At 45.5% G+C, this 60,948-nt stretch overlaps 1 protein-coding gene across 1 annotated transcript; it reads right to left on the bottom strand.

The window, feature by feature from the left end:
* Nucleotides 1-260: 260 nt before the first annotated feature.
* LOC146609078 (uncharacterized) lies at nt 261-25,610 on the bottom strand. The gene is made up of 8 exons (XM_085346922.1): nt 25,459-25,610; nt 12,802-13,809; nt 12,136-12,618; nt 7,852-8,454; nt 7,021-7,587; nt 4,188-4,458; nt 1,110-1,226; nt 261-395 (listed from the first exon to the last, which is right to left on the bottom strand). Exons 1-8 carry the CDS (start codon nt 25,608-25,610, stop codon nt 261-263), a joined length of 3,336 nt encoding a protein of 1,111 aa, XP_085203048.1.
* Nucleotides 25,611-60,948: the final 35,338 nt, after the last annotated feature.

The raw sequence follows: 60,948 nt of genomic DNA, 5'->3' as shown, positions 1-60,948 counted from the left end.
ATTTCCCTGTGCCTCCTGGTGAGTTAGTTTTAGTTCTCCCCAGTGTAGTTTTGTATCGCCCTTTGCCTTTCTGTTAATAAAGCTGTGTTTTGAGTTTATCTACACGTGTTGTGAGTCTTGCATTTGGGTCCTCACCTCCCTGCACACACCCAGTCCCTGAAACTAACATAACTCAGTTCATTTAAACATTTCACATTTTCACGTCCTTCAGTTTTTAATCGCTGCACTTACAGGATGTGAGCTGGACAACATTAATAATCTTAATGAGGTACATGTGACATTGGCGACACAGCTACTGAGATGAAGCTCATTTTGCAGCAGAGGTGGTTGTAGTTACAGTAGCTGTAGTTGGAGCAGCTGCGGTTGGAGCAGTTGTGTCTGAGAGCTGCATGAAGCTGTAGTGAAGAGAAACTGTTTGATCAACTGAGCTTTTGGTACCACATATACACTGCAGTCTAAAGTCTTAGACATATGAAGTTACATCATAATTTAATAGAACTTGTTACTTGTAAGCTGTCCATCACAGTGAAAGCAAGTGTGATGTTTTATAAGCCAGCGACATGAGATAACATCAGCATTCATATAAATATGTGCAGGTGAAGTAATGGTAGATATTGTCCTGGTTAAAGGTGTGTGCAGACACAGCTTGAATGCAAGTGTCTCTCTGCTTTTGTCCTCCTGAAACAGCCAACAACACTGACTGTTGCAGTGCTGTTTCACACATGCTCTGTGACATTTTTCTGCTGCTACATTTTACGCTGTGACTGTGAACAGGTTTGTAGAAAAAGTATTATTAAGAGAAACCATTCTCATCATAAAACAGTCAGGGGACACTCATTAATCAATCCAAAGAGACTTTATTTATGATAGTTTTGAAAAGTGCAATGATAAGATCGGTGTTGAGATTGTAGACATCACAATATTGTTAATATTAGTCCCCTGATCACACGCTTGGATGATACACATACAAACAACATCTCAGGGAGGAAAACATCAAACATGTCTGATCTGAACCCCCCCCTAAAACTACAATAAATAAGAATTCAAATATGCTTTACAACCTGGTTACTTAATAATTTCAAAACTTCACATGTACTTTGGTTTATTACTTCATTTTCAGGATGTGAACTTAAAAATGTTACAAATATGAGCTGAGTACATGTGACATCAGAACCAGAACTAATGTAAGGAAACTGATGTTGTTCACCATGGCAGAGGAAGTGGTTCTTGCAGTAGTTCTGGTTGTTGTTGGGGTTGTTGTTGGGGTGGTTGCTGAGGTTGTTCTGGTGGTTGTACTTGTTGTTGGGGTAGTTGAGGTTGTTGTTGGGGTGGTTGCTGAGGTTGTTGTAGTGGTTGTACTTGTTGTTGGGGCAGTTGAGGTTGTTGTTGGGGTCGTTGCTGATGTCGTTGTAGTGGTTGTAGTTGTTGGGGTAGTTGTGCTTGTTGTTGGGGTAGTTGCTGAGGTTTTTGTAGTGGTTGTACTTGTGGTTGGGATACTTGAGGTTGTTGTAGGGGTAGTTGTTGATGTTGTTGTAGTTGCTGTGGTTGTGGTTGTTGTTGGGGTAGTTGCTGATGTCGTTGTAGTGGTTGTAGTTGTTGGGGTAGTTGTGCTTGTTCTTTGGGTAGTTGCTGATGTTTTTGTAGTGGTTGTACTTGTTGTTGGGGTAGTTGAGGTTGTTGTTGGGGTCGTTGCTGATGTCGTTGTAGTGGTTGTAGTTGTTGGGGTAGTTGTGCTTGTTGTTGGGGTAGTTGCTGAGGTTTTTGTAGTGGTTGTACTTGTGGTTGGGATACTTGAGGTTGTTGTAGGGGTAGTTGTTGATGTTGTTGTAGTTGCTGTGGTTGTTGTGGTTGTTGTTGGGGTAGTTGCTGATGTCGTTGTAGTGGTTGTAGTTGTTGGGGTAGTTGTGCTTGTTCTTTGGGTAGTTGCTGATGTTTTTGTAGTGGTTGTACTTGTTGTTGGGGTAGTTGAGGTTGTTGTTGGGGTCGTTGCTGATGTCGTTGTAGTGGTTGTAGTTGTTGGGGTAGTTGTGCTTGTTGTTGGGGTAGTTGCTGAGGTTTTTGTAGTGGTTGTACTTGTTGTTGGGATACTTGAGGTTGTTGTAGGGGTAGTTATAGATGTTGTTGTACTGGCTGTGGTTGTTGTTGGGGTAGTTGAGGTTGCTGTTGGAGCAGCTGCGGTTGTTGTTGGGGCAGCTGTTGTAGTTGTGGTTGAGGTTGTTGTCACCACAGCTGTAGTTGTTGTAGTTGGGGCTGCAGTTGTAGATGTTGTTGGGGCAGCTGTTGTGGTCCTTGTAGGGGCAGCAGTCGTGGTTGTTGGGGCTGCTGTTGTGGTTGTTGTTGGGGCACCTGCTGTGGTTGTAGTTGGTGCGGCTGTTGTGCTTGTTAAAGCAGCTGTGCTCGTGGCTGCAGTTGTGGTTGTTAATGGGGATGCTGTAGTTGTCGTTGTTGGGGCAGTTGTTGTGGTTGTTGTTGGGGCTGCAGTTGTAGTTGTTGGCACAGCTGTGGTGGTTGTAGTTTGGAAAGTTGTCGTGGTTGTTGTTGGTGTAGCTGTAGTAGTTGTTTTTGGGACTGAAGTTGTTGTGGTTGTTGTTTGGGCACCTGTAGTTGTTGATGTGGGGGTGGTTGTTGTGGTTGTTGTTGGTGCTGCAGATATGGTTGTTGTTGGAGCAGGTGTAGTTGTTGTTGTTGGGCTCGCTGTTGTGGTTGTGGTTGTTTGAGAAGCTGTGGTTGTCACTGTAGTTGTAATTGTTGTTGGTGAAACAGTTGTGGTTGTTGTGGTTGTTGTTGGTGAAGCTGTACTAGTTGTTGTTGGTACAGCAGTTGTTGTGGTTGTTGTTGGGGCAGCAGTAGTTGTTGTTGTTGGGGCAGCTGTTGTGGTTGTTGTTTGGGCACCTGTAGTTTTTGGGGCAGCTGTTGTGGTTGTTGTTGGTGAAGCAGTAGAAGCTGTTGTTGGGATTACAGTTGTTGTGGTGGTTGTTGGGGCTGCATTTGTTGTTGGCGCAGCAGTTGTGGTTGTTGAGGTTGTTGTTGGTGCAGCTGTAGTAGTTGTTGTTGGGACTGCAGTTGTTGTGGTTGTTGATGGGGCAGCTGTAGTTGTTGTTGTTGTGGTTGGTGGCGCAGCTGTAGTTGTTGTTGTTGGGGCAGCTGTAGTTGTTGTTGTTGGTGCACCTGTAGTAGTTGTTGTTGTGAATGTAGTTGTTGTGCTTGTTGTTGGGGCAGCAGTTGTAGTTGTTGGCACAGCAGTTATGGTTGTTGTTTGGGCTACTGTAGCAGCAGTTGTTGGGGCAGCTGTTGTGGTTGGGGCAGCTGTAGTTGTTGTTGGGGTGGCTGTTGTGGTTGTTGTTGGGCCTGGCGTTGTAGTTGTTGGCGCAGCAGTTGTGGTTGTTGTTGGGGCAGCTGTAGTTGTTGTTGTTGGAGCTGCAGTTGTGGTTGTTGTTGGGGCGGCTGTTGTGGTTGTTGTTGGGGCTGCAGTTGTTGTTGTTGGGATAGCTGTAGTTGTTGTTGTTGGAGCAGCAGTTGTGGTTGTTGTTGGGGCAGCTGTAGTCGTTGTTGTTGGGGCAGCAGTAGCTGTTGTTGTTGGGGCGGCTGTGGTGGTTGTTGTTGGGGCGGCTGTTGTGGTTGTTGTTGGGGCAGCTGTAGTTGTTGTTGTTGGTGCACCTGTAGTAGTTGTTGTTGTGAATGTAGTTGTTGTGCTTGTTGTTGGGGCAGCAGTTGTAGTTGTTGGCACAGCAGTTATGGTTGTTGTTTGGGCTACTGTAGCAGCAGTTGTTGGGGCAGCTGTTGTGGTTGGGGCAGCTGTAGTTGTTGTTGGGGTGGCTGTTGTGGTTGTTGTTGGGCCTGGCGTTGTAGTTGTTGGCGCAGCTGTAGTCGTTGTTGTTGGGGCAGCTGTAGTTGTTGTTGTTGGAGCTGCAGTTGTGGTTGTTGGAGCAGCAGTTGTGGTTGTTGTTGGGGCGGCTGTTGTGGTTGTTGTTGGGGCGGCTGTTGTGGTTGTTGTTGGTGCACCTGTAGTAGTTGTTGTTGTGAATGTAGTTGTTGTGCTTGTTGTTGGGGCAGCAGTTGTAGTTGTTGGCACAGCAGTTATGGTTGTTGTTTGGGCTACTGTAGCAGCAGTTGTTGGGGCAGCTGTTGTGGTTGGGGCAGCTGTAGTTGTTGTTGGGGTGGCTGTTGTGGTTGTTGTTGGGCCTGGCGTTGTAGTTGTTGGCGCAGCTGTAGTCGTTGTTGTTGGGGCAGCTGTAGTTGTTGTTGTTGGAGCTGCAGTTGTGGTTGTTGGAGCAGCAGTTGTGGTTGTTGGAGCAGCAGTTGTGGTTGTTGTTGGTGCAGCTGTAGTTGTTGTTGTTGGCGCTGCAGTTGTGGTTGTTGTCGGTGCAGCTGTAATTGTTGTTGTGTGGGCGCTTGTTGTGGTTTTTGTTGGAGCTGCAGTTGTGGTTGTTGGAGCAGCAGTTGTGGTTGTTGTTGTTGGGGCGGCTGTTGTGGTTGTTGTTGGGGCGGCTGTTGTCGTTGTTGTTGCGACTGCAGTTGTTGTGGTTGTTGGGGCGGCTGTTGTGGTTGTTGTTGGGGCGGCTGTAGTCGTTGTTGTTGCGACTGCAGTTGTTGTGGTTGTTGGGGCGGCTGTAGTCGTTGTTGTTGCGACTGCAGTTGTTGTGGTTGTTGGGGCGGCTGTTGTGGTTGTTGTTGGGGCGGCTGTAGTCGTTGTTGTTGCGACTGCAGTTGTTGTGGTTGTTGGGGCGGCTGTTGTTGTGGTTGTTGGGGCGGCTGTTGTGGTTGTTGTTGGGGCGGCTGTAGTCGTTGTTGTTGCGACTGCAGTTGTTGTGGTTGTTGGGGCGGCTGTTGTGGTTGTTGTTGGGGCGGCTGTTGTGGTTGTTGTTGGGGCGGCTGTTGTGGTTGTTGTTGGGGCAGCTGTAGTTGTTGTTGTTGGGGCGGCTGTTGTGGTTGTTGTCGGTGCAGCTGTAGTTGTTGTTGTTGCGACTGCAGTTGTTGTGGTTGTTGGGGCGGCTGTTGTGATTGTTGTTGGGGCGGCTGTAGTCGTTGTTGTTGCGACTGCAGTTGTTGTGGTTGTTGGGATAGCTGTAGTTGTTGTTGTTGGAGCAGCAGTTGTGGTTGTTGTTGGGGCAGCTGTAGTCGTTGTTGTTGGGGCAGCAGTAGCTGTTGTTGTTGGGGCGGCTGTGGTGGTTGTTGTTGGGGCGGCTGTTGTGGTTGTTGTTGGGGTAGCTGTAGTTGTTGTTGTTGGTGCACCTGTAGTAGTTGTTGTTGTGAATGTAGTTGTTGTGCTTGTTGTTGGGGCAGCAGTTGTAGTTGTTGGCACAGCAGTTATGGTTGTTGTTTGGGCTACTGTAGCAGCAGTTGTTGGGGCAGCTGTTGTGGTTGGGGCAGCTGTAGTTGTTGTTGGGGTGGCTGTTGTGGTTGTTGTTGGGGCGGCTGTAGTCGTTGTTGTTGCGACTGCAGTTGTTGTGGTTGTTGGGGCGGCTGTTGTGGTTGTTGTTGGGGCGGCTGTTGTGGTTGTTGTTGGGGCGGCTGTTGTGGTTGTTGTTGGGGCAGCTGTAGTTGTTGTTGTTGGGGCGGCTGTTGTGGTTGTTGTCGGTGCAGCTGTAGTTGTTGTTGTTGCGACTGCAGTTGTTGTGGTTGTTGGGGCGGCTGTTGTGATTGTTGTTGGGGCGGCTGTTGTGGTTGTTGTTGGGGCGGCTGTTGTGGTTGTTGTTGGGGCAGCTGTAGTTGTTGTTGTTGGGGCGGCTGTTGTGGTTGTTGTCGGTGCAGCTGTAGTTGTTGTTGGGGCAGCAGTAGTTGTTGTTGTTGGGGCGGCTGTTGTGGTTGTTGTCGGTGCAGCTGTAGTTGTTGTTGGGGCAGCAGTAGTTGTTGTTGTTGGGGCGGCTGTTGTGGTTGTTGTTGGGGCAGCTGTAGTTGTTGTTGTTGGAGCTGCAGTTGTTGTGGTTGTTGGGGCGGCTGTTGTGGTTGTTGTTGGGGCGGCTGTAGTGGTTGTTGTTGGGGCGGCTGTTGTGGTTGTTGTTGGGGCAGCTGTAGTTGTTGTTGTTGGGGCGGCTGTTGTGGTTGTTGTCGGTGCAGCTGTAGTAGTTGTTGTTGGGACTGCAGTTGTTGTTGTTGCGGCGGCTGTAGTTGTTGTTGTTGGGGCGGCTGTTGTGGTTGTTGTTGGGGCTGCAGTTGTTGTTGGAGCAGCAGTTGTGGTTGTTGTTGGGGCGGCTGTTGTGGTTGTTGTTGGGGCGGCTGTTGTGGTTGTTGTTGGGGCAGCTGTAGTCGTTGTTGTTGGGGCAGCTGTAGTTGTTGTTGGAGCAGCAGTTGTGGTTGTTGTTGGGGCGGCTGTTGTGGTTGTTGTTGGGGCGGCTGTTGTGGTTGTTGTTGGGGCGGCTGTTGTGGTTGTTGTTGGGATGGCTGTTGTGGTTGTTGTTGGGGCTGCAGTTGTTGTTGTTGGGATAGCTGTAGTTGTTGTTGTTGGAGCAGCAGTTGTGGTTGTTGTTGGGGCAGCTGTAGTCGTTGTTGTTGGGGCAGCAGTAGCTGTTGTTGTTGGGGCGGCTGTGGTGGTTGTTGTTGGGGCGGCTGTTGTGGTTGTTGTTGGGGCAGCTGTAGTTGTTGTTGTTGGTGCACCTGTAGTAGTTGTTGTTGTGAATGTAGTTGTTGTGCTTGTTGTTGGGGCAGCAGTTGTGGTTGTTGTTGGGATGGCTGTTGTGGTTGTTGTTGGGGCAGCTGTAGTTGTTGTTGTTGGGGCGGCTGTTGTGGTTGTTGTCGGTGCAGCTGTAGTTGTTGTTGTTGGGGCGGCTGTTGTGGTTGTTGTCGGTGCAGCTGTAGTTGTTGTTGGGGCAGCAGTTGTTGTTGTTGGGGCGGCTGTGGTGGTTGTTGTTGGGGCGGCTGTAGTCGTTGTTGTTGCGACTGCAGTTGTTGTGGTTGTTGGGGCGGCTGTTGTGGTTGTTGTTGGGGCGGCTGTGGTGGTTGCTGTTGGGGCGGTAGTTGTGGTTGTTGTTGGGGCGGGTGTAGTTGTTGTTGTTGGGCCTGTCGTTGTAGTTGTTGGAGCAACAGTTGTGGTTGTTGTTGGGGCAGCAGTTGTGGTTGTTGTTGGGCCTGTCGTTGTAGTTGTTGGAGCAACAGTTGTGGTTGTTGTTGGGGCAGCTGTAGTCGTTGTTGGTGGGGCGGCAGTTGTGGTTGTTGTTGGGGCAGCTGTAGTCGTTGTTGGGGCAGCTGTAGTTGTTGTTGTTGTTGGGGCAGCTGTAGCAGTTGTGGTTGTTGTTGGGGCAGCTGTAGTTGTTGTTGTTGGGGCGGTAGTTGTGGTTGTTGTTGTTGTTGGGGCAGTTGTAGCAGTTGTGGTTGTTGTTAGGGCAGCAGTTGTTGTTGTTGGGGCAGCAGTAATTGTTGTTGTTGGGGCAGCTGTTGTGGTTGTTGTTGGGGCAGCTGCAGTTGTTGTTGTTGGGGCAGCAGCTGTAGTTGTTGTTGTTGTTGGGGAAGTTGTAGCAGTTGTGGTTGTTGTTGGGGCAGCTGTAGTTGTTGTTGTTGGGTCGGCTGTTGTGGTTGTTGTTGGGGCAGCTGCAGTTGTTGTTGTTGGGGCAGCAGTTGTGGTTGTTGTTGGGGCAGCTGTAGTTGTTGTTGGGGCGATTGTTGTGGTTGTTGTTTGGGCAGCTGTAGCAGTTGTTGTTAGGGCAGCAGTTGTTGTTGTTGGGGCAGCAGTAATTGTTGTTGTTGGGGCAGCTGTTGTGGTTGTTGTTGGGGCAGCTGTAGTTGTTGTTGTTGTTGGGGCAGCTGTAGCAGTTGTGGTTGTTGTTGGGGCAGCTGTAGTTGTTGTTGTTGTTGGGGCAGCTGTAGCAGTTGTTGGGGCAGTTGTAGCAGTTGTGGTTGTTGTTGGGGCAGTTGTAGCAGTTGTGGTTGTTGTTGGGGCAGCAGCTGTAGTTGTTGTTGTTGTTGGGGCAGCTGCAGTTGTTGTTGTTGGGGCAGCAGTTGTGGTTGTTGTTGTTGTTGGGGCAATTGTAGCAGTTGTGGTTGTTGTTGGGGCAGCTGTAGTTGTTGTTGTTGGGTCGGCTGTTGTGGTTGTTGTTGGGGCAGCTGTAGTCGTTGTTGGTGGGGCGGCAGTTGTGGTTGTTGTTGGGGCAGCTGTAGTCGTTGTTGGGGCAGCTGTAGTTGTTGTTGTTGTTGGGGCAGCTGTAGCAGTTGTTGGGGCAGTTGTAGCAGTTGTGGTTGTTGTTGGGGCAGCTGTAGTTGTTGTTGTTGTTGGGGCAGCTGTAGCAGTTGTTGGGGCAGTTGTAGCAGTTGTGGTTGTTGTTGGGGCAGCTGTAGTTGTTGTTGTTGGGTCGGCTGTTGTGGTTGTTGTTGGGGCAGCTGTAGTCGTTGTTGGTGGGGCGGCAGTTGTGGTTGTTGTTGGGGCAGCTGTAGTCGTTGTTGGGGCAGCTGTAGTTGTTGTTGTTGTTGGGGCAGCTGTAGCAGTTGTGGTTGTTGTTGGGGCAGCTGTAGTTGTTGTTGTTAGGGCGGTAGTTGTGGTTGTTGTTGTTGTTGGGGCAGTTGTAGCAGTTGTGGTTGTTGTTGGGGCAGCTGTAGTTGTTGTTGTTGGGGCAGCTGCAGTTGTTGTTGTTGGGGCAGCAGCTGTAGTTGTTGTTGTTGTTGGGGCAGTTGTAGCAGTTGTGGTTGTTGTTAGGGCAGCAGTTGTTGTTGTTGGGGCAGCAGTAATTGTTGTTGTTGGGGCAGCTGTTGTGGTTGTTGTTGGGGCAACTGTAGTTGTTGTTGTTGGGGCGGTTGTTGTGGTTGGGGCGGTTGTTGTGGTTGTTGTTGGGGCAGCTGTAGTCGTTGTTGGGGCAGCTGTAGTCGTTGTTGGGGCAGCTGTAGTTGTTGTTGTTGTTGGGGCAGCTGTAGCAGTTGTGGTTGTTGTTGGGGCAGCTGTAGTTGTTGTTGTTGGGGCGGTAGTTGTGGTTGTTGGGGCAGCTGTAGTTGTTGTTGTTGGGGCAGCTGTAGTTGTTGTTGTTGGGTCGGCTGTTGTGGTTGTTGTTGGGGCGGCTGTAGTCGTTGTTGTTGGGTCGGCTGTTGTGGTTGTTGTTGGGGCAGCTGCAGTTGTTGTTGTTGGGGCAGCAGTTGTGGTTGTTGTTGTTGTTGGGGCAGTTGTAGCAGTTGTGGTTGTTGTTGGGGCAGCTGTAGTTGTTGTTGTTGGGTCGGCTGTTGTGGTAGTTGTTGGGGCAGCTGTAGTCGTTGTTGGTGGGGCGGCAGTTGTGGTTGTTGTTGGGGCAGCTGTAGTCGTTGTTGGGGCAGCTGTAGTTGTTGTTGTTGTTGGGGCAGCTGTAGCAGTTGTGGTTGTTGTTGGGGCAGCTGTAGTTGTTGTTGTTAGGGCGGTAGTTGTGGTTGTTGTTGTTGTTGGGGCAGTTGTAGCAGTTGTGGTTGTTGTTGGGGCAGCTGTAGTTGTTGTTGTTGGGTCGGCTGTTGTGGTTGTTGTTGGGGCAGCTGCAGTTGTTGTTGTTGGGGCAGCAGTTGTGGTTGTTGTTGGGGCAGCTGTAGTCGTTGTTGTTGTTGGGGCAGCTGTAGCAGTTGTTGGGGCAGTTGTAGCAGTTGTGGTTGTTGTTGGGGCAGCTGTAGTTGTTGTTGTTGTTGTTGTTGGGGCAGCTGTAGCAGTTGTTGGGGCAGTTGTAGCAGTTGTGGTTGTTGTTGGGGCAGCTGTAGTTGTTGTTGTTGGGTCGGCTGTTGTGGTTGTTGTTGGGGCAGCTGTAGTCGTTGTTGGTGGGGCGGCAGTTGTGGTTGTTGTTGGGGCAGCTGTAGTCGTTGTTGGGGCAGCTGTAGTTGTTGTTGTTGTTGGGGCAGCTGTAGCAGTTGTGGTTGTTGTTGGGGCAGCTGTAGTTGTTGTTGTTAGGGCGGTAGTTGTGGTTGTTGTTGTTGTTGGGGCAGTTGTAGCAGTTGTGGTTGTTGTTGGGGCAGCTGTAGTTGTTGTTGTTAGGGCGGTAGTTGTGGTTGTTGTTGTTGTTGGGGCAGTTGTAGCAGTTGTGGTTGTTGTTGGGGCAGCTGTAGTTGTTGTTGTTGGTTCGGCTGTTGTGGTTGTTGTTGGGGCAGCTGCAGTTGTTGTTGTTGGGGCAGCAGCTGTAGTTGTTGTTGTTGTTGGGGCAGTTGTAGCAGTTGTGGTTGTTGTTAGGGCAGCAGTTGTTGTTGTTGGGGCAGCAGTAATTGTTGTTGTTGGGGCAGCTGTTGTGGTTGTTGTTGGGGCAACTGTAGTTGTTGTTGTTGGGGCGGTTGTTGTGGTTGTTGTTGGGGCAGCTGTAGTCGTTGTTGGGGCAGCTGTAGTTGTTGTTGGGGCAGCTGTAGCAGTTGTGGTTGTTGTTGGGGCAGCTGTAGTTGTTGTTGTTGGGGCGGTAGTTGTGGTTGTTGGGGCAGCTGTAGTTGTTGTTGTTGGGTCGGCTGTTGTGGTTGTTGTTGGGGCGGCTGTAGTCGTTGTTGTTGGGTCGGCTGTTGTGGTTGTTGTTGGGGCAGCTGCAGTTGTTGTTGTTGGGGCAGCAGTTGTGGTTGTTGTTGTTGTTGGGGCAGTTGTAGCAGTTGTGGTTGTTGTTGGGGCAGCTGTAGTTGTTGTTGTTGGGTCGGCTGTTGTGGTTGTTGTTGGGGCAGCTGTAGTCGTTGTTGGTGGGGCGGCAGTTGTGGTTGTTGTTGGGGCAGCTGTAGTCGTTGTTGGGGCAGCTGTAGTTGTTGTTGTTGTTGGGGCAGCTGTAGCAGTTGTTGGGGCAGTTGTAGCAGTTGTGGTTGTTGTTGGGGCAGCTGTAGTTGTTGTTGTTGGGTCGGCTGTTGTGGTTGTTGTTGGGGCAGCTGCAGTTGTTGTTGTTGGGGCAGCAGCTGTAGTTGTTGTTGTTGTTGGGGCAGTTGTAGCAGTTGTGGTTGTTGTTGGGGCAGCTGTAGTTGTTGTTGTTGGGTCGGCTGTTGTGGTTGTTGTTGGGGCAGCTGCAGTTGTTGTTGTTGGGGCAGCAGTTGTGGTTGTTGTTGGGGCAGCAGTTGTGGTTGTTGTTGGGGCGATTGTTGTGGTTGTTGTTTGGGCAGCTGTAGCAGTTGTTGTTAGGGCAGCAGTTGTTGTTGTTGGGGCAGCAGTAATTGTTGTTGTTGGGGCAGCTGTTGTGGTTGTTGTTGGGGCAGCTGTAGTTGTTGTTGGGGCAGCTGTAGTTGTTGTTGTTGTTGGGGCAGCTGTAGCAGTTGTGGTTGTTGTTGGGGCAGCTGTAGTTGTTGTTGTTGGGGCGGTAGTTGTGGTTGTTGTTGTTGTTGGGGCAGTTGTAGCAGTTGTGGTTGTTGTTGGGGCAGCTGTAGTTGTTGTTGTTGGGTCGGCTGTTGTGGTTGTTGTTGGGGCAGCTGCAGTTGTTGTTGTTGGGGCAGCAGCTGTAGTTGTTGTTGTTGTTGGGGCAGTTGTAGCAGTTGTGGTTGTTGTTGGGGCAGCTGTAGTTGTTGTTGTTGGGTCGGCTGTTGTGGTTGTTGTTGGGGCAGCTGCAGTTGTTGTTGTTGGGGCAGCAGTTGTGGTTGTTGTTGGGGCAGCTGTAGTTGTTGTTGGGGCGATTGTTGTGGTTGTTGTTTGGGCAGCTGTAGCAGTTGTGGTTGTTGTTGGGGCAGCTGTAGTTGTTGTTGTTGGGTCGGCTGTTGTGGTTGTTGTTGGGGCAGCTGCAGTTGTTGTTGTTGGGGCAGCAGCTGTAGTTGTTGTTGTTGTTGGGGCAGTTGTAGCAGTTGTGGTTGTTGTTGGGGCAGCTGTAGTTGTTGTTGTTGGGTCGGCTGTTGTGGTTGTTGTTGGGGCAGCTGCAGTTGTTGTTGTTGGGGCAGCAGTTGTGGTTGTTGTTGGGGCAGCTGTAGTTGTTGTTGGGGCGATTGTTGTGGTTGTTGTTTGGGCAGCTGTAGCAGTTGTTGTTAGGGCAGCAGTTGTTGTTGTTGGGGCAGCAGTAATTGTTGTTGTTGGGGCAGCTGTTGTGGTTGTTGTTGGGGCAGCTGTAGTTGTTGTTGTTGGGGCGGTTGTTGTGGTTGTTGTTGGGGCGGCTGTAGTCGTTGTTGTTGGGTCGGCTGTTGTGGTTGTTGTTGGGGCAGCTGCAGTTGTTGTTGTTGGGGCAGCAGTTGTGGTTGTTGTTGTTGTTGGGGCAGTTGTAGCAGTTGTGGTTGTTGTTGGGGCAGCTGTAGTTGTTGTTGTTGGGTCGGCTGTTGTGGTAGTTGTTGGGGCAGCTGTAGTCGTTGTTGGTGGGGCGGCAGTTGTGGTTGTTGTTGGGGCAGCTGTAGTCGTTGTTGGGGCAGCTGTAGTTGTTGTTGTTGTTGGGGCAGCTGTAGCAGTTGTGGTTGTTGTTGGGGCAGCTGTAGTTGTTGTTGTTAGGGCGGTAGTTGTGGTTGTTGTTGTTGTTGGGGCAGTTGTAGCAGTTGTGGTTGTTGTTGGGGCAGCTGTAGTTGTTGTTGTTGGTTCGGCTGTTGTGGTTGTTGTTGGGGCAGCTGCAGTTGTTGTTGTTGGGGCAGCAGCTGTAGTTGTTGTTGTTGTTGGGGCAGTTGTAGCAGTTGTGGTTGTTGTTAGGGCAGCAGTTGTTGTTGTTGGGGCAGCAGTAATTGTTGTTGTTGGGGCAGCTGTTGTGGTTGTTGTTGGGGCAACTGTAGTTGTTGTTGGGGCAGCTGTAGCAGTTGTGGTTGTTGTTGGGGCAGCTGTAGTTGTTGTTGTTGGGGCGGTAGTTGTGGTTGTTGGGGCAGCTGTAGTTGTTGTTGTTGGGTCGGCTGTTGTGGTTGTTGTTGGGGCGGCTGTAGTCGTTGTTGTTGGGTCGGCTGTTGTGGTTGTTGTTGGGGCAGCTGCAGTTGTTGTTGTTGGGGCAGCAGTTGTGGTTGTTGTTGTTGTTGGGGCAGTTGTAGCAGTTGTGGTTGTTGTTGGGGCAGCTGTAGTTGTTGTTGTTGGGTCGGCTGTTGTGGTTGTTGTTGGGGCAGCTGTAGTCGTTGTTGGTGGGGCGGCAGTTGTGGTTGTTGTTGGGGCAGCTGTAGTCGTTGTTGGGGCAGCTGTAGTTGTTGTTGTTGTTGGGGCAGCTGTAGCAGTTGTTGGGGCAGTTGTAGCAGTTGTGGTTGTTGTTGGGGCAGCTGTAGTTGTTGTTGTTGGGTCGGCTGTTGTGGTTGTTGTTGGGGCAGCTGCAGTTGTTGTTGTTGGGGCAGCAGCTGTAGTTGTTGTTGTTGTTGGGGCAGTTGTAGCAGTTGTGGTTGTTGTTGGGGCAGCTGTAGTTGTTGTTGTTGGGTCGGCTGTTGTGGTTGTTGTTGGGGCAGCTGCAGTTGTTGTTGTTGGGGCAGCAGTTGTGGTTGTTGTTGGGGCAGCAGTTGTGGTTGTTGTTGGGGCGATTGTTGTGGTTGTTGTTTGGGCAGCTGTAGCAGTTGTTGTTAGGGCAGCAGTTGTTGTTGTTGGGGAAGCAGTAATTGTTGTTGTTGGGGCAGCTGTTGTGGTTGTTGTTGGGGCAGCTGTAGTTGTTGTTGGGGCAGCTGTAGTTGTTGTTGTTGTTGGGGCAGCTGTAGCAGTTGTGGTTGTTGTTGGGGCAGCTGTAGTTGTTGTTGTTGGGGCGGTAGTTGTGGTTGTTGTTGTTGTTGGGGCAGTTGTAGCAGTTGTGGTTGTTGTTGGGGCAGCTGTAGTTGTTGTTGTTGGGTCGGCTGTTGTGGTTGTTGTTGGGGCAGCTGCAGTTGTTGTTGTTGGGGCAGCAGTTGTGGTTGTTGTTGGGGCAGCTGTAGTTGTTGTTGGGGCGATTGTTGTGGTTGTTGTTTGGGCAGCTGTAGCAGTTGTTGTTAGGGCAGCAGTTGTTGTTGTTGGGGCAGCAGTAATTGTTGTTGTTGGGGCAGCTGTTGTGGTTGTTGTTGGGGCAGCTGTAGTTGTTGTTGTTGGGGCGGCTGTTGTGGTTGTTGTTGGGGCAGTTGTAGCAGTTGTGGTTGTTGTTGGGGCAGCTGTAGTTGTTGTTGTTGGGTCGGCTGTTGTGGTTGTTGTTGGGGCAGCTGCAGTTGTTGTTGTTGGGGCAGCAGCTGTAGTTGTTGTTGTTGTTGGGGCAGTTGTAGCAGTTGTGGTTGTTGTTGGGGCAGCTGTAGTTGTTGTTGTTGGGTCGGCTGTTGTGGTTGTTGTTGGGGCAGCTGCAGTTGTTGTTGTTGGGGCAGCAGTTGTGGTTGTTGTTGGGGCAGCTGTAGTCGTTGTTGTTGTTGGGGCAGCTGTAGCAGTTGTTGGGGCAGTTGTAGCAGTTGTGGTTGTTGTTGGGGCAGCTGTAGTTGTTGTTGTTGTTGTTGTTGGGGCAGCTGTAGCAGTTGTTGGGGCAGTTGTAGCAGTTGTGGTTGTTGTTGGGGCAGCTGTAGTTGTTGTTGTTGGGTCGGCTGTTGTGGTTGTTGTTGGGGCAGCTGTAGTCGTTGTTGGTGGGGCGGCAGTTGTGGTTGTTGTTGGGGCAGCTGTAGTCGTTGTTGGGGCAGCTGTAGTTGTTGTTGTTGTTGGGGCAGCTGTAGCAGTTGTGGTTGTTGTTGGGGCAGCTGTAGTTGTTGTTGTTAGGGCGGTAGTTGTGGTTGTTGTTGTTGTTGGGGCAGTTGTAGCAGTTGTGGTTGTTGTTGGGGCAGCTGTAGTTGTTGTTGTTGGTTCGGCTGTTGTGGTTGTTGTTGGGGCAGCTGCAGTTGTTGTTGTTGGGGCAGCAGCTGTAGTTGTTGTTGTTGTTGGGGCAGTTGTAGCAGTTGTGGTTGTTGTTAGGGCAGCAGTTGTTGTTGTTGGGGCAGCAGTAATTGTTGTTGTTGGGGCAGCTGTTGTGGTTGTTGTTGGGGCAACTGTAGTTGTTGTTGTTGGGGCGGTTGTTGTGGTTGTTGTTGGGGCAGCTGTAGTCGTTGTTGGGGCAGCTGTAGTTGTTGTTGGGGCAGCTGTAGCAGTTGTGGTTGTTGTTGGGGCAGCTGTAGTTGTTGTTGTTGGGGCGGTAGTTGTGGTTGTTGGGGCAGCTGTAGTTGTTGTTGTTGGGTCGGCTGTTGTGGTTGTTGTTGGGGCGGCTGTAGTCGTTGTTGTTGGGTCGGCTGTTGTGGTTGTTGTTGGGGCAGCTGCAGTTGTTGTTGTTGGGGCAGCAGTTGTGGTTGTTGTTGTTGTTGGGGCAGTTGTAGCAGTTGTGGTTGTTGTTGGGGCAGCTGTAGTTGTTGTTGTTGGGTCGGCTGTTGTGGTTGTTGTTGGGGCAGCTGTAGTCGTTGTTGGTGGGGCGGCAGTTGTGGTTGTTGTTGGGGCAGCTGTAGTCGTTGTTGGGGCAGCTGTAGTTGTTGTTGTTGTTGGGGCAGCTGTAGCAGTTGTTGGGGCAGTTGTAGCAGTTGTGGTTGTTGTTGGGGCAGCTGTAGTTGTTGTTGTTGGGTCGGCTGTTGTGGTTGTTGTTGGGGCAGCTGCAGTTGTTGTTGTTGGGGCAGCAGCTGTAGTTGTTGTTGTTGTTGGGGCAGTTGTAGCAGTTGTGGTTGTTGTTGGGGCAGCTGTAGTTGTTGTTGTTGGGTCGGCTGTTGTGGTTGTTGTTGGGGCAGCTGCAGTTGTTGTTGTTGGGGCAGCAGTTGTGGTTGTTGTTGGGGCAGCAGTTGTGGTTGTTGTTGGGGCGATTGTTGTGGTTGTTGTTTGGGCAGCTGTAGCAGTTGTTGTTAGGGCAGCAGTTGTTGTTGTTGGGGCAGCAGTAATTGTTGTTGTTGGGGCAGCTGTTGTGGTTGTTGTTGGGGCAGCTGTAGTTGTTGTTGGGGCAGCTGTAGTTGTTGTTGTTGTTGGGGCAGCTGTAGCAGTTGTGGTTGTTGTTGGGGCAGCTGTAGTTGTTGTTGTTGGGGCGGTAGTTGTGGTTGTTGTTGTTGTTGGGGCAGTTGTAGCAGTTGTGGTTGTTGTTGGGGCAGCTGTAGTTGTTGTTGTTGGGTCGGCTGTTGTGGTTGTTGTTGGGGCAGCTGCAGTTGTTGTTGTTGGGGCAGCAGCTGTAGTTGTTGTTGTTGTTGGGGCAGTTGTAGCAGTTGTGGTTGTTGTTGGGGCAGCTGTAGTTGTTGTTGTTGGGGCGGTAGTTGTGGTTGTTGGGGCAGCTGTAGTTGTTGTTGTTGGGTCGGCTGTTGTGGTTGTTGTTGGGGCGGCTGTAGTCGTTGTTGTTGGGTCGGCTGTTGTGGTTGTTGTTGGGGCAGCTGCAGTTGTTGTTGGGGCAGCAGTTGTGGTTGTTGTTGTTGTTGGGGCAGTTGTAGCAGTTGTGGTTGTTGTTGGGGCAGCTGTAGTTGTTGTTGTTGGGTCGGCTGTTGTGGTTGTTGTTGGGGCAGCTGTAGTCGTTGTTGGGGCAGCTGTAGTTGTTGTTGTTGTTGGGGCAGCTGTAGCAGTTGTGGTTGTTGTTGGGGCAGCTGTAGTTGTTGTTGTTGGGGCGGTAGTTGTGGTTGTTGGGGCAGAAGTAGTTGTTGTTGTTGGGGCGGCTGTTGTGGTTGTTGTTGGGGCAGATGTAGTTGTTGTTGTTGGGGCAGCAGTTGTGGTTGTTGTTGGGGCAGCTGTAGTCGTTGTTGGGGCAGCTGTAGTTGTTGTTGTTGTTGGGGCAGTTGTAGCAGTTGTGGTTGTTGTTGGGGCAGCTGTAGTTGTTGTTGTTGGGTCGGCTGTTGTGGTTGTTGTTGGGGCGGCTGTAGTCGTTGTTGTTGGGTCGGCTGTTGTGGTTGTTGTTGGGGCAGCTGCAGTTGTTGTTGTTGGGGCAGCAGCTGTAGTTGTTGTTGTTGTTGGGGCAGTTGTAGCAGTTGTGGTTGTTGTTGGGGCAGCTGTAGTTGTTGTTGTTGGGTCGGCTGTTGTGGTTGTTGTTGGGGCAGCTGCAGTTGTTGTTGTTGGGGCAGCAGTTGTGGTTGTTGTTGGGGCAGCTGTAGTTGTTGTTGGGGCGATTGTTGTGGTTGTTGTTTGGGCAGCTGTAGCAGTTGTTGTTAGGGCAGCAGTTGTTGTTGTTGGGGCAGCAGTAATTGTTGTTGTTGGGGCAGCTGTTGTGGTTGTTGTTGGGGCAGCTGTAGTTGTTGTTGTTGGGGCGGTTGTTGTGGTTGTTGTTGGGGCTGTAGTTGTGGTTGTTGGCGCAGCAGTTGTGGTCGTTGTGGTTGTTGTTGGTGCAGCTGTGGTTGTTGTAGGAGCAGCTGTGGTTGTTGTCTGCGCGTTGCAGCAGGCTGTAAGGAATTTTTGTGTCAGTTTCATATTTTTGCCACACACAATTGTTGACAATGTCAAACTCTTTGAAATGTAAAGGTTTTACTTACCAACAAAGAGAAAGAAGATTAGATACATATTTGGAATCATGGCCATTTTTCTCTTCACTGATCTCTGAAAAGTTTGTTCATCATGGTTATTATCAGCTATAGAAAAGATTAAATGCAGAATTTCTCCACGTTTGTGTTAATAAAGATTTATTAACTTACTGTTAAATTATTATGAGGTTTGAGTTTCACAATGGAAATACATCTTTTTTAAAAGTACATATATTAACAACTTTGATATTCTACTGTGGTCATTCCTGGTCCCTACTTCAATATTAATTGTATTGTAAGTTTTATTTTACTAGTTTTAATCATAAATATCTTTGGTACTACCATTTTGTTAATATGCTTCTCTTGCAGTTTTTTAGTTTACTTAATTGGTATTGCTCTGCAATCATTTCACTTTTCTCAATAAGGTGGTGGTTAAGGTTGAGTTTCAAATAAAATTTAGAAAATAAATTAACAAAAATGATCATTTTAATGTAACTGATTGTAAATAAATGTACAAGTCAAAAGTTCATTCATATGTTCTTTGACACACTTCGTCCCATATGTAATATATTCCTCTTTATAAATGAATATGATTTTCATTATTCTCAGTTGTTTATCCACTTTTTTCATAAAAAATGATTCAAGATTGTTACTAATGATTTCTAAACATTTTTCATTTTTGACAAGCAGAAATAGAACAATTAAAACATTTAGAAATATATGTACAAATTTAAATTGCTGCCTAAATTGCTAAATTTGTTGCCAAAAGATCATATCCAGAAATACATATACCAATTCAACTTAAAAGTCACATGTAGATCTCAGATATATATTTAATATTAGGGTTACTTACATAGTATTTCTTTGCTTGTAAGTCATCCACTGTAGTGAAAGAAAGTGATGTTCTCTGACTTCATCTCCTCTTTTTATAATCAGCCAACATGAACCTGAGGACAAATATGTGCAGGTGGAGTAATGGTAGTTATCGTCATGGTTTAAGGTGTGTGCACTAACCTTTTATTTACCTGCATCTCTCTCCTATTGTCCTCCTGAAACAGTCATCACTTGAGATTTGACAGTCAATAGGCTGTTATACGCATACATATTTCTGGCCTTTTTTTTCTTTCTAACTTGAGCTTCTACATTTTCTCTGTGTGACTACGTTTATTCTTGTGCTGGATGTGATTGTATCTTCATGGCTACGTTAGGACTCTATGTGGCCCAATAAAATGACCATTTTGGGACAATAAAATCTGACAGACTAAACAAATATTCCGTGATTAGTTTTGGACTAAATAAAGCTCACAACTGGCTGATAATATTTAGACCAAGAATCAACATTTACAGGTTGGTGGTGCTTGCTGGGCAGTCAGTGTCAACATCAAAACAACAATGGTTTCTTTTTTTTTCTTTTTTTTTTGTCTTTTCTTTTATACACATTCTAAATCTTACTGCTTCATTTAATGAAATTGAAGAAATTTTCACCAATTTAGGTAACTTTGAAAAGCAGCAGTTTCTGACTCTTGGCAAAGAAAAAAAGGCTGAAAACTTTTACATTTTCAGCACTTTTCTTTCATGGATTTGATTTGAATCCAGTAGAAATGGTGCAATCTACCTGCACTACAAGTCAGAGTGATACTGCACTATCAGTGTAGGAGCAGAATCTCACAATGCCAGCATTACATTCAACCCAGAGCCCAGGAGTGGTGGCTTGTTTCTTCTGCGCTCTGATGACCGAGAGAGGGAAAATGACCGTGTGAGTGAGCATGAGAGACAGGCTGGAAAACTGCTGGAAGAGGAATATGCTTACTCACTGCTTTTTAGTGTGAAACAGTGGGGTCTTTTACAAGCATACATGATGTTTTCAGAGTGAGACACCCATCTCATTATTGTCTGAACCTGGAGTGCTTACACAATGATGCCAAAGGACACCTTCTTCATAATTTAGAAACACCGGTGAATGAGTCACTTTTAAAAGTGTTCTTGAGAGTTGGGAGTTTGCTTCTTATTTGATTTTATTTTCTTCTAGGTTATTGCAACACTTAATGCAGGAAGTCATTCATCAGTTATCAGAGACAGGTGAGACCTGACTAAAATACACTTACACACTTGTGCTGTAATAAATTAAAAATATCGTGCCAGTAAAAAGTAAGTAGTAAATTTATTTATATAGCACTTTTTAGGCAAGGCAAGTTTATTTGTATAGCACAATTCAACAACAAGGTGATTCAAAGTGCTTTACAGAGACATTAGAAACAAAAACAAATAAAAAGCAGGATTTAAAATTGATTAAAACAAGCAAACAAACAAACTAATTAACAAACAAACAAAACAGTAGGGATGGGTATCGTTTAGGTTTTATCCGATACCGGTGCCAAATCGGTACTTTTGAAACGGTGCCGGTGCTTAAACGGTGCTCGAACCGGTGCTTAAAGAATGGAGAACACAAACTTTGTCCAAAAACCTCTCATGTTCAGCTGGTTTTTTTTGTAAAAAGATAACAATGTTAGCCTTTTCTGCAGCTATGGGGCATATATGGTATCACTCTTGGCTGGAAGCAGTGCTTAATCAATGGAAAAAACACAAACTTTGTCCAAAAACCTCTCACGTTTAACTGTTTTCCACTTTTTCTTTGGTCATTTTAGCCTTTTTGTCCAGGGTGAAGGGAGCATCTGCCATCAAACAAGAAGACAGCCACATGTAGCTATGATGATGTTTGCTAGTTCACCTTACATGCATTAATGTAATAACGTGGTTAGCCTACTCAGCGTAAATTACACACGAACAACATTAAGCTACTCACGCAGAGAAGAACGGCTGCTGCTGCATCATCATCCTCATCATTTCTGCTACACTGGCAGGGCTAGGGGCCAGGACTCTCCTCTTCAGGTTTTTGGGGGATGTTGCTCCGGGTCCGATAACTGGCAACCCACCCGACGTGCACGGTGTGAGGTCTCGCAGCAAGCTATCAAATACGGCGCATTTCTGGGCTTTTAAAAAAAACGCTATGCGTCGCCAGGTGTTTCATCGGATTCTTGGTGTTGCCTCCTTTGACAGTATCACAGTATCAGCTTAAAGCACTTGTTGCTGCTGAGTTTGCATATTTTGCTGTGAAGTACAGCCAGACTTTTGACCGCTTCGCCTTGGACATTTTTAATCTGTAGCTCTGCTCTAACAGAACGTACGTACCTGGCCCCGCCTACTATCCTCGGAAACGTAAAATGATTGGCTAGAAGTGTATCACAGCTCAGGAAAAAAAAAGCGCCGAAATAAAGCACAAATGTGCGCTGCTTTTCGGTCTGGTTACTACCGTTTATGTCAGAACCGGTGCCATCATGGCACTGGACACCGGTACCCATCCCTACAAAACAGTATATAAAATCAAAACAGATAAAATCATAACAATAGATAAAATCAGTAGTTAAATGTAAGTTTTGAAATTTAAGCTTAAAAGTGTGGATTTGGTGCTTTATTCAAATGCAGCTGAGAACAGGTGAGTCTTCAACCTGGATCTAAATAAACTGAGTGTTTCAGCTGATCTGAGGCTTTCTGGGAGTTTGTTCCAGATATAAGGAGCATAAAAGCTGAAACCAGAGGGGAGAAGAGACGGTGAGAAAGGGGGGAAGAAAAAAAGAACAACAAACAAAACGCCTGGGTCACCTGTGTGGAGAAAAAAAAACAGAAGAGAAAACAAACAAAAAAGAGCAACATAATAAAAAAACAGCACCATCACAATAAACTAGCTAGCAGTAGATAACAGTAGATACTAAATATTACATGTTATTGTGCAGCACACAAGATCGACAGCGCACAATTTGCTTTGAGGTAGCAGCCAAGAAAGGTGTAGTTTGCGTCGATGAACACCCGTGTGTACACCTGTATGTACACCTGTGTTCACACCTGTGTGGATCAGCACGCTTGTATTCAGAAGGTTTCTCCATGTAATGATCTGCTAGAGAGTGTGGGGAGCCATAGCCCCGTCCCCCACCCCAGGGCATGAAGCAGGTATGGAGGAGATACAGGCTTCAGACATCCATAGGCTCCAGAATACGAGGACCCAAGGAGGCCTCTGGGCCTGAGGGCACCCCACCCCCTGGAAGGGGCCCAGCCAGGCCACAGGTGCCAGGCCCCGCCAATCGGCCACCAGGAGTGAGTCAGTACATACTTGAGCGCCCAGCCCCAGACACCAACAACCGCCAACACACCAACGTCTGAGGGCATCGGCCACCAGCAGGGAGTGTGGTGAGGGGAGATAGGCCTCCGTACCTCGGAGAGCCTGAGATGTTCCCAGAGAGGTGGAGTCTAAGACCCAAGCTGACATATAGACACAGATGAACAGGTGCACGCGGACACAAACTTGCATTCCCACCCCCATATACACAAACAAGCTGTTTTTTAAAAGAAGTCACCGAGTCAATGGTGCGTAGCAGGGGAGGTAAACTGTTCCACAGTATTGGACCTAGGGTTTGAAAAGTGCGATCCCCCTTTGTTTTCAGACGGGTCATGGAATAGTCAGGAGACCACTATCAGTGGATCTAGGGTTGGAGAAGCTCGGTGATATAGGTCGGGGCCTCACCTTGTTAAGACATAAATGTAAAAGTGAGGACTCGAAGCCAGTGCAGGGATTTTAACATGGGAGTGAAATGAGAGAAATTTATTTGTGTGGGTAAAAAGCCTTGCTGCAGCATTTGAGGTGATTTATGGAAGCCTTAGACCAGGGGTGGGCAATCTCAGTCCACGAGGGCCGGTGTCCCTGCAGGTTTTAGATGTGTCCTCGAACCAACACAGCTGATTTAAATGGCTAAATTAGCTCCTCAACATGTCCTGAAGTTCTCCAGAGGCCTGGTAACGAACTAATCATGTGATTCAGGTGTGTTGACCCAAGGTGAGATCTAAAACCTGCAGGGACACCGGCCCTCGTGGACTGAGATTGCCCACCCCTGCCTTAGACAGACAGGAAAAGAGTGCATTACAATAGTCTAACCGGGAGGAGATGAAGGCATGGACAAGCATATCCAGTTCAGCTTTGGAGTGTCCCGATTTCCAAATATTGAGTATAAGAACAAACCAACACTGGCCCAGAAGAGTTCAGTTCAATAAAAACGATGATTTTATTGAACACACGTGTGGGGACATGTATACTGTAACACAATCAGCATAGATCCCTGCCCAAAAGCTCAATTCAAAATGGTTTTAATATGTCAGGGTTCAACCCCTTCATGCGTCAGCACAGAGTATGATATGCATCAGTTACAGTAAATGATCAACTGAAAAGCTAAAAACAGTTAAACAAGATAAGATAAGATAAAACTTTATTAATCCCTCGGGTGGGTTCCTCTGGGAAATTCGGTTTCCAAAAAGCACAGCACCGACAGAAGTTACAGTTACAGAATATTATATATATATATACACACACACACACATACACACACATATATAAATACAGAGACAAATATAAATAAAATATACGAAGGGGATAAATAGAATAAATAGGAATAAAAAAATAAAAATACAAGTGAATTGCACATTTCAAGTATTGAGTCTATTGCACTGTTGACTATTTACAAAAGTATTGCACAAGGTATTGTACGGTGAGGTGAAGAGGCACTACAGCTTAGTTGTTCCCCCCTCCTTTGTCCTCCTGTTTCCCCTCCCTCTCCCCTCCAGAGAGGAGTTAAACAGTCTGATGGCGTGTGGGACAAAGGAGTTTTTAAGTCTGTTAGTTCTTGTCTTGGGGAGAAGCAACCTGTCACTGAACAGACTCTTCTGGTTGTTAATGGCCGTGTGCAGAGGATGCCTGGCATTGTTCATAATGTCCATCAGTTTCTTTAATGTCCTTTTCTCTGCCACTGTCACCAGAGTGTCCAGCTTCATGCCGACCACAGAGCCAGCCTTCCTGATCAGTTTCTCCAGCCTGCATGAGTCCCTCTTTGCTGTGCTGCTCCCCCAGCACACCACAGCATAGAAAAGTACTCCAGCAACCACCGACTGGTAAAACATCCTCAGGAGCTTCCTGCAGATGTTAAAAGACCTCAGCCTCCTGAGGAAGTACAGTCGGCTTTGGGCTTTTTTATACAGGTGCTCTGTGTTGCATGAGTCCAGTTTATTGTCCACCCACAGCCCGAGGTACTTGTACTTGTTGACCACCTCCACCTCCTCCCCCTCTATCTGAACCGGCAGTGGACCTTCTCTGGACCTCCCGAAGTCCACAACCAGTTCCTTAGTCTTTGAGGTGTTGAGTTGCAGGTGGTTTGTGTGACTCCATGTGACAAAGTTCCTCACCAGACTTCTGTACTCCTCTTCCTGATCATCCCAGATACACCCCATGATGGCCGTGTCATCTGCAAACTTCTGAATATGGCATAATTCAGAGTTGTAGCAGAAGTCAGAGGTGTACAGGGTGAAGAGAAGAGGGGACAGCACAGTTCCCTGTGGTGCTCCTGTGCTGCTGACCACAGTGTCAGACGTGATGTCCTTCAGCCTGACGTACTGTGGTCTGTCGGTGAGGTAGTCGGAGATCCAAGCCACCAGGCAGGGGTCCACCTCCATCCTGTTCAGTTTTTCTTGAAGCATACAGGGCCGGATGGTATTAAAGGCACTGGAAAAGTCAAGAAACAGGATCCTGACCGTGCCTTTTCCCCCATCCAGGTGTGAGTGGGCTCTGTGTAGGAGGTACAGGATGGCATCCTCCACTCCGACACCCGCCTTGTATGCAAACTGTAGTGGGTCCTGGGCATGTTGTACCTGTGGTCGGAGGAGGTTGAGGAAGAGCCGCTCTAGAGTCTTCATAAGATGTGACGTCAGTGCCACCGGTCGGAAGTCATTCAGCTCATTGGGCCGGTTCCTTTTGGGGACCGGGACGATGCAGGATGTCTTCCATAGGGCGGGCACTCTCCCCAGTCCCAGACTGAGGTTGAAGACTCATTGTAGCGGCTCCCCAAGTTCAGCAGCACACGCCTTAAGCATCCTAGGACACACCTTGTCTGGGCCTGCTGCCTTTCTGGGGCGAAGCTTCCTCAGTTGTCTCCTGACCTGATCCACTGTGACACTGGGAGATGTTTGGGAGGAGGGGGGGGGGATGTCTTGCTGCTGAGAGAGGGATTGGAGGAGGGGGGTGTCATGGTGTCAGGAAGGGGGGGAAGCGAGGGAGGCAGGAGAGTGGGGAGAGGACTCTGTAGTGAAGGTGAGGGTGAGGGTGGGGGGGTTGTGGGCTGGTCAAACCTGTTGAAGAAGTTGTTGAGTTCGTTTGCCTTCTCCACAGTCCCCCCCACTGTGCTTTTCTTGGTGTTGTGGCCTGTGATGGTTTTCACACCATTCCAGACCTCCCTCATATTGTTCCTCTCCAACTTCTGCTCCACCTTCCTCCTGTAGGTGTCCTTTGCTTCCCTCAGGCAGCGTTTCACCTCCCACGGTGCTGCTTTCATCTCCTCCTTCACTTTGCTCCTGAAAGCCTTCTTCTTCATGTTGAGGACAGCTTTGACTTCCTGTGTTACCCACGGTTTGTTATTAGGATAACACCGTACCGTCTTAGCAGGGGCGACTGTGTCCACACAAAAGTTGAGGTAGTCTGTAAGACAGTGTGTCGCCCCCTCTATGTCCTCACCATGTGGGCTCAGGAGCACATCCCAGTCTGTGGTGTCATAGCAGTCTCTCAGAGCATCCTCCTTTTCTGGGGTCCATCTCCGGATGGAGCGCGTTGTGACAGGCTGCCTTTGGACGAGGGGTGTGTATTGTGGCTGTAGGTAAACCAGGTTGTGGTCTGACTTCCCTAGTGGGGGGACGGGGGTGGCTCTGTATGCATCTCTCACATTAGCATACAGTAGGTCAATTGTCCTGTTGCTCCTTGTGGGACAATTCACAAACTGGTGAAAAGCAGCCAGAGTAGAGTCCAGTGTGGCATGGTTAAAGTCTCCAGATATAATAATGAAAGCCTCGGGGTTTTGTGTCTGAAGTCTTGCTGTGAATGTGTGTATTTTCAAACAGGCAGCTGTTGCGTCGGCCCTCGGAGGGATGTAAACACACACACAGATCACATGACTGAACTCCTGAGGTAGATAATATGGCCTCAAGCTAACAGCTAGCAGCTCCAGGTCCGGACGGCATACCGAAACTTTAACGGAGACGTGTCCAGGGTTACAGTATCTGTTGTTAACGTAGACAATGAGTCCCCCACCTCTGCTTTTTCCGCTGGCCTGCGTGTCCCTATCGGCTCTCACGGGTGTGAAACCGCATAGGTCTACGTTAGCCTGCGGCGTTAGCTCGGTTAGCCACGTCTCCGTGAAGATAAACAAGCTGCACTCACGGTATAGTCTGTGTTTGTTCAGAGCGCACAGTTCATCAATCTTATTCTGTAACGAGTTCACGTTGCCCATGATCACTGTCGGGATTGATGGTTTGAATCGCCTCCGGTGATCCGCTCTCCTCGCTCCAGCTTTGCAGCCTCTGTAGCTCCTCTTTAGCTCGGCCGGGATGTTGTGTCGCATGCCGGTCTGTCCCTTTGTTCTTAGTGCCAGCAGCTCCGCTCTCGAATAGATGAAGGAGCTGGTTCCAGAAGTTTTAAAAGTGCATTATCCATCTTATATCGCTATATCTAAGAGGTATAAGTAGAGGAAGGTGAAATAAAGTTTGAAAAGCCTAGTCTAAAAAAGTTAAAGTTAAGAAAAAGGTGCGGTGTTGCAGAGCTACTTGGAAAGGCTGCCGTCACTCCAGCGCCATCTTAAGAAAGTTCCCCTTTATCGAAACATTTTACCATATATGGCAGTCTGTTTCAACCTTCTCGCCTTCCAGATGTTTCCTGTTGACTTACAATTTTCTTAACTCCTCTTCCATCACTGGTTGCTAGGCAGGCACAAATGCATAGGGCAAAACTCCATTTCTGGACTATCTTTTATAATATTTGTATTTGTAAGCGTGTATGCATTAACTTTCTATTACTCAAAGTCACTTACACCATGTATCGTCGGGACCATCACGCTAGATGAAGCTTACGACCTTAAATTGACTGAGCATCAACTCTTTTATAGGCACAAATTCCAATGTGTATATCAAATCGCTACAGCCACACTTGTAATAGAGGTTTTAATAAAATGCTCATGATGGAAGCCATGTTTAGCAATGATATATTTTCCTTTATTCCCACAGAAGACAATAGTCCTGAGTTTGGCAATATTTCTTAGATGAAAAAAGCGAAGCAGGTCACAGATTTAATGTGAGCATCAAAAGACAGAGATCTCATCTCAAGATTCTGAGCAGTGGCTTTTATCGAGGATGACAAAAGACCCAAATGTTGACTAATTTGGGGCTTGATACTCTCTGGAGCAAGAATTAAGCACTCAGTCTTGTCTGGGTTCAGCTGCAGAAAATTATTTGTCATCCCTTAAAACAGTCCATTAGAGTGGATAATTTGTCTAATTCCCAAGATTTAAAAGAGATGCATAGTCCATCAATTGATCTGATAAATACATACTATACAATCAGACTTGCAGTCAGAAGCCGCCCTCTGCTGGCCATGAGTAAAATTGCACATTTTATGCATTTCAGCATTGGCTCCACTTTTACATGGAAAGTACATGCTACAAAAATTACAGGGTAAGTCCCCTGTACTGGTTGTTGTTGGGGCAGGATGGGCTCAGAGTTGAGCTGCTGCTCCACATCGAAAGGAGCCAATTGAGGTGGTTCAGGCATCTGACAAGGATGCCTCCTGGGCGCCTCCTGAGTGAGGTGTTCTGGGCATGTCACAGCCCCGGGGCAGATCAAGGACACCCTGAAGAGATTATATCTCTCAGCTGGCCTGGGAACATCTTGGTGTTTGCTTTGACAAGCTGGAGGAGGTGGCTGAGGAGAGGGAGGTCTGGGATTCTCTGCTTGGGCTACTTCCCCCACAACCTGGCCCCAGATAAAAAAATGGATGGATGGATGGATGGTGTGATGTAGACTGTTGTTAAGAGTTATTAGAGGTCTATTCACTCATCGTGGATATGCTAGTTAGCATGATAATTAGTTCCACTGCTAAGCAGACTTTGCCATTTCGGTTGGTGTGTTGCTGTTTTAATATGATTAGCACTTTAGTGTTTAATGTAGAATAAGCTGTGATTCATCTTATGTATGACGATATGACCAAAAATATTTATCAGGATATACATTTGAAAATTTGAAACAATGATATAATTGACACTAGACAAAATACTTTACAACTCCACAATTTTATTAGTGCAAAAAAAACCCCCCATCAATGGGGAAAAAAAAACATCAATGTATTTTCACTTAAACAAGCAGCTGTTTTTATCTGCATTAAAGTTATATAAAAATTTAAAGTGCAAATGCAAACTCCTCGCTGACAGTTTAACCAAAAGGCATTTCCAGTAGAAACTGGCCGACACATCCTCAGCATAACCATGTATAACATCCACAAAACTTAAAAAGAGGTTATACACACACAATACGGTAACATTATGTTGAATTTTACATTCAGTATTTCAGATTTTTTGCAGACAAGCTAAAGAAGAGCTAACCAGATGTTTCTGTTAATCCTCAACTCACCGTTTCTGTCATGGTTTGCGGGGCAAGCTGTGTGTAAATTATTAAAGGACCCTTTATGCAGGCAGCTCAGATGCATCTGAGTTTATTCATCAGATGATGTGTTTACACTCACTCTTTCAAATAGATGCAAGTAAAACACAGCAGAAAATAAATAAAATCAAAGACTCAGCGGTCCTGTTGCTCTTGCCCTGGTGCAGGTGTGTCGCAGCGGTCAGTGGAAGAATCAGAGAGTTTCTCTGTGAATTTCACATTCCCGTGGCAGCGCACTCAGTCCTAGTAATTAGTAATTAGTTACTTAGTTATGTAGTTAGTTTTTAAAACTATGATTTACAACCTGAACAGGTGATAAAGCGATAGATCTTTCAGCCCAATTCTACGTTTTCTACGTAATCCATCATATAAAATGTAATCAAATGAAAAAGTCTCTTTTTAAAAATTATTTTATTAGTTTTAATCTTTTAATTTTATGCATCAAGACATTCTCTGACTGGAAGAAATATGTTTAACATTTAAACCTATTTTCTGCACATTCCAGCACATAAAATAAAATATTTTTTGTGTTTACACTCAGTCTTTCAAATAGATGCAAGTAAAACACAGCAGAAAATAAATAAAGTCAAAGACTCAGCGGTTCTGTTGCTCTATTTTCACCTGTAAAGCAGGAGTGGGGTAGGCGGAGGTTTACCCTGGTGCAGGTGTGCTGCGGTCAGTGGAAGAATCCGCGAGTTTCTCTGTGAATGTCACATTCCCGTGGCAGCGCACTTGGTGCTTGCGCGGAGGTTTAGGGTTTTTTTCGCTGTAAAAAGAAGTTTTCTTCCCACGCAGTGAACAGCGGACGCTAATTTTTTTGTCACTTTTTACAAAATGAAACTCAAAGTAAGGTCAGTACTCAAGGCCGTTTCAGTACTATAACAGGGTTTGTAAGCAGACTGAAATTTATCATAAATGGCATTCGCATCCAAATACGGCGGGAGTTGTGAAAGAACAATCCTCTCCAGTATTTTGGACAGGAATGGAAGCTTAGAGATCGGCCTGTAGTTCCCAAGATTGTTATGAAGGTCAAGGTTCCTTTTTTAAGAACGGGCTGGACAACAAGCGTGTTTGAAGGCTAAAGGAACAGAGCCTGCAAGTAGGGATATATTCATTAGAGATAGGATGCTGGGTCCAGTTACACTGAAACAATCCTTGACTATATGAGATGGAAGGATATCATAAGCAGGAGAGGTGGTCTTTGATTGGTCAATAAGTCGCTTGAGAGTATGGAGTGACACCGGTATGAATAGATATGAATGTTAAAATCACCAACAATAAGCACAAAGTCATATTTAAAAATAACTGAACCAAGAAGGTCAGCAAATTCGTGAATAAAAGTCTTTAGGGTTAGGGTTTTTATATAGGGGGTTAACCTAACCCTAACCCCTTTTATATTTAGGTGGCCGGTAAACCACAACAAACAGAGACGTTCACGAGGCGGTCATCTCCAGAAGTTGAGCCTCGTAGCTGAGGTAGGAAGGAGAGGGTAGCTGTTGGACTTGGTATTTACATTTAGAGACCGAGGCTAAGCCACCGCCTCTACCTGTAAGCCTTGGAGAGCTAAAAAAGACACAGTCCGGGGGGAGAAGCTCAGAAAAAGGAAGCGACTCACCAGGGCGAATCCAGGTCTCTGTCAAAAAGAGAGCATCAAGGCTCATGGCGGAGAAAAAGTCGTTTAACACAAAGGTCTTATTTACCAGCGACCTGACGTTGAAGAGCCATCCGTGTCCAGGGCGCAGCATCCGCATGAGTAGCATGTCGCAGGGCACTGAGGTTGCTGTGGTTGACACTACGTCTGTACGAGGCGATCCAGGTCGGAGCAGGGAGGCATGCCGCTGGAAGGGCTGAGTAAGCTTACTGTGAGACGGAGCAAATCCACTGGTGGCCAAGCAGTTTAGTGACGGGGCGATCACTGGAGACTGGATGGAAAGAGCGTAGCAAGTCCCCATAGGCATATGCATAAACCGTAGCCCATGCTTCAAGGTAAGCTTTCATACGCACACGGAAGCCACTCCTTTTATCGCGTCTCCTGTATCGTTTCTGAAAGGGGGTAAGGCAGGGAAAGCTAGTGGGGGAGTCTGGTCGTAATGGGGCGGCATCTCCCAAAGTCCAGTGTCGATCGAAGCGTTGTTAATAGGAGAAACGGAGGTCTAGGAGTGTTTGCCGGTCATATGTTAACAATGCACAGCCATCTGATGAGCATAATATGAAGAAAATAAAGAGTACTATGCCAAAATCCAGAAGCCGGGGTAGAGAGGGTAACGAGCAAAGGGGCAGATGCAGGCGAGAGTAAAGACGGCCAGCCATAGACACCGGCGCCATCTTGGGTTGAAATTGTTTGGCTGCAGCTCTCATTACTGACTCTGGTACCTGAAGTCTCCTGATCTCTGAGAGCCACAAAATACAATTTGATGAGTTACATTAAGTCAAATGTTGGCCAGCTGTAGCTTGATGTAATACAGCAGATGGCAGCATTACACAGAAAGTTGAATATTTTAGAATGTGTGGGGACTTATTGTTGGTAGCAGCCACCAGTTTTCACTTGTCGAACTACAGTGTAATTGTACTGACCCCAGTAGATGCTACTTGCTTGTACAATATTTTAAGAGAGAGAGAAAAAAAGTGTGTGTGTGTGTGCGTGTTTTTGTGTATACTATCATGGTGAGGCAAAGTAAAAGAAAACGTGTTTCTACAATCCAAAGTAACAGGACTGTTCCTGTGATCAACATTAAAACCTTTACTGGACCTGATCAACAAACTCCCACGTTAAAACATGGTGATGATGGTGACTTGTCCAATTGCCTTGAAGTTGGCCTCTAATGTTGTTCGCCCCTCATTCTTCTTTGTCCTTTTCAAAGGCTCTACGTGTCCTGTTATGGTAAATAGGCTTTTCTGCTCTTTCTGAGCACTCAAAGCACTTTACACAACTCGTAGCCACTATGATGCTTGACAGGAGCTTCGATGTTATCAGCTAGTAGTTGGATGGCACTGGTCCCTTCTGTGGATCCTTGGGGATCTGGACTGTCTGGCCTTCAGCATCTCCGTTGCTTTCCACTGGCGTGTTTCTTTTGAAACTTGACAGTGGGGCGTTCCACCCAGAAACACTAGGCTGGGCGTCTTGTCGGAGGACCTTCACTCCAAAAGGAATATGTGGCGTTTGTTTGTACCATATGCATGAAGAGCAATCAGGCATCAGTCAGTAATCAGGCATCACACAAGAGCAGGTGGGAAAAGGACTTTCCATGGCTGATTTACTATGCTAAGGCACTTTTATTTTTTCATTACTGCTCAGAAACAGCAACAAAAAAGTATATAAGACAATCCTAGATATTTAAAAGAGATAATGTTAGATAATGTGAAAAAATATCACAATTCATGCTTGTGCTACTACTTTTTGGTCTGCACTACAAAACGAGTAACCTTTGTAGCACCGGAGCTATAAACCAACAAAGTTAGGGTACAGCCCTGCATATTTTGTTCAGTGTGCTTGTAACAGGGTCTAGGGGTTTGAACACTTTTTTTTTAACATGAGCAGGAGTGCACACTTACACAGCCAATTCCAGTTTCCAACAATGGCGGCAGCTACTTAGTTTTAATATCACTCTTATTTCTCTTTCTGGGTCGCAAAAAAACCTTTAACATATCTTCAGGTGAGAATGTAGCTGTGTGAACTTCAAATATCTGAGCTAACACATCGTCTTCAAACCCCCGCGGTCTTTCGCTACTTGGGTTAAACATGATATATAAGTCACTTTGATAATTAAAAATGTTATTGTTTGGCTTTTTCTGTGTTTTATTTGTTCGTGAGTAAATCGGTTTGGCTGAGATTCAAATTAAAAATTTAATCTGTATTGATCCCTCGGGTGGGTTCCTGCGGGGTTTTCACACAGCTGAATAAACGTCAAACAGAAAACTAAACAGAAGTGTGAGACGGTCGAGAGTTTATGCCAGCGCCCGGTTATATTTTAGATAGCAAGGAGCAGATGGCCGAGTTTCACTCCACCGAGGGAGCTCGTGACGTACTACCCGGCTTTCTTTAGACCGCGAAGGCAGGTCCTCAGGTGGAAGCAGCCTCTGAATTTGGACAGCCGGTTCGGAGCTGAAAGAGCCTGGTCTCTAAAAAGAGGCACTCCTGGCTGACGAGTTTGTTTTAACGCACAAAAGTGTGTTCTGTGCACAGAATTCACTTCAGGAAAATTTCTCTGAACAAAAAAAGTCACCAGCCACCCAGTGGAAACCCAAACAAAACACACATTCAGAGGCTCTAATGTCTGTGTCTCAATTTCGCGGCCCATGTCACCTCTACTGGTGGCCCGCATAATGACATGAAGAAATATTTTTAAAAATTATTCACTAAAAATGATTTAATATGAAGGCAACAGGAAGTGTTACAGGCATTGCCCTAAAGCCTGATGGGCAGTGTAGTCTGTGCTGCAGGGAGGATGGACCCGTAATGTGTCTGTGAGTGAGGGAGAAAAAGGAAAAGTAGGAGCTGTCACGGAGCAGAAACGGGAGCTGGAAGCATGTAAATATAATAACAACCACAGCAGCCTGACGAGCCCAGCTGTGAGTAAGCTGTTAAGACTCAACTGTACACTGTGTTCGTGTTTTCCTCTGAAACAATAAGTCCCGTTGCAGCAGCCTTTCAACGCCTCTCTCTGTCTCTGCTAGCAAAGTGACCCAGACAACAAAGTAAAGCTAGTTTTCAGCTACGAGCCGACACGAACCCGACGTATCAGCCAGAGGTCCCTTTACTACGCTTCGGAGCCGCGGACCTGTTTTATATACGCGCTGAAAAGTTTTCTATACGAGATCGCTGCAAAAAGTGCAGCCTTACCTAATGTCCACCTACTGTTACTCATTTATATTATGATTTGAATCTAGCTGGTGTTGGTGTGGAGAGTAGCCTTCAGTAATAGTAATAAATCACATTCATGTAGCTGTAAAAAGCATGATCATATATTAAGTAATCCAAAGTAATCAGGATACGTTACAAAATACATTTTGGGACATGTAATCTGTAGTGGAATACATTTTAAAAGTAACCTTCCATACACTGTCTCTGTGACTGTTGTCTTGAAATAGCCCGCGCGCTAGCCCCAGACATGACGTCACATTTTTGAACTCTATTGAAAAACTGCAGGAGTTCTTAATTTTAGCCCAAGGTGTTTCACATTCATGTGTAATTTCTTGCTATCGTTACAAAGGAGAGGAGGAGTGCGCAGTTAACACACAGCAGATACATTACCTGGAAACAGTGCAGTAAATAATAATAATAATAATACATTTTATTTAAATAGCGCCTTTCAAAGCACCCAAGGACACTGTACAACAGATAAAAACTGGAAATATACACAATGATAAAAATAGAAGATAAAAGTTAAAACATACAGAAATTTAAGAATAGGCAATTTTAAACAGATGAGTTTTGAGGGTGGACTTAAAAAGAGAGAATGAACTAATATTTCTGAGGTCCGGGGGTAGGGAATTCCAAAGTCGAGGGGCAGAGCAGCTAAAGGCCCTCCCTCCCATTGTGATCAGACGAGCAGAGGGAACAGAGAGAGAAAGAGAAGATGAAGATCTGAGGCAGCGGGATGGGAGCTTCATCTGTAATAAGTCAGAGAGGTACGGTGGAGAGAGAGAATGAATAGCCTTGAATGTATACAGAATTATTTTAAAATGGATGCGAAATTTGACCGGGAGCCAGTGAAGTTGCTTCAGGATTGGGGAGATGTGGTGGGTAGAAGAAGTCCTAGTAATAATACGGGCAGCAGAGTTCTGGACACGTTGGAGCTTGTTGATAGATTTTTGTGTAAGGCCAAATAATAATGAGTTGCAGTAGTCAATTCTAGAGATAACAAGATTATGGATGAGAATGGCAGTGGCGTGAGGTGTGAGGAAGGGGCGGAGGCGATTAATGTTACGGAGTTGGAAATATGCTGCACGTGTAATATTATTGATATGTGAGTTAAAGGATAATGTGCTATCGAGAATGACACCCAAGCTTTTCACAGAGGGAGAGATAGGGACCAGCGAGTTATTGATGGTGAGAGAGAAATTGTTAATTCTGGATAGCAGTCGTTTAGTGCCAACCAGAAGAAGTTCCGATTTATTGCTGTTGAGTTTAAGAAAGTTGGAGGAGAACCAAGAATTAAGTTCAGCTAGACAGAGGATGAGGGAGGGTGGAGGAAGAGTAGAGTCAGGTTTGGTAGAGAGATAGAGCTGGGTGTCATCGGCGTAGCAGTGGAACTGAATATTATATTTACGAAAAATATGTCCGAGTGGAAGAAGGTAGATGATGAAAAGAAGGGGCCCGAGGACAGATCCCTGGGGCACCCCAGTGGATAAAGGAGAAAGCTGAGAAGTGAAGGATTTTAATTGAATGAACTGAGTGCGGTCAGATAGGTATGATTTAAACCAGGCTAGTGGAGTGTGAGAGAGACCAATAGAAGCTAATCTGCTAAGGAGAATGGGATGAGAGATGGTGTCAAAAGCTGCACTCAGATCAAGAAGGATAAGGATGGAGAGGAGACCAGAATCAGCTGCTATAAGAAGGTCGTTTGTTATTTTTATAAGAGCAGTTTCAGTGCTATGTAGAGGACGAAAGCCAGACTGGAACTGTTCGTAAAGGTTATTATCAGTTAGGTGAAGATGGACTTGTGAAGCAACTATTTTTTCAAGGATTTTTGAGAGAAATGGTAGATTGGAGATAGGACGAAAATTATTAAAGTTGTTGGGATCTAGACCAGTTTTTTTCAGAATTGGGGTAATAGCAGCAACTTTGAAGGAAGCAGGAACAGTTCCAGTGGTGAGTGAAGAGTGAATAATAGCAGATATGAGGGGAAGGAGAGGGAGTAAGCAGGCTTTGACGAGGACAGTGGGGATAGGATCGAGCTGGCAGGTAGAAGGCTTTGATTTATGGATGAGATCAGCAATATCAACTAAGGATGGAAGTTGAAAAACAGAGAGGAAGTGAGAAGGGGGAGAAGTTAGGACAGAGAAGCTACATTGAGCATTAGGGTCCAGGTCTAAGTGTATTTTGTGAATTTTATCAATAAAGAATAGCATTAGAGCATCACAGAAGTTAGATGAATAGAGATGAGCAGGGAGAGAATCAGGTGGCCTGTTAAAAGAGTTGAATAGTGAGAAAAGGGTCTTGGTAGAGTTCTCACTTGAACAGACAATAGCAGAGTAATAAGCAGATTTGGTTTGACTAATACATTCCTGGTAAAACAGAACGTGGTTATTAAACATATCCTTATGAATAGTAAGGCCAGTTTTCTTATAGAGACGTTCAAGCTGTCGGCCTTTAGCTTTCAGTAGCCGGAGTTCAGGGGTGTACCAGGGTGCAGAGCGAGAAAAAAGTACAGTTCTGGTTTTTTGTGGAGCCAGGGAATTTAAAATACTACTAAGGCTATGATTATAAAAAAGTACCAGGTCCTCTTGAATAGCTAAGTTGTTAGAAGACAAGCAGCTAGAAAAAGCAGAGGAAAGGATATCAAGATTTATATTCTTGATATTCCGGAAAGAGATAATACGGGGATTGTTAATTACAGAGAGGGTCATGTGAACATTAAAGGAGAGAAGTAGATGGTCCGAAATTAGCAGTTCGTCAGCTGTACAGATGGAGGGGGTAAGTCCAGAACAGCAGACTAGGTCCAAAGTGTGGCCCTTAATGTGGGTAGGGAAGTTTATGTATTGTTTAAGGCTGAAGCTATCAAGGCAGGATAGAAGGTCCTTGGTAAGAGGATGGTCGCAGTTATCCACGTGACAAAGACACGAGACAAAGCTACAGGAAGTGATCAACATCAGCCATCACTGGCCATCACTGACCTGCTGAGAGGCTGTTTAGTGTCAGACTGCAGGGCTGCACCGCCTCCTCTGTCAGCTGTTGCTTCATTCATTCACACAAACTGACCTCCTTATTTACCCTACAAGCTTTGAAAGCTGCCGCTTGTTTCCACCTAGAAAAGCAGAAAAGGTCGTTCCTGCTTCCCACTCAGTCAACTTTTTTTTACCATCTTTTATGTTCTTTGATAAACCTGTCTCTATCCTCCGCAGCACAGCCATTTTTCCTTATCCTTCTTTCTCCTTCCCTTTGTTAGGAAAAAAGGAGCTAGCCCTGCAGCTTTTAAAAGATGTTTCTCACACGGTCTTTCCTGCCGCCTCCTCCATTTGCTCTGCCCATCGGTGGCCATGCCAACAGCTTCAGGCCTGTTTTCTTTTCTTCAGCTTGTGCTTCTGTCGACTTAAAAGGAAGGCTGAAAATCATCAAACTGGCTGCTTTTAATGTTTGCTGTCACCAGCAGGAGCAGAGGTTTGGCTTTAAGGACGGATGGAGGAGAGGTGGCAAGCACCAAAGAGCAAAGATGTGAGTGTCTGTCAAGGTTTTTTATAATGAGTTACAGCGGGGCCACACCGGGAGTGACACAGACCGACACGCAAGAAACAAACACCGCCGTGAAGCGTTCAAAGACGCTGTGAAGCAGACGAGACTGTTATCTCCTCAGAGGGTTGCTCGCTCTCACCTGCTGCTGGCTGAACAGGAAATTACACCGTGAGGTCACAGCAGGCTGGAAGCTCCCATGGGTCAGAAAACAGGGAAGGTGAGACGAGGAGACAATTATCATTGGTGAAACAGAAAATCTTTGGAGCCTTGAGATGTTCAGAGAAATCACTTCTCTGTGTGACAGAAATATGTTTTTCCTTTAGTTATAGGACGTAGTTCACAGCTGCTGTTGGACTTGATGGACTCTGGTATTGTGGCGCTCAGAGCTCTCAGGGCTGATCTCCTGTCGGGGAAAATACTCATCATTTTGACCTTGTTGTCATTTTATTCCTTTTTTATTTACTGGTGGATTTAAGTATGGAGTAGCAGTATTTGCAGAAGTAAATAGGCTCAAGTACTCAAACACACCGCCGTTTGAGTACTTGAATGGGAGAGAGACAGACACTGTCCAGTTCTGTGAGAGTGTAGCGCTTTGGGAGTGCTGATGTAAAATTACTGTGGTTACAGCGTCACATGTCCTCACATCATGAGCATCGTTATTTGGGGCTCCTTGACAGTCGAGACTGGACCTGGAATGCTAAAAGCTGAAGCTGAACACACCACTCAGTCTGTCAGGTGAGGCGATTCTTTCAGTGGCTGATGTAGCTGCAAGGTAAATGTGAGCACATCAAGGTGACTGAAAGTGGCTGGAGGACATCCACAGATAGAGGTGGCAGACTGACACATGGCAAGAACACAGACACACACAGGAACATGTTGTGGGGCATAAACCAGAATACAGACTCACACATGGTGGGGTTTGTTATTTTAGAATAAAGGCTTTGATTCCATAGCCTTCTGCTTCATCGATGGGAACCTCACAGTTGGAGAAACAGAGAGGAGAAAGAATGGGATGGAAGGCAGTTAAAAGGATCATTCAGTGGATAAAAAAGGATGGATGAATAGGAAAGCTCAACTCCACTGATGAAACGATGATCACCGAGATGGACGAACTTACAGTTTCATGCTTGGGGTGAAGCAGTTAAACTGTTTGGAGGATCACTGAGAAGACTCGGCAGTTCATCCAGGCTGCAAATGGACTGTGTGTGTGTCTGTGTGTGTCTGTGTGCGTTGGCGTAGTACTCCTCTAACAGTATTTTCACTACTTTTCTGTAATTTTTCCTCATGTTTATGCTAAATACCTAAAAATGAAGGTGACAATCAAGTTGTCAAAGCTGAAAATATCTGTAGGTACTGAAGCATTTCTTTTAATCTACCGCCGTCACTGCTGTTAGAGAGTTCTCCCACAGGCTTCTCTGTTAAAATATTTTAGGCTTTTGTGTTTGATATCAGCTCTAGTTTAAATACAATGCCCATTTCTGCTGCCTGTCTTGGTTTGGGACTCAGGGGCATCGGTTTAGCCCAGATCTCCTGCTCCGAAGCCCCCTCCTCCAGCTCCTCTGAGGGGATACCGAGGTGTTCCAAAACAGTCAGTCAGATGACTGAACCGCTGGTTAGGAGCCAAACCAGGTGCAATTAAAAAGATTTCTGTGAAAAAAAAGTCAACCTCGTCCAAAGCTCCGGGGCCCCACACTGAACCAGACCTGAATGAGCCTCGTTCTCCGTCGTCCTCTGGAGTTCCCATCAAGCCTTAGCTGTCTGATCCTCAGCTCGTCAAACTGGCGAAATACAGTACAACTGGTTTCCCCAGTAAACACGCCGCCTGTTAAATGTTCAGAACAAAGTCTGTGTGTATGTTGACTCGCAGAGCAGAGCATTGTGCATCTCCTGTGAGGTGTGTGTGTGTGTGTGTGTGTGTGTGTGTGTGTGTGTGTGTGTGTGTGTGTGTGTGTGTGTGTGTGTGTGTGTGTGTGTGTGTAGGCCAAAGAGCTTTCACGGAGCTGCAGCTAATAAAGGTTAAATGAAAAGATTAGAACAGGCTGAGAAGCTGAAACAAGGCGACCGGGGGAGGTCGGTGGCAGCGACGAAGAAGGCACGCTCCTCCTCCTCCTCCTGTCCACTGTGATGATGTTATTTTTTTAAAGCAGTGAAAGCTCATTATTGACGCAATATCAACTCCATTATAGATTTAAGAAATCCTTCTGCTTAACCGGGCCATCAATCATGCTCAACAGTGAAACATTCTTTACAGCAGCTGCACTCAGAGCCTCAGGCACAGGTTTTAAAAGGCTGATTGGATTTTATTTATTGGCACCACCATGGAGCTTTTCAGCCATGTGGGCGAGCCTAACAGGCTTGCAGGTTTGTTTGGTAATTAGCAGACTGTTTTTTAAAACTGGCAGTTTGACTTTAATTCTCATTTTGCATATTGAGTAAAAAAAGATCAACCGTGAGAGCAGAAGAAGAAGAAATCAGCATCAGGTCTATATTCCTTCCAGTTGTTATATCAGTACTAAAACAAGAGCCTTTATCAGTTTAGGTTATAAGTTTCTTGCTTTGATAAAAAGATTTGAAGTCAAATCATCAAAATGTTTCCCTAATCAGACTCTTCTTCAGCTGTTCTTGTCCAAACAGAGCAGAACTGAGTCATGTTCCTGTAAATCTCACTCTGCTCGTTACATAAAGGAGCATTAAAGGGAACAAAAGAGCAATTTTCACCCTCGATCTCTGCCAAATGACATGAAAGATAAACTCTGTCCTCCTCTGAACCGTCAGCTCTCTGCTCCAAAAGGTAATGAACCAATTAGGTAGGAGGCTGACCTGGGACGACTGCTCCCGCATCAGCTCTAATTCAGTCGGTTGTGGCTCCGAAGCTTCCAGTTAGTTTCACTTCTTTGATGTTTGAAACAGGAAAAGAAAAAGAAAAAAAAAAAAAAAATATATATATATATATATATATATATATATATATATATATATATATATATATATATATATATATATATATATCGGACATTTTCTTTTTTCAGCTGCACGAGGACGAGGTGGTGACTCCTGTTAGCCACCAGCAGATTTCCGGTGACCTGCACAGCCGTGACAATTTTCCCTTTGAAGATCATTTTTCCATTAGAACGAGGAGGTGCAGAGGTGACAGTCATTACACAATGCTGATGAAAGTTGTGCGAGGCGTTTAATCATGCTGCATTGGTTCCACATGAAGATACAGCAGGCAGACTTATGCACAGAACTAATGTTTTTATGATAACAAAGGGAGAACAAACCTCTTCAGATAAGAAGCTGAAGGCAAAATTACTCCCGAGTTGCTTCTTGGAAACTCAGAGGAGTGAGTCACACCTGCAGACATTCAGCTGGCCCAACCATCAACTAGTAGGCTTGGCAAACCCCCAAAATTTACCCCCCAGCAAGACTGTCCTATGTCGGTAATAATTATTAACTTCAAATTCAAATTCAAATTCAAATTTTATTTGTCACGTACACAGTCATACACAGTACGATATGTAGTGAAATGCTTGGACAACTGCTCGTGACCTAAAGAAAACAAAAAAGGAAAAGGCTATGAATAAGATAGGAAATAAATATGAAAAATTAAAAAGGGTAAATTTAACTAGGAAGGAATAAAATATAAATTAAGGTTAAAAATGAAATAACTGTACAACACAAATTAGAATGAAGGGTAAATGTAACTGGGAAGAATAAGATAAAATATATAAATTAAAGTTGAAAATAAAATAACTGTACAACAAAATACACAATATAGAACTATATAAGAATGTATGAAGAAATATAAATAAATATATACACAATAACAGCAGCTGTACAAGTATTAACTGGAAATGAAGAATATAGTGACCAGTGTTGTGCAAAAACAAAGTCCAGAAAGTCCAGTGTGTGTGTAAGAACCATATGTGTGGGTCAGTACTGTGTGGTGGTGTGATTGAGAGACCGTATCGCCTGCAGGAAGAAGCTCCTCCTCAGTCTCTCTGTGTTGGTCTTCAGGGAGCGGAATCGCTTTCCTGACCTCAGCAGAGAGAACAGTCTGTTGTTGGGATGGCTGAGGTCCTTCACCATCTTCCTGGCCTTGGTCCAGCACCGCCTGCTGTAGATTGAGTGCAGGTCAGGGAGCTCGGAGCGGATGGTGCGCTCAGCTGACCGCACAACCCTCTGTAGAGCTCGTCTGTCCTGCATGGTGCTGTTCCCGAACCAGGTTAAGATGTTTCCCGCCAGGATGCTCTCTATGGTGCACGAGTAAAAGTTCCTGAGCACCTTGGAGGGCAGTTGGAAGTCTCTCAAGCGTCTGAGGTGGTAGAGACGCTGTCGGGCCTTTTTCACCACGGTGTTGATGTGACAGGACCATGACAGGTCCTGCGTGATGTGAACTCCGAGGTATTTGAAGCTGTCCACTCTCTCCACTGGGCACTCGTTGATGACGGGGGTCTGGTAGTTCCTCTCCTGCTTAGTGCTGAAGTCCACTATCAGCTCCTTTGTCTTACTGACGTTTAGAAGGAGGTTGTTCCTCTGGCACCAGTTCTCCAGATTCCTAATCTCCTTCACGTAGGCCGTCTCGTTGTTATCAGAGATCAGGCCCACCACGACGGTGTCGTCAGCAAACTTGATGATGGTGGTGGAGCTGGTAGTGGCCACACAGTCATATGTGTACAGAGAGTACAGCAGGGGGCTCAGAACACACCCCTGGGGGGCTCCAGTGCTGAGAGTGGTGGAGGCTGAGACATGTCCGCCCATCCTTACTGCCTGTGGTCTGCCAGTTAGGAAGTTGGAGATCCACTGACACATAGATGAGCTGAGTCCCAGATGCTCCAGCTTGGTGGTGAGTGTGGAGGGAATTATGGTGTTAAATGCAGAGCTGTAGTCTATGAAGAGCATTTTAACATAATTCCCCCTTCTAGTGTCCAAGTGAGTGAGTGCTGTGTGGCGGAGATGAGAGATGGCATCGTCTGTGGAACGATTTGGACGGTAAGCGAACTGTAGTGGGTCCAGTGTGTCTGGTAGTGAAGAAATGATGAAGTCTCTGACCAGGCGTTCAAAGCACTTCATCACTACTGAGGTGAGGGCTACAGGGCGATAGTCATTGAGAGAAGCAGGGTGGGGTTTCTTCGGGACAGGAACAATGATGGACTCTTTGAAGCATGTGGGGATCACCGACTGAGATAAAGAGATGTTGAATATCTCAGTGAACACAGGAGCTAGCTGGTATGCGCAGTCTCTTAGGATACGACCTGGGATGCCGTCTGGTCCTGCTGCTTTCCTGGTGTTCACTCTTTTGAAGGCTCTCCTTACTTCATGCTCGGAGATGACGAGCACATTTCCGGTGCTGGCAGTATCTTCCTGTCTGCAGCCGTTAGCGCCGCTAACACTAGCATTGTTGGAGACCTTAGCTGCAGCCTCGAAGTGAGCATAGAAAGTGTTCAGCTCGTCTGCCAGAGCCACGGCCGCGTTCGTCATACCGGTTGTTGGTGCTTTATAGTCCGTTATTGTCCTTAGTCCCCGCCACAGGCTCCTAGAGTCACTCTGTTGGAGTTGTGACTCTAGTTTCCTCCCGTAGCGCTGCTTCGCCTCTTTCACCGCCCTCCGCACGTTATATGACGCGGCTTTGTACGGGTCCATGTCCCCCGTCATGAGTCCCGTGTTGTAGGCAGCGGTGCGGGATCTCAGAGCGTCGAACTTCTTCTTTATTGGATTTTAAAATCTTATTTGGTTTTCATGTGTACCCATTTTCAATAAAATCAACTTCAATAGCAGGAAATAACTAGGCATAGATTCTTTTCTCTCTCTCCTTTTTGCCACATTTACAAGTAACCTATATTTGACAGCCCATATGGCCACCCCTATGGAAACATTCTGGAAGCACCCCTGGCCACAGCGCATCTTTGGCCAGTCCCCCCCCCCACCTCCAGTCGGTCTCTCTGGTGGCTGCTCCTGCCTAAGCCTTGCTCTGCTGGAGGTTTCTTCCTGTTAATAGCTACAAGTATTTAAATAACACATTTTTCCTCCCCACTTTCACCAAGCATCTGCTCACAGGGGGTCGTCTGATTGGTGGGGTTTTCTCTGTAGAACTGTTGTCTTTACCTTACATTATCAAGCCCATGGGGTGACTCTCGTTATGACTTGGTGCTGTATGAAACGAAAGTGAAAGGCCATAGATTTATTCAATGCATTTACAGAGACTTGTACCCGACCAGAAGTCAAAGGGAGTTTTCCCCTGCTAGCTCTCTTTTTTTTTTGTCTGTCACGTTTGGATCTTTAGCCGTCAGAATTGTTGTCTGAAGGCAGAAAGATGCCAAACAGATTTACTTCACCAAGTGGATCATCATGGCCTTATTGGTCCATTTGATTGACCTTTATTATAATTATGTATTTATTTTTATTTTCGTTTTTTTAAAGACGGGACAGACATGACTGGGGGATAGGACAGGGAGAAAGAATGAAAGAAAGAGAGGGAGAGAAAGAAAAAGAGAGGAGGGGAGAAGAGACGGTGAGAAAGGGGGAAGAAAGAAAGAAACACAAACACCTGGATCACCTGTGTGGAGAAAAAAAACCAGAAGAGAAAACAAACAACAAAGAGCAACATAATAAAAACAACACCATCACAATAAACTAGCTAACAGTAGATAACAGTAGATAACAGTAGATACTTTTTTAATTTCACCTGTTGAGAATGAAAAAAGAAAACAAGCCGAAGAAAACGAGAGCAACATAACCAACAACATCACGATGATATATGGGAATATGACAGTAAATACTAAATGTTAAACATTATTGTGCAGCACATAAGATCAACAGAACACAGTGTGCTTTGAGGTAGGAGCCAAAAAGGGTGTAGTTTGTGTGTGTGATCACCCGTGTGTATACCTGTGAGCATGGACGCGCTTGTTTTTAAAAGGTTCCTTCATGTAATGATCTGCTAGAGGGTGTGGGGGGGGCCACAGCCCCGTCCTCCAGGGCATGAAGCAGGTATGGAGGATTCCTCATCCACAACTAAACAAACACGTCAAAAACAAAGACCGTGTCTTCAACTCTCTGAGGAAGGTCCCTGAAGGTGACCTGATGATCAGGGATGAAATAGAGGGTGTATTTAACCACCAAGGCGCTGTCCTTCCCCCCACGCAAACCCGCCTCTGGCAGGGGGTTATAGTTGGCGTATTCTTCTGGAGTGTCAAAGAGCATCTTTATGATTGATGGGGTCTAGAGCCACCTTCCACCACCTGGTTGATTTGGGAAAACATCCTCCAGGAAGAAGTACACATGACCAACAGCAATACCTAAAAGATCCACGATGATAGAGCCCAGCAGAAGTGAGAATCCCGTTAACACCCAGGGCAGGAAGGGTGCCTGAACGTTGAGCAGGCCAAAGAAGTTGATGCGAACATTCGGGTTCCGTCGACTCCACACGTACACCAGCATGATGGTGGAGGCCTGGCCCAGGAACACCAGACTCACAAAAGTGCCAAATATAGTCATCAGAAGTCCACCAAAGAGAAACATGAAGACCCCTCCTGCAATCTGAACAATTGATGAAGGAGATTGCTTAGTTGGAGATTGGTTAGGTCATAACTCTGCCGGTCTGAAAACTCACTGTTATACACTCAGACCAGCTGGATACAGTGGGTGGTGAGAGGGAGGTCTGAACCTGATCACCTGGTTCGTTTGGTTCATTGACTTCATTAAAATGTGATTCAGTATTTGGACTTTGTGACTTGTGGCCTCTGTTTAGGACCTCTGCTCATGATACCACTGTGAGGTGGAAGAGTTCACTGTGAAGACAAACATATAAAACTGACAGACTGAAAGAAGACAAAGATTGTGTTTTCATGAGAAGAGAAATATGAATACTTTTATACTCGAGGGAAAGATCCCACAGTGCTGCGTGGTCAAGATTTTATTTTCTGAACAAGGTCAGGTTGTTCTTTCCTGCCGCGCTGGATGTGTGTTTGTGTTTGTTGTGGCGCTCTCGTGTACTTTGTGTATCTGGTCTTTGTTGCTCGTGCATTAACGTGATGGGTTCACTCCCAGCTGGTCCATTAGCACGGCAGCGATGAGGCTCTCTTTAAAACTCTGATAACACACAGCTGTCCATCAAAGTGCCCGAGCACAATTAACAGCTGCGTGCACATTAACGAGCTGATGCATTCACAGGGTAATACAATCAGAGATCCCTCCGTGAAAGGTAATGAGTCGAATCAGTGTTATTAGTCCCTTTGTCCCAGTCAGGAACACATTAGCACAGCCACGAACACCAACCTGCAAAATGAGGAAACACGTGTGCACACAGAAAGAAAAAAACTGCAGGTAATAAAAAGGACTTTAAAATTATTTTGTTTTAGGAGCTGAAACTTTCACATGACTTTACATTACACTGAAAGATATATAAGGTAACATGTTTAACACTACAATGCAAAAAAAGTGCATTATTGAAAGCATGGCCATAGCTGCTGTCTGTCTGCTAGGCTTCACCTCAGCTAATCTGAATCACTGAGTCGGACCTCTGGACCACGTGTGTGCTTTTTGGACCTTTTTAAAGAATGTTAATAATGCCCAATAATGACTCATGTGCGTCTAATTGTACTAACAGACAATCCAAGAAGTCTTGGGTTTAGTTTGGGTGAAATTCTAGGATTTTGTTTAGATGTTACTGAACACACATGTATGTGTCTGTGCGAGGAACCAGGACTCAAGAGGCAAGACAAGAACTCAAAAACTGCTTTATTGCAGGTGATGTTCCAAAATCACAAAAATATAAAAAAACGGAAAGCTGGAGCTAGGAATGCAAAAGATTTGAAAACCAGGGAGGACGTGACTCCAGAAAACACAGCACAAAGAACACCTAGCAGTGACAGGAGACAGCGGGAGACAGCGACAGTGAATACAAGGCAGGTGATGAAGGAGGGATAACGAGCCACAGGAAGACAAACCTGACATAGACGGAAGGTTAACAAACATGGAGACGTGACTATCAACAGTGGTGGGGAGTAACGGAATACATGTACCGCCATTACGTATTTAAAATAAAAAATGTGAGTAACTGTATCCGTTACAGTTACAGTTTAAAAAGGTGGTATTCAGAAAACAGTTACTTTGTGTTGTTACTACCCCCACAGCAACAGAGAGGCTCGGCGGAGCGATAAAAGACTGAACTGTGTCACTATTATTGTTGAATAGATTTTTTGTACCTTACTATACTATATATATATAGTATATATTAGGGGTGCAACGATACACAAAATTCACGGTTCGATATTTTTTCGATACAAAAAAATGTTTATGCCTTTTTAATTTGTCATTTATTAAAATTATAAATATATATTTTAACTCAAAAGTACAATTTTTAAATTTAACCCTAACCCTTGTGCGTGTTTTTTATTTTGACAGCGAATGCGCACCTGCAGACCACTTATGTGCAGCCCTGGTTATTTAGCTCGTCACATTGCAGCCACAGAAATTCTTTTGTCCATGAAACCATAAAGCTGCACTTTCTTTTTGCCTTATAGTCTGATTTGTCATAACTTCTCCGTTTTGTGGTAAGCTTTTCTTTGGCTGTCACTTCTTCACCCTGACCTGTCTTATTTGGCTCAGCAGAACTGAAATATATATCCTGCTGCTTTTACACACGGACTCACATAAGCTCAGCGATTCTCTGCGCGATCAACCTCTCACATGTTTAAGCTGCGGGAGATTTCACTTGTCATGTTTGCATAGTAAGCTAACGATTAATAAGACGATGTCAGAGGAATTGGTGCACAAATTATCATCACTCACAGATCAGTGCTGTCGCTCTCTATACACAGTTTGCACGATTGCAAAGTGAAAGCAAAAAAACAAGCGCAAATTCAAACGCGATTTCAATGTCACATATTGACAGTGGCTCACCGATGCCAATGACATAATTACCCAGCTACATTTCTGAAAGAATGCAAAAGCATTGACATATATTTTTCCTTCCTACGATAGGCCGACGGGCAGGGTAGAGATAGATTTTGGTAGCCCGACTGAAAAAATCGCTAGCCCCGGGACGTCGGGCTAGCGATATTGCAAGCCCTGTATCTGATTGAGGAATCACTCATCTTTGGAAAAGAGAGTTTATTACAGAGAAATGTCTCTTTCCAAAATAAAAGCTATACTATCCGCTTCTTCTGGGCTATATTCTCAGCAGCATATTAAACAGCTGTCTAAATGACTCGGCTAAAGTTAGTAGCATGCCTGCTTTTTTTTGTCTGCTTCCACTTGTCTTTGCACTAGGATGATGTCGGCGTAAATGTGCAGTCATATTCGTTGTGTTCCCACTAGTGCTTTCAGGTTAATCTCGTTGAAATGACCTTAACGCCACAACACGGCAAATCTCCGTTAACGAGCTACCGCCGATCGCCCCGTGCATGGGGCTAGACGGCCAACACGTTAACGAGCTAACTGCGCTAACACACTAGTTCCCACCCATGTAATTGAGCATTGCGTGGCACATCCAACATACTGTTTTACTTTAGTCCATGACGCGCTTACCTTCAGGGTCATACGCCACATGAAAACCAAAATAATTCCAAACGCCAGATCTGAATGAGGGTGGGGGAGGTCCATGTTGCAAGGAGAGCTTAACTTCTGTCTCGCTAGCTTGCCCTGCGCTCTTCCTTCTGACTATGCTGTCTGTGTTGAGCGCTCAGTGGATCTGCGCTCGACAGTGCAGCCTAGGCGGAGTAGTCGAACGCAGATTCACTGAGCGCTCAACACAGACAGCATCGTCGGAAGGAAAGTTGATAAAATAAATTACAAATGTTGTATTGTTCGATACATATGCGTACCGAACCGAAAGCACTGTATCGAACGGTTCAATATCGATACGAATATCGTTGCACCCCTAGTATATATACTATACTATAACTTTAGCGAGGATCGGGAGATGAATCATTTACGCTGCATTACGCATGTCGTCTGCAGTCGAGTCTCTCATGTTCGCTCTGTTTACGTAGCTCTGGTAGCTCGGTAATTTTGGACAACAGGCTGTTGACAGAGTTACGTTAAAGTTTGAAAGGTTAAAACAATGCTTCTGTAGTTGTGTCGAACTGTATGCACTTGTGGGAGTTACATGGTACATAGAAGTTACTCTGTCTTTTACAGACAGCAAGATGCAGACTATAGACTAATTAACTTCAGCATAGCTTCCCGTCACTCATTAACTTAGCTGAAACTCCCCACATGGATTTGGTCAACCAAACAGAAAACAGTGTTGCTGCTGCTGAGCCATCTCTTGGTCCTGTGTGGAAGCATTTTACAGTCAGTGCTGCAGATGAAACCAAACTGATATGTAATGTGTGCAAAAGTCAGATCAGCCGAGGCAGAGATAACATCTGTCAACATCTGTTATGCATAATCACATGCACTTAAAGCATCTGTCTGCCAACCCCCTGCCATAAGCACAGATCCCCCCCACCAGCACCACTACTAAAGAATACTTACACTATAATGTTAATTAGAAGTGTAACGCAAAAAAAAAAAGGATTTTTACGCCTGTTTTGAATTTTACTCGAATACAAATACAAATACTTTCCCCCCTGTGTGTCCTGTGTGCAGTGTTTCTTCCCCTTTTCTTGTTAGCTCTGATTTCTCCCAGCTGAGTTTCTCTCCCATTCCCCGATGGCTCCAGTGTGTGCCCTGTGTTTTGCTCGCTCTTTGTCGTGTTGTACGTGTTCATGCTGTGCGTTTGTCTTGTTTGGCTGTTAGTTTCCTCGTGTTTAGTTTCCAGTTTCCGTGTTTCGCAGATCTTTGCAGCAAACCTTGTGTTTCTGTGTTGTTTTCTGTGAGGTTGTGTTGTAAAGCACAGTAGTCAGCCTGAATAGTGACTTTCAGCTTCTGACAAACCTGATTTACTGCTGTGTTTAAATGTGTGTGTTGTATGTCTTACTTTACATCTGCAGGTCAGTTCCTGTTATACAGCAGATCCTGACCTTAACGCTGCAAACATCTGTCAACATGCTTTTCACTGCCCTAAAGTCTTACTTTGCAGGCCAGAGGTCAGGGTCTACTATAACTTTATTCTGAGTGCCTCATCTATGAGTGCACGTCTGAGAAATCAGTTTCCTGTCCGGCTACAGCTAACCAACTTAGAATTCCATTTTTATCCTGTGAACAATATTTCTGTCATGTACATGTTTAGTTAGTTTTTAGGAAAATAAAGATGTAATCAAAAGTCTATTTAGTGTTTTTTGTGAGCGTGCAGCTCTTCACTTCCCTGCAGCTGTCTTCTTATTGCAGCTTCCTGTTTCCTTGCATGTGCGTCCAAATGGCCTTCCACTATTGACCATATGTTCCTGCACAGTCTGCGTCCGGTCTGCCCTCTGTAATGCGTCTGCACACGGCCAGCTACTGAGTTATTCTGGCATAATTGTGTTAATAAGGTATTCGGTTTGCACTCCTCTACATGCCTCGTTAGCAGACATGCAGCTGGAGCATCAGATAGGACGTGGACAAGATAGAGTGGAGGTCTAGTTTTATCTCATGTCAACAGCACCATCAGCTGCTGAAGTGTTTTTTTTATCTGAATTGGGATCAATTAAAGACCTGATACTCAGAGATTCTTCAGTTTCTGTGTAGAGGCATTCTCAGGCTGTCAAGAGACTTACGGTTGCAGGTTCAATTAATGTTGCTCTGGAGATTCATTGGATATCAAGTGCTTTCAATACACTGCACGCGTAATTACATCATGATCACAGAAACAAGGCGGTCACACTTTTTCTCCTCTCCTCCTCACCCTTATCTTCCCTGCTTAGCCTCTTGTGTCCTTGTCTAGTCTGGTGTGCATTACTTTCCCTGGAACACTCTCTCACAGTCGTTCTCTAAAACCTAAAGAAAATTATGGATTTGATCAACTGGTCTCTGAATGCTATTGACTCCCTTTTCTCAACGAGAAGTCTGGGCTCGGGAGAGCCTGAGTGCCCTGGAGGGACTTTCCCTGCCGGATACACGATGGACGGGTGGCAGACATGGAGGATCGTGTGCCTGGCGGGACTGTCGACCGAGGACGCTGAAGATATCTACCTATTCGGAACCATGATAACAGGGTTCTGGCTGATCGGAGCTGGCTTGGCCCTGGCTTATCGGAGAATTAAGAAAGCGGAACCGGCATGAGTATAGGTCTCTTTTTTTCCTCTTGTACTTTCCCATTGTAGTGTATATTTCAGTGTTTTTTCTGTAACGCTACCGATCTCCGACCTGTATCCCCATGTGATGTCTGTGTTGTGTGTGTAAGGTCGGGGGGTCCCATTTCACAGCAGGACAACCTGCACGTGGCGAATAAAGCCTTGATTGATTGACATTAAAAATCTGAAGGTTTTATTTTGTGTGAGGCACTGCTGTCCACTGGGAGCACTGTGAATTTGGCCACAGCCTTACCTTTATAGCAAATGCTTTTATTTTGTAGTTCCTGTTACACTGGGCCAATGGTGTAAAGATCTCAGAACACCTGTTCAACCAGTAATATTAACTTTGATCTGGCGACAGGCTGCACTTACCACGTCTGCTTTATTGCGCTGTGGGCAGATACACATCTTTCAGAAGCATTCATCTCCCACCTTATTTGCAACAGTCTTGCATTTAACTGTTTTTTATGTTCTTTATAGATTTGTATCAACATTTCAGCATCTAATAATGTCTCTCACTGGAGTAGACCACACTCATAGGGATCATTTTGTGCAGAAGAAGAGTCACGTGATATATGAGACATCCATGTATTAAAAAGCAGAGCGCCATAACCGAGATATCTGCCATCTCGTTAGAGTCAGTTTCCCCCTAAAAGCTTAAACCTAGAGGATGTGCATTGAGGTGATTGTTGTTGTAATTTGGCTCTATATAAATAAAACTTAATTGAAGTGAATGTTAAGAAGCCACATTTTTCAGCTTCCTCATTATCATGTGAGAGCAGCAAAACAGTAGTCATGTAGTCATTACTGATGATGTAATGACAAAGTAAAAATAACTTGCTGTTTTAACCTTTATACACTGCTCATATTTTATGTCTTCAACGTAAGGTTTGTATGTATTCAAGTGTATCCACCAAATGCTGACCCACAGTTCAAAATTTTATTTCATATTTGTGACTGGAGGATTATTTCTTTGCTGTAGCAATTCTTCCAGGCAATGAATCTTACACAGTTGAAAAGCTGGGTCACCTCCCCTTGAATGGTGCCACATTTGTAAGGAAAATGCTTTTGTAGGTTGAGCAGCACAGTGGGTTGTGAAAAATTTGCCAAATCTTGTCTGCCAGTGTCAAACAGCTTATTTTGCTACTTAGTCTTGTTTGGGGCTCCTGGTACCCCTGATTGAAACAATCGGGGACTCTGGGTATTTGTACTTGCAGATACAAAGCACAAGTACCAAGAGACAGCCAAACATCTAATATACTCTGATTTGTGTAGTAATTATCTGGCCTTAGAGACAATTCAGAGTGCTTTTAACTACACTTTCACAGCACTTTATTCCATTCACTGCTGCTTTACTGTTACACCAGAGGTTTCTTGTGATTAATTTAAAATAACCAATGACTATCTGCAGGAAACTGGGCAAATCTGGTGGGAACATAGGCAGTTAGTAACAATGTTAATGTTTCCCTCAAACACTATCCCATAAAGATTCACACAGGAATAATGGACCACACAGACTTGGATCTAAAATTCACCTGAACAGATATGAGTCACATCTGACCTGGTATAGAATCAATGTACAAAAATATAACATTTAAAACTAGTTTTACATTTTGTGTATTTTGGGTCACGTCAGGAAAAGTGATCAAATTTCAGGCTAAAAGACTGAAATTTGGTGTATTTTTACTCCCAGCAAATGTCAACATTTACCCAGTATGTAGTACCAGTATGCAAGGTTTAATTAAGGGAATCTCATTGTCATGTCACTTGTATGGCAATGTAAGGACACATGAGCAAAGTTTCATGAAACACAAGCATATGAGATACGATGCAAAATACATGGGACACAATGCACACGTCTGGGGTTCTAATCTGAATGCAGGGAAATTAGAATCAGGAAGCACATGAAAAACTACGAACAGAGAGGCAGAAATTATACACAGCCGCAGACGCCGAGGATGAATCATGTTTCATGTGAACTGTTTCCAGGTCTGCTTGGAGTCCAGCCGAAGCATTTATACTCAGTGGAGCCTTGTAGTGGAGGGCTTTATGGACAAGTTGATGTAGGAGATCAACTTGACTTCTCAGGCTAACCTGCTTTGTCCTCCACATCTCATCCTTTCACACCATTTGACTGTAGCAGTTCTTTCAGGAGACTTAATACTATATTATTATTGCAGATACTTCAGACTGTTCCATCATGTTATTCTTAAACAGCGTGGCATTTCCTTTGTATTTTCTGGTGTCCTTATTTTGACTCCACCTTGCATTGTGCCATTTAGCTGAAGGTTCATTTCTAAAATTGAATTCATAGTTCAGCTCAACATTGAAGCAACTAATCTCTGGTTGAAATCAGGCCTAAAATGCATTAGAGTAAATGTTACCCCTGAGCCAAGAGCCCAGCTCTTCTAAAGTTTGAATAAGTTGAATGTTTAATGAAACCATCTGTGAACCTGTCCCTGAGGGAGGATCATTCACTGTCAATAGGAGCTACTTTTTCAACTCTCTCTCAGCCCGTTGTGTAAAAAACAATCCTATAGCCATCAGTTGAATGGGGGCAGACTGTGATGCAAATGGAAGCCAAACAGCCTTCTCTGCCCGGGCACCAGCCCAAAAATCCCGAGGTTCTATCTCTGGTGTGATAAGAGACACTGTAGCACTTTCCACAGACCATTAGCTGTGGATTGATGAGAGCACCCAACTTCCAGTGATTTGCTCACCGCTGGCCGAGGACCAGTAACGAGGGCCCGTTCAGGCTCTTGTTGTTAGCAGAAGCAGCAGAGAGCGTCCCTCGGTTCTCTCACAGCCCATCTCCTTTTCAGCTGCCCGTTACTTTCTTACCTTCAAATCAGTGTAACCATGAACACACAGACTTCAGTTACTAATGAAAGTGCTGTTGCTATAGAGTCTAAAATGAACTGCTTGAGTCAAACCTTCAGCATCTGTATCATTGAAAAGGAAAGCAAGAAAGAGAGGAAACCAGACATATATCTACGTGAAGAACAGAGTGTGTTGAGTGCATAACTCATACTTATGGTGTTGAAATGTATTTTTACCTTTAAGGCCGTACCTCATAATTACATCACACATTAATTTGATCCCTTTGCACACAGTTGTGTACTGGAGAGTAGTTCATCATGTAGTCTGTTACCCTGATACTAACAGGTGTTACGACTGTTGTCGCAATTATAATATGTAAATTTGAGTGTGCAGGTGCTCCTCCATGATTGTCAAAGGAGCTTGCAAAGAAAAGCGTCTGGACTTCTTTAAGTTGCTTGAAGACGTTTCACCTCTCATCCGAGAAGCTTCTTCAGTTCTAAGGTCAAATGGTGGAGAGTCCCAGATATAAACCTAGTGGGAGTTTCCCCCCACAGAGGGACAAAAGGACCCCTGATGATCCTCTAATCGCCTGAGCCAAGGTGTGAAACTGGGTGTGGGTCACAATCAGCCAGAGTTTCGGGTGTGTTCATTGTGAAACCTGGCCCCACCTTATCATGCGAATTCCTGAGGTCAGATGGCCCAGGATGTGAGTGGGCGTTAAGGCGTCTGGGAAGGATCTCAAAACTGGATTATAGATGGCAGAGAGTTGGTGTCGTAAACCCGCCTCTGTTCAAAGATGGTCGCTCACAGTGGACATAGATGGCTTCTTTCACTCCTCTTTCAAACCATCTGTCCTCTCTGTCCAAAATGTGAACATTGGCATCCTCGAAAGAGTGACCTTTGACCTTAAGATGCAGATGGACTGCTGAGTCTTGTCCTGTGGAGGTGGCTCTTCTGTGTTGTGCCATGCGCTTGTGAAGTGGCTGTTTGGTCTCTCCAATGTAGAGGTCTGAGCATTCCTCGCTGCACTGTACAGCATACACCACATTGTTAAGTTTGTGTTTTGGCGTTTTGTCTTTCGGGTGAACCAGTTTCTGTCTGAGCGTGTTGCTGGGTCTGAAATACACCAGGGCCCTATTTCAGGAAGCCGGTTTAGAAAACTCAGAGTGAAAAACGATACTCAGGGTTGAGTAACCCCGAACTGTCCAACTCGGAATATTCGGTTTCAGAAAGGCTGATAACAATTAGTTCAGTCAACGCGGAGTTGCTTTAACCCCAAGTTAAGCGCGCGCACGAGGATACATAAAGCCCTGATTAGTGGAGCACAGATTAAGCGAGTCACCATGGAGACGGAGGGAAAGAAGGCGCGGTCAATGTATTTTACAGTGCTTGAGGCCGAAATTCTGATGGCAGCATATGCCGATAACATGCAAATTTTGCGGAAAAAAAGTAACACAGCCTCAGCTGCAAAAGAAAGAGAGCATGCATGGCAAAACATAGCCGACAGAGTCAATGCGTGAGTGTTAATTTAAACATTGATCGAGGGATTTCCACCCATTTAACACGTTATTTTATGATATTTCATTTTATTTTTTATTTTATACATTTTATTTTGTGACGTGATGTGAGCGCAGGTGCAACCCAACAGGCCCCAAACGTTCCTGGCAGCAAGTAAAAATGAAATATAAAAATATAGTCCAAACAGGTAAGGTGTAATTGTATTATGAGCCATAGTGCTTGGTCTGTTTGTCCGATGTAAATCAATTGCAGTTAGAGGCTACATTAATTTCCCCTCTGTAAGCACTTATTGAAATTATCTGAGCACATTACAAGTACATATTTGCTTACTCTGTATGCTCAAATGTGGCCCGTTATAGCCAACAGAAAAAAAGCGGAGGCCCGAAAAACAGGTCGAGGTCGTCCACCACCACCACTCACAGAGCCTGGCCACTTGGCTTCCACATTTGTGATAATGTTGGCAGCATCACATATGATCTTCACAGTGCAGAGAACACAAATTAGCATCCATTACTATAATGAAATAATTTGTTAGTTTGAAATGCTACAGGGAACTATGTACCTGTACATTAATGCTGTGGAAAGACTTCCTGTTCACATAGTCTCCTTCATTTACTGAAGGAGCAATGATTGGAATGTGAGTGCCATCTATACAGCCAATCATGCCTGGGAACCCTGAGAATAAATGTAAAATTTAAGTAGTAGTTCAAGTATCACCACATCATGAATTAAGTTTCGTTCATCCTGCTACCTGCAATTTTGTGGCATCCCTCTTTGATAAATCTTGTGGGTCTATGACCGGGGAACACCACAGACGAGTACAGGAGACGTTTCAGTGCAACTGTAACATTCCTGACTGCCCGACAGACGGTAGCCTTGGAAACGTGCTCAGCGTCACCAATATTATACAGAAAGCTCCCGTTTGCAAAAAACCGAAGTGCAATACAAATAATATGTACAGAACTGAGAGGATGTCCGCGATGTGTCACATGAGCAATATATGGCCTGAGGATGTTATTCAAATAAATTATAGATTGTGCTGAAAAACGGTAACGTTCACACAGGAAATCATCAGGAAATGATAAAATGTCCAAACGCGCTCTAATCACTCTCTCCCGGCGGAGAGCTCTGCGGAGAATTTGGGCTTCAACATCTACTGGCTCTTCAAGGAAGGAGCACGCCATGTCTGACACTTCCTACAGTCAGGTTTCCGACAAAGAGGCGGAGAACGTCAGGGTTAGTAGAAGTAAACCTGCTAGGGGGCAGGTTAGCTTCACGGAGTGTGTCGTCATAGTAACTCACTCGGAATTAATCTAAACTCGCTTTGTGAAACCGAAAACCCAGAGTTTCCGTTAACTCAGGGTATACTTAGTCAGAGTTTGCACTAAACCGGCTTCCTGAAATAGGGCCCTGGATGTCGTGCTTGGAGAAAACCCTCCTGAGTTTCTCTGATACACCGGCTACATAGGGGATGACAATGTTGTTGCGTCTGTCCTTCTTATCCTCCCTCGCTGGTGTCTGGTCTTCTTTTCTGTGCCTCTTTGCTGACTTTAAGAACGCCCATTTAGGATAGCCGCACGTTTTGAGTGCTTCCTTTACATGTGTGTGTTCCTTCTTTTTCCCTTCAGGCTTAGAGGGAACATGTTCTGCCCGGTGGTGTAGGGTCCTAATTACTCCAAGTTTGTGTTCCAGAGGGTGATGGGAGTCAAACAGGAGGTACTGGTCCGTGTGTGTGGGCTTCCGGTAAACGTCAATGTTGAGGTTGCCGTTCTCTTCAATGTGCACAGCGCAGTCCAGGAAAGGCAAACAGTTGTCCTTTGTGTCTTCCCTGGTGAACTTGATGTTCTTATCCACAGCGTTAATGTGCGCAGTGAAGGATTCCACTTCTTGTGTCTTGATTTTGACCCAGGTGTCGTCCACATATCTGTACCAGTGGCTGGGTACTCTTCCTTTCCACTTCCTCCATGTAAAGGTTGGCTACAATACACCATGATTGGTGCATCCAGGATGGACGGATCGTACCGATTGGCTAATGACCGGGAGGCAGCGTATATGAAGACACCGCCAGGAACTGCAGGTCATTCATCCTCGGCCCAACCCAGCCGGCAGACCGTGTGTTCACTGTTTCACTATGTTGGTTTAATGTAGGAGCATGTAGGGGTGGACTTTTTGTTTGATTAGTTTTCTCCTGCTTTTGTCGTTTACTTTAGTTCTTATGACTAGGTAAGCTATTTACTCTTGAATAGGCTCCCTTTTGTTTGTTGTTTTGGCCTTTGGTTCACCCCAAAGTTATAATTCGCTCCCTTGCTTTGTTTTTTGTTGCTACTACTGCACATTCACCCAATGTATATACTACATATATATATATAATGTTCTTCCTCTACACCCCCCCCCCCCCCCCCCCCCCCCAATTTTTTTGCACATGTCGAGGAGCGTTTCAGGCTACATTTCACTGTGTGTTATACTTGTACAACTATGCATGTGACAAATAAAGAACCTCGAACTTGAACTTGAACTTTTAAATTCACTCATTGTAAATAAATTACTGTCACAAAGTATTAATTGTGTGAGTGCTGCTTGGGGTTGGACGGGGATGAATCACCCTTCATGTTGTGGTCTGGCCGCGCCTAGACGGGCCATAGCACAGGCATAAACAGGGAGAGGTCCCTTGGTGGGGGCACTGGAGATGGCATGAGAAGGCCTAACCGGAGGACAAGAGGTGGTTGCCATGGTTATGTGAGAAGCGATATCTCCTTATAGGGAGATTTCCAAAAAGTGCAGGAGATGGAATGTGAGGCGGACATGGCATCTAAAGGCTTTCCTCCAACCATTTCGACCAATCATGTTAACATGCTGTTTTTAATACATGCAATAAAAGTGTTTACTGCCTGAGTGCAGCAGCTTTTGTCTCTGAGCCAGAGAGGCGGAGGGCCACGGTGTCGTTTAGTTTGAAATTCTGATAATAAACTGTAAAAACTTATAATTTGAGCATGTTTGTCTTCTCTCATGAAATACAAAACAAAACTCAAAGCTAAGGCTTCTAGGAAGGCCACTGTTCAGCACTCAACCATCACATACTCATGACTAAATCTGACTATCAAAGATAAAAACAAAACAGGAAGTGTGGCCTTGTCTCTTACAGATCTTCTTCCCCGTTAAGCATCATTCATTCATGCCAGTAGTTCCCTGTAAAACATCAGGCTGGCAGCGGCAGAACTGATGAAAGGAGTCTGATACTGAGTTGATGATTCAGTTGTCAGCTGCTTTTAGTGAAACTGTCTTAGTGATGTTAAGTCATGGATAAAAACTTTTTTAATTTTAACAATCGTAAAACAGAAGCGATTTTATTTGGCCCAACTCGATTTTCTGACCCTCCAGATGTTGATTTTGCTGTTTTGACCCCTCATTTAAAGAGTTCGATCACAAATCTTGGAGTAAAGATCAATTCTGCACTTACCTTTGATGACCATGTGAATGGGTTGGTAAAATCAGCATCCTACCACCTCAGACGTCTATCGAAGGTCAAGCCCTTTCTCTCCAAACATAACTTAGAAACTGTAATTCATGCTTTTATTACATCACGCTTGGATGACTGTAATTCCATTTTAAGGGTAGGGCAGAGAACCCTGTCACGCTTACAATTAGTGCAAAATGCTGCGGCTCGATTTTTAGCTGGTAGAAGGAAATTCGACCTCATCACTCCGGCTTTGGCCTCTCTGCATTGGCTTCCAATCGAATTTAGGATCCGTTTTAAACTTCTTTTATTGGTTTTCAAATCTTTAAATGGCTTGGCACCGGTTTATTTGTCCGATTTGTTGAAGCCTTATGTTCCCACTCGTTCCCTCTGGTCAGCTGAGCAACTGCTGCTTTCAGTCCCCAATTCACAGCTGAAACTCAGAGCAGACCGGGCGTTCTCTGCTGTGGCCCCGTTGCTGTGGAAAAATCTTCCTCTTCATATTAGACAGGCATCATCAGTGCCGGTTTTTCCAGGTTAAAAACCTATTTTTATTCTCTGGCTTTTAACTCTGTGGGTGACTGACATTTTTATTAAATTTATTAATTTTATTGTTTTGTTCAGTTCTTATGTTGTTATAATTTATAGTTGTATCGTTCAGCACTTTGGTCTACCAGGTGTGTTTTTAAAGTGCTAAATAAAAAAAACAATGATAATGATGATGATGATTAACAAATCAAAAAATCTCAGTTGAAAAAAAGCTGTGTAAAATGTTTCCAGTGGATAGTGTCCTTGTTGCTAGAACACCTGAGCAGCACTTGGTAGGCTGGACTGTGCCATTTAGAAGCCTCACCCTTCTGGCCTACGTAGACCGCGAAGGCCGGGTCCTTCAACGCATGTGAGCGCTGAATTGGGGCACGCCATGGCGTAGGTCCCTGTACAACAGGTGTCGCCACTTAGACAATACCTCTGCATCAGCACTGATGTAAAAGGAGAAGATCATTAAAAGGCCGTAAAACCAGCATGATCGTAACCACAACAACAGTACACAAGGTTAAAAACATTCAAGGGGTGCAGACCTGCAGAAATGGAGGCAACAGTGGACGTGGCCTCCGTTTGACATCAGCTGTGTCGTACGCTGCCGTCTGCCAGGCACTGGACGGTGGGTGTAACAGCACCGTAATACTGTTTATGACAAGAAGCATCACAGCTGGCTGTTAATGAGCCAATTAGCATGCAGAGTGTGCTCACGCTGACCTCAGTCCAGCAATGAAAGCGCCAATGTGAACCTCTCTATGAGACGCTGAAGAGAAAGAAAATTTCATCAGTTTCCTAAAGAAGAGGCCACAGCAGGACGCACAATGGGAAGAAGTTGATCCACCAAAGGCAGCGTGATGCTCTGCTGGAAAGCCGTGGGTCGTGGCCGTCATGATGTTATTTGGATGGATAATCAGAATCAGAAGACTTTATTTATCCCCAAGAGGCAATTAACAAATAACAGAGCAGCATAACGTTGAAAATAACCATACTGGTGAACTCTTTTAGCGCTCTGTCACAACAACCATTATTCAGGGAGGGTTTGGAGAACATGAGGGTGAGTGCTGACCACCTCAGCGCTTCTGTGATCTGTCTTGATAATAAAAGGCCAACATTGCCATTTCTGCCAACGCCACTCGGTACTTCTGCTGACATCACAGGAAATCCATCCCCAGGCCCGACTCATTATGTAGATCTTCAACTTCCGTAACAGGGGTTAGTTTCACCCAACCGATCAGGTGTTGCTGCGACAGTGATCTCCATCGGATTCAAAGGTCCTTAAGTATAGTTAAAAGCATGATTTTTTTGTGATTGGGTGAATGACACGCTCCTGCTGAGTAGAAAGGTGCCATAAAAGTACCGTTACATGAAGTCTCGTTGTGTACACTGATGCTCCCGCTCTGCTCACCTTACTTCACAGCGTTGAACAGCTGGTGGATGTTCGCAACACGCCTGCACGTTATTCGCATGAATGTACGTAGCAGACAAATTTCAACACTGCTGTTTGGAACTGTAACGACAGTGTCTGCAAATCACTCGAGTATTAGTGGCATTTAAATAATGACACTGACATTTAGCTGTGTGTTTATGTGTACTGCTCTCTGCCAGTGTGCTAGATGCTTCATCTCTGTGAAATCTATTTTTTAATGTTGGGTGAAAAACTGAAATCATTGCTGAAGCTGAAGCAAACTGTAGCAAGTTTGGTTGGAAAATGAGAAGCTCATGTGTCAGCAGCCATCACACCTGCATCCACAGAGCACGGCTGGACTTGCAGAAAGAGCCGGAGCTAGCTCGCCTCTTGTAATGAGTGTCAGGACACAGTCGGAGCTGTTCATGCCGTGTCTTTGTATCCTAGACAGCTACACGTGTCCCTCTTTCTGCTTTTTAATAGAGCGAGCCTGAGCGTTCTGCTATTTGCTTAAGCCCTGCTGAGAGGAGCTGTGGCCACGTAACCACAGTAACGATTACATACGTCTCTCAGCAACAACCGACCCCATCATAAACGATGTCATCGGCCTCGCTGGCCCTGCCTTCATCATCTGTGACACATGCTCGCTGCTCTGTCACCATCAGAATAACTAACATGTCCATTTTGGGGACTAGTATTTAGTTATTATTGTAACTATGGTCCTTTTTGCTGTGACTGAGGAGGAAAAATGACAAACATAGCCCGGCTCTCTGCTCTGTCAGCGGCACATTGGTGGAACGCAGCCAGTCCAGAGACTCTAAACGCAGCCTTAGCTTCCAGGTCTGCAGCATGAAGCCAGTGGCAGCCATGTTTAAACCTTCTTTCTCATCTCCAACACCGGAGGACTCCTATTAGTTCAGCTCAAGTTCTACTTTAGTTTCTTGACAACAAGACAAGATGCTCATTTTGTAAAATATGGTCCAGCAAGCGTTCTTCGGTTTCTGCAAGTCCCCGTGATGTGTGCTTTTTAAGACTGCAACAGTGAAAATGCTCCAAGGTTCCCAGCAGAGAGTCAAACCCTGTGGTTAAAATGTTAATGCAGAAGTGCCAAAAGCTGCAGTTTCTCCAATGTCCACTGGAGGCTGTTTTCAGTCAGTCACGGCTCTGTATAACCAAATACCACTTGAATATCTTCTGTGTCCAAATGAGGAAAAAACCCTGCAAACATTTTCCAGGAGAACGCCAACAGTCTGGTTCACATGAAATCCAAGTGTATTAATAATGAGCTGTGATTCTGCTTGTAATGCAGCCGATGCTGGAAACAGGCAGGAAGTGAAAGCTGTTCTGAATGTCAACACACACACAGTGCTCGTGTGTTTGTGGTGGAAGATTTCGAGCAGCACGCCACCTGGTCAAGCGCCGCTTGGCCGTTGTCCTCTCAACAGTTTGCCACCCAGTTGGAGATTTAGGACAAGACTGTGGCTATTTGGTGCTACTCCAGGCCAGCTGGTGCACGGGTTCAAGCTGTTAATGGCAAATTATCATCCCATTAATCTCAGCGAGTGCTGGGCCTTTGTCAACAGTCTGCACTGTAAAAAAAAGAGAGATCCTCCATTCCACAGTGCATCATCACTCCTGAGGGCAGCCGCCGCCAGGCAGAGACGACGGCGAACTGGAGGCAAGAGCTAACGCTGCTGCTTCCTGTGTGTCCATTGATATCGCCTCACTTTATATTGTAAGGTAAAGGTCCCGCAGTAATACAAAGAAAACAGCTAGAGGGCTTCATTTTCCATTAAAACGAACATCTGTTAGTTTCACTGTATGATCACATCTACCAAAATCCTACAGACCTTTGAACCAATGTGTTCTTCCTGTTGGTGACACAGGACTTCTGCTCTGATTAGTTGAATGTCTGAGCTGCAGAAGTTTTTTTTCCCCCAAAAACAGTTTTTGGAGATAATAT

The sequence above is a fragment of the Diplotaxodon limnothrissa genome, linkage group LG22 (assembly GCF_057381915.1).
Source record: "Diplotaxodon limnothrissa isolate DT_005_m linkage group LG22, D_limnothrissa_male_GT1.1, whole genome shotgun sequence".
Classification (NCBI taxonomy): Eukaryota; Metazoa; Chordata; class Actinopteri; order Cichliformes; family Cichlidae; genus Diplotaxodon; species Diplotaxodon limnothrissa.
The sequence above is the reverse complement of the archived record's forward strand: the minus strand, read 5'-3'. Positions and strand labels throughout refer to the sequence as shown.

Bases quoted from the DNA above. Each gene is read 5' to 3' on its own strand.
- LOC146609078 (XM_085346922.1), bottom strand. From the start codon at position 25,610: ATGCGACACAACATCCCGGCCGAGCTAAAGAGGAGCTACAGAGGCTGC. The intron at 8,455-12,135 runs CCCCAACAACTA...CAACTACCGCCC, and splicing joins ACCAACAACGACTACAGCTG to TAACAACAACAACTACAGCT. The intron at 396-1,109 runs GTAATAAACCAA...TCTTCACTACAG, and splicing joins GTTCACATCCTGAAAATGAA to CTTCATGCAGCTCTCAGACA.